General features: G+C 43.2%; 1 pseudogene; it reads left to right on the top strand.

Moving 5' to 3' along the window:
- Positions 1 to 20,253: 20,253 nt before the first annotated feature.
- On the top strand, positions 20,254 to 27,130 carry LOC138813073 (tubulin beta-2A chain-like; annotated as a pseudogene).
- Positions 27,131 to 72,089: the final 44,959 nt, after the last annotated feature.

The raw sequence follows: 72,089 nt of genomic DNA, 5'->3' as shown, positions 1-72,089 counted from the left end.
CGATTAATTGTTTGGGAGTGCTGACATCTGAACTCATGGCCTACAAGACCAAATTCATGAATGAGTGAGTGTCAACAAGCCATCCTGGGGAAAATTGAGCTGACAGGCAGTTTCCAGGACCTGAGATCGAGCCCCAGGGGTTGACAAAATATGAACAGATTGTCATGCGGATGACAGTACACTAATAAATATATATGTTTATAGAGTGCCAGAGATGTCTATACATTATTCAGTTATATAGACTCATTCCTACAAATTCTTGGGTATTTATTATGCCTCCATGTAATTAATGTTATTGTTTTCATCCTTAATAAACTATTAATTAAATCAGTGTCCTGAAATTATTGCATTCCTGTAAATAATAGTATTCTTTTAATGTTTCATAAATATTAAATAAAATCAATCAGCTTCCTGAAATCATCTTGTCTAATTTTATAGAAGAATCATTCACGATCAACTCATTCAACCGTGACATTGATAACATTCCTATGGATGGGAATGAGACTCTTAGTATCTCCTGCCATTGGTAGGTGTCAGGACGGGGATTTGAAATCAGGGCCTATGTTGCCACGTAGTCCTATGGCTTCCCCGATAGTCCACCAGCCTTCAGCAATGGAAGGTAAAATACCCTTTGCAACAGTGTCATTTGGACCTAGGAAGGTCACCTCACAAAGGAAGAAAACATAAAAAGGCCATCTTGCCACATTTTTCCTGTGATTTTTTTTTTCCCCTTCAAGGCCTAGGGATCTAGGATCCCAGGATCAGCTGTGGGTCCAGTGGCTGCACTTCAGCCTAGGGTGATCGAAGCTGAAGCAGAGTTGCCACGACCCGAGTTCAAGCCCCACTCTGGGAAAAAATAAAATAAAATAAATTTAGCTCCCTGCCTTGCAATTCCCACCATTTATTCTGCCAGGTTTTGGATTTGAACTCAGGGTCTGGGTAAATCTGCAGTGGATTTGAAGATAAGAACTTCAGGCTTGTTGACTAGGCCTGAATTCAAGCCCCAGCCTTTGAAAACATACTATTTATATAAAGATAGGCTTTGTACTTACCTATAGATGTTCAGTCCATACAAGTTTGGTGTGGTTTTTCCTTGTATTTATTGTTGTATTCATTTATTTACCATTGATTTTACTGTCTATGATGACACCCATTCCGTTTATTACATTAATTCTATCACATAGCATCTAGATTTGTAGACGTGTTCTCCATCATACCTGACACCCAGGACTTTCAGAGAAAAGGAAAACAAGTTTTACACTCAGCTTCTTACTCCATGATCCAATTGTTGGTAGTGCTGGAATCTGAACTCAGACCCTAGCACGACTAATTGGCAAATAGGTCAATATGAACACACCATCCTGTGAGCAACTAAGGAGGAAGGCCATTCCCAGGATATGACATTGATCCCCAGGGTGGGCCACAATAGTTATAAATTCATTGTTTAAACATAGGATCTATATTTACATATATGTGTGGACAGCATCTCGTGTTCGGTCTACTTCTTATCCATGGAGGTATTGTATATTTTACTGCGTATGGTTACAGATATAACAGTGTTTACATGGCTGACAACATATTGCCATGTCTATAGGGTTTCTTATGCATTCTCCATCCTAGTTGAGACCCAGGACATTCGCAAGACAGGAAAATATGTGAATCGATTGGCTTCTCACATCAGGATTCATATTTTGGCTGTGTTGGGGTTTGAACTCAGAGCCTAGCAGGCCCAATTGAGGAAAGGGTCAATGTGAGGACACAGGTCTGTGAGCAATGAAGGAGATAGGCCATTCCCAGGACCTGACACCGAGTGCCAGAGAGGGCCAGATAGTCATAAATTCATAATTTAAACATAGGATCTATATTTACATACATGTGTGGGCAGCATCTTGCATTCAGTGCACTTCTCCTTATTTTGTTCCTAATTCATAGAGGTACTGTGTATTTTATTGCTTATAGGTATAACTGTGCTGACATGGATGACAAGCTGTTCCCATGGTTATAGGGTTGCCTATGAATTCATTCTCCATCCTAGTTGAGACCCAGGACTTTCACAGGAGAGGAAAATATTTGCAATGACTGGATTCTGACATCAGGATGAAACTTTTGTCAGTGCTGGGATGTGAATTCAGGTCTGGGTAGCTCTGTTGAATTGTGGTGGAAAGGGAAGCTCACCATCCTTCAAGACTAGAATGTCAGGCCAGGTCCCAGGCCTGATTTGAAGCCCCAGCACTGGACAAAATAATAAGCCCACCTTTTTTAAACATAGGATCTCTCTTTATCTACAGGTGTGTTATGCAACTTGCATTCAGTGTAGTTATTCTTTTTATTTTGTGTCTTATTCATGATTATTGAGTATGATGACAGATATAACTGTGATGATGGATGACAACCTATCCCCATGTCTATAGAGCTGACTATATAGTATTCTCCATCTGCGCTGAGACCCATGACTTTCACAGGACAGGAAAACAGATGGATCAATTGGCTTCTCACATCAGGGTGAAGCTTTTGGCAGTACTGGGATTTGAACTCAAGGCTTAGCAGGCCCAATTGGTGAATTGGACATGGTGAGCACACCAGCCTGTGAGCTACTAAGGAGCTTTGCCGTTCCCAGGACCTGAGATCAAGCCCCAGAAAAAGAAGGAAAAAGCAAGTAACTTCCTTTGGGTTTGATCAATCTATTTCTATCTTGGAAGCTCCTGAGGAGCTAGCAGGACAAGGACCAAAGAAGGACATGGACTAGGAGAGCAGGCTGAGTTCAAGGTTCAAGTGTAGCAGATCCATCTGCCCAGCCACTCACGTGAAGATTGTAATCATCTTGTGTCCTCCAGTGGGCTTCCGAAAGATCACATGTTCAAGAATTCCTGGGTTTCCCTTGGTGATCAGAAGTTACTTACATTCTAAATGTTCTTAGAGTTCTCAAGCTATAAAAGCAGGAAAGAAACATCATTGACCCATCCTGGGTATAAATGAAGTTCTCAGGATCCAAGACCTAGCCCTGCTAGCAGGAAGAACTCCAATGTAACTCTTTATTTGAAGGACAGGAAACAGTTTCAAAAAAACAGGCTAGGTGCAGAGACCTAGGCCTGCAGGATTAGAAGGCAGAATGTATACACTCAACAGGGAAGTGAGCTGCAAAACCACTTCATTCATTCCAGGCACAGCCAGCAATGGGGGGAAACCTGAAATATTTGTTAGAGTCACACCAGGGTCAGGCTTTTCTCAGCCTCTTCAAACAATGACTAATTATCCTTCCTCCCTCAGGTGAAGGGAGCCTCAGGCTATCTTTAGGTTACCAATAGAGAACCAGTTTAGTAGGGGAGAGGGGAGGAACAGAGTAGAAAAATACTGCTTTTTGGTCTTAGGGAGTAGGTTCTTGACTCTCTATCTGTCAGATTTAAAGGCCCTTCTACCTCTGCCAGTCCATTCTCCTTCCTTCATTCTCCACATCATTAATGTACATCCCCAGTCCAAAGAGAGGCAGGGCCCTTTCTCTTCTGCCTCCAAGCATGTGAGTTAAAACTTGGTTCTGCCCTCTTGACTCTCGGGCCCTCCACTGCCTGAGAAGTGGGAGAGAGACAGTCTTCCTGCTCTGTGGTTATGTGAAGGTGATGCTGGTTTCCTGGCATACTGCAGAAGGCCTCATGGTAGGGAAGTGTTCCCTTCTTTCCTACTGACATCCAAGACCAGATTCACCTATCATCTGTCTATCTATCTGTCTGTCTGTCTGTCTGTCTGTCTGTCTGTCTGTCTGTCTGTCTGTCTGTCTGTCTGTCTGTCTCTCTCTCTCTCTCTCTGTCTGTCTGTCTGTCTGTCTGTCTATCTATCTATCTATCTATCTATCTATCTATCTATCTATCTATCTATCTATCTATCTATCTATCTATCTATCTCTCTGTCTGTCTGTCTGTCTATGTGTCTGTCTGTCTGTCTACCTACCTATCTACCTACCTGGTATCTCTTTGGCAGTTCTTGGGCCGAACTCAAGGCCTGGGCACTGTCTCTAGCACTCTGCTACTTGAGTCACAGCACCAATTCTGGCTTTTTCTGTGTATGTGCTACTGAGGAATCAAACCCAGGGCTTCTTGCATGCTGGGCAAACACTCTCTCACTAATCCACATTCCCAGCCCCCTCATCTTTTTCTTAATGGTAGTTTTTACATAAGTATGCTACCATTTTTCGTCCCCAAGTTAATTTTTCTGAATGGCTGTAATAAATATGAACCCTGATCTTCTCTTCCCCTGCCTGATTTGTGACTGTTCCTGTGTTGGCCTCATAATAAAATGTAAATAAAGGCTGCTGAGAGCTTAAGTGTGCATCATATAAGGATGCAGGCATGGAGCCCCGGAAGAGAAAAGTGATGTGGGCTTGAAATGAAGAGAATGCTGCAGTATGCGCAATGAGCATATCTGAAAAATAAATCAGTAAGTAAAAGCAGAAGCATTTCATAGGGTCTGTTTGCACTCAGGGAAGTAATATACACACATAAGTTGGTAGGAGGACACTGATACATAACTTGGCCTTCTCTTTTTGAATTTTTTTGTGGGCATCCCAGGGCTTAAACACAGGGCCCAATGCATTCCTGAGCTGTTTTGCTCAAGGCTGAGGCTCTACCACCGCCACAGCTCCACTTCCAGCCATCTGGTTGATAATTGAACATAAACGCATCCCAGGCTTTACTGCCTGCTCTGGACAGTATCTCCTGCTTGGCTTTATCTCTCAAAGCTGGAGCTCTACCCTCTGGGCCACTGCTCCACTTCTGGTTTTCTGGTGGTTTATTGGAGATAAGAGGCTCACAGACTTTCCTGCTTAGGCTGGCTTTGAATGGTGATCTCCTGAGAAGGATTAAGCGGCTTTCCTTAGGGATTCACTGAGAAGCCGCTCCACACAAACATTTAGTTTAAATCTCAAGAGGTTCTAGAGAAAAACAGAAACAGAAAGATGCTTCAAGTGTGTTCTAGATACTTAAGGGTGTAGACAAAAAAAAACATTCATAATTTTATAGACAAAAGGAGCAATGCAGACAGTATGAAAATCGCTCAAGTTTTCAGTCCTCTCGTCCTGAGACAGTAAATTCACTGCAGCTCAATGCTAAGTGACTGAACTGGCATGGCCTGTGGACATTTGCTCCAAAATCCTGGGACACTCATTTCTCATTTTTGGCTTCAAACCTGTAGCCAGAGGGGAAGATAAGGAGAGAAAATCCTTCTCAGAGAAGGCAGCTATAAAGAACATTGGGTATTTACTTATAAATTCAAACCATTGGAAAGACCCTGTTAAGAAGTCAGATGTCCAGAGTAAAAAATGAAGAAGAAAAGAAAGGCAGGTGCCAGTGGCTGCTGACTGTAATTCCAGCTCCTCAGGAGGCTAAGATGTAGAAAACCTTAGTTTGAATCCAGCCAGTGTAGGAAATTTGACACTATTATATCAATGAGATCAGAGAAAAACCCAGAAATGGGGCTGTGAATTTTAATGCACTACCTCTGAGCAAAAGGAGATCAGGGACAATGGCTAGGGTTACTGTCCAACCCCAGGACCTGCCCCCCACCAAAAAAGAAAAAGACAGTGTAGCTCTATGTATTTGTATATGGATGGATGTATCCCTATAGGTGAATCTCCAGAGTAGCTATGATGAATGCACTGAACTAGGAAATTTGTTTTCAATACAATGATTTCATAGCACAGACAGGGCTTTCAAGACATTGCATGTTCCAGGGCTCCCCTCACTGTTCCCAGTGTAGCCTGAGGGTTTCTCTGCATCCCAGGCCTGTTGGAAGAAGTTTCTCATTGTCTGGACAGGCAGACAAAAAGCCTCACTCCTGTACAGCTGTGTAACAAACAACTCCATCTGGGCCAATTAGTGAGGATGAGTGTGGGTAGGCTCTGAAAGTCAGGAAAAAAAGGCCTCTTTGTACCACAAGCTATCTCGCTCACCCGTGCTCTGTTTTGACAGGAAGCCTTCATTTATGCCACCACCCTTGGCAGGCCAAGTTTCCTGCACTTATCTTGCCTTTGTGAGACTAAATTCCGGTGTTCAGATACATTGTTCAATATAATTCAGGAGTCCTTCTGGCTGACAACTAGGGCACTGAACCTATTGAAATGTTTAATTGCAGGCAATGATGGGCCTATGATGCCTCTCCTAAGTTTCTGGAACCTTGGGAAATCAAGCACATGTCGGATATCACAACGCTTCTTGTCATCTAGGGCTGGTGAAACTCATCAGGTTTTGAAATATTTGACCTCTCCTAGTTGGGCACTGGGTGGCTAGGTTTTGGGGTTGAACACAGGGACTGAGTGCTGAACATGAGCTCAGTGCAGAAGCCCAGTGCTCTACCATTTGGTGTCACAGCTTCACTTCTGGTCTGTGTGTGTGTGTGTGTGTGTGTGTGTGTGTGTGTGTGTGTGTGTGTGTGTGTGTGTGTGTGTATGTGTGTGTGTGTGTGTGTGTGTGTGTGTGTGTGTGTCCATGTGCATTCGTGCATACACCAGTCCTGGAGATTGAACTTAGGACCTAAGCAGTGTACCTAGTTTCTCTTGTACAAGGATATCTCTCTCCCACTTGAGCCACAGAGACACTTCAGGCTTTTTTCTAGTGATGTGGTCCTGAGAAATCATGCCCAGGGTTTCATATATGCAAAGCACTCTACCCCTAAGGCCCGTTCCCAGCCCTCTGCTTCAGGTTGGTTAGTTTGTTTCTGTGTTTTTCTTGTTGTTGTTGTTGTCTGTTGTAGCAGTTAAAGTCTGGACCTGGGTGCTGTCCCTGAGCTCTTCAGCTCAAGTCTTGTGCTCTACCACTTGAGCCACAGCACCACTTCAGGTTTCCTTGTGGTTCGTTGGAGTTAAGTGTCTCAAGGACTTTCCTGCCCAGCCTAGCTTTGAACCATGATCCTCAGATCTCATCTGCCTAAGTAGCTAGGATGACAGGCATGAGCCACAAACACCAAACTTCACTTCAGGTTTCTTAGTGGTCAATGGAGATAATAGTCTCCTGGGACCTTTTGTGTCTGAGATAGTTTGGAACCCAGATCCCCAGATCCTGAGATGGCAGGATGACAGACCTCAGCTATAGACCCCTAGGCAGTGGCACTCTGCTGCAAGGGGTTCCTTGGCTCCACGTGGTGGAGGGCTATCCTGAGCCCAGAGGTAAGGGTCAGTGCCTAGGCCCCAAGTTCAATGTACATGACTGAGTAAAAATAGAACAAAACAATTGTCTGCATGAGACAACTCACTAGCCTTCAGTTATACATAATTTTGTCCATGCCATGGGGACACATCTGAGCCACAATATTCTTTTTTTAATCAAACTCCTGTTTTTCTTTATTGTGAAAATACTGTACAGAGGGGTCACAATTACATTGGCAAAGTATTGAACACAATTTTTAGTAAGCATTGTTGCCTCCTCCTTTGTTTCCCCTTCCTATCCCTTCCCCCTCACTCCCCACCCCCCAAGTTGTAAAGTTCGTTTTTAGACATAATGAATTGTACATCTCATTGTGGCAATGGGTCCACCTGTATCCCTATTTAAACAATTTGATTTTTCCCTTCCCCTCCATTAATTATACCAACATCAAATACAGTGAAAACAGGGGTTATACTGTGGGGGAGAGACCTACAAAGCAACAAATAAATCATCTTATTAATATGTTAGAAACAACCACATGAAAGAAAAAACATTTGAATCCTTATGGTGTGGTTCATTTCGCCTAAGAGCAACATATCTGACATTTTCTGCTTGTCTCAGGCATATACTAGTTATTGCAAATAAGGAAAACCATGGGACCTATGTTTCTTTGGGCCTGTCTTACTTCACTTAATATAATTTTTTCCAAGTCTTTCCATTTCCTAACAAATGTGGCAATGTCATTTTTTCTTATGGAGGCATAGAATGTGATATATATATATATATATATATCACATTTGTTGTCTGCAAAATCATCTCAGTTGTGGAGATCTTACAAGTACCAGATGAATGAATGTGCCCTATGAAGGACACAGCACGTGACAATCTTTGCATGACTCAACACACAGCACCCAATGCAGGACTCAGCACACTGCAACCTGTAAAGGACTCAGCACATAGCACCCTGTGCAAGACTCAGCACAGAGCACCCTATGAAGGGCTCAGCACATAGCTCTATTCCACAAATTGTCATTAGAATTAGGGTGGTTTCATCAGTATTACCCCTCTTTGAGGAACATTTCACAAACCACACAAGATCACATCTAATGGTTTAGAGGGGTGTTTTTTTGTGGGGGGTTAACCATGGGGCTTGAACTCAAAGCATGTGGATACTGTTCTAATAACATTTGCTCAGGGCTAGAGCTCTGCCACTAGGAGCCACATTTTAGAGTCTAACAGACTTCCTACCAGGGCTGGGTTTTAAAGCTCCCAAACAGTTAGGATGATGGGGTTAAGCCAGCCATCAGTGTCTGGTTCCATGCAGCTGGGTTGCAGCGGTTTACATATAGCTAAGTCAGGTTAGGTGGCAGCTGTCAGCACCAGACTCCTAGCTTGCTCTGTGCTGATGTATTTGAAGTCCTGTCCTTATATCATTGCAGGTAGAACATTCTACCTTTTTTTGGCGGCAGTCCTGGGTCTTGAGTAAGGGCTTAGAAAATGTCCCTAAGTGTTGGTGCTCCAGGCTAGCATTCAATTGATTGAAAAACAGCAGAACTTCTGGATTTTCTGTTTATGTGGCACTGAGAAATCCAACCCAGGGCTTCTTGCTTACTAGGCGAGCACTCAACCACCGAGCCCCAGGAGTGAACGAGGTATAAATAGGTAGAGCTTCCTGTATATAAGTATTATATACACAAAAAGATAGATGTCTGTATATTATTGAATTATAGATAATATTACTACCAATTATTAGGTTTTAAATTATGTCTCCATTTAATGATGTGTCCCAGTTGAACAATTAATAAAGCATTAATAATTACTCAATATCCTGTTATTATTTATCATAAATGTACACACATCCATACATATAATCATATATTTTATAAATGAGACAAATTAAATTATGCATCGTGTGTTACTACCCATTATTAGGTATTTAATTATGTCTCCATGTAATTTTTATTCTCTTAATGCTCAATAAAATATTAATTAAACTTAATCCAAGTCCTATAATAATTGCGTTGAATTTTATCCCAGAATGATTCACTACTAATTCAATCTGTTTTTCTTCCACCTATGTCATTTCTTACCTTTATGACATCCTATTGCATAGCATATAGATTTGCATACAATTTATACATCCTACCTGTCACCGAGCACTTTCAAAGAAGAGGAAAATGTGTCACACTCGGCTTCTCACTCCATGATTACATTTTTGGCAGTGCTGGTATCTAAACTCAGGGCCTAGAAGGCTCAGTTCATGAATGGGTGCCTGCCAGCACAGCAGCCTCTAGCCAATTCAGCTGCCAGGCAGTTCCCAGGCCCTGAGATCGAGCCCTGTATGTTGACTCCATATTGCACTTAGTGTAGTTATTCATTTTATTTTTTGTTTTATTTTATTTATTTACCATTTATTTTTATTGACTGTTATTACACATAAAACATTTACTACATTTATTACATAAGATATAGATTTGCCTATGTATGAAACTTCACACCTGACACCCAGGACTTTCACAGAAAAGGAAAACATGTGTCACCATAGGCTTCTTACTCCACCATTCAATTTTTCTGAGGGCTGGCATCTGCATTCATAGCCTACATGGCCCAATTCATGAATGGGTAAGTGTCAGCACACCAGCCTGGGGCATATAGAGCTTACAAGAAGTTCCCAGCACCTGAGATCAAGCCCCAGGGATTGACAAAATAAGAACAGATTGACATGCAGATGGTACTACACAAATAAATATAGATCTTTAAAGAGTGCCAGAGATGTCTATACATTCTTCAGTTATATAAACTACATTCCTAGCAATTCTTGGGTATTTATTATGCCTCCATGTAATTAATATTTTCATTTCCATCCTTAATGAAATATTGATTAAATCAACTACTGTCCTGAATCTATTGTGTCCATATAATTAATAGTATTCTTTTAATGTGTCAAAATATATCCATTAAAATCCATTGGCCTCTTAAAATCACTCTGTTTAATTTTATAGTATTATCATTAAGGAACAACTAATTCAACCTTGACATTCATAACCTTCTATCGGTATTCCTATGTATAGGAACCAGACTCTTAGGATCTCCCTGCATTGGTAGGGGTCAGGACCAGGCTTCGAACACAGGGCCTATGTGGCCGTGTTGGCCTATGGCTTCCTTGGTAGCCTGCCAGACTTCAGCAATGCCAGGTTAGAAACACTTTTCAGCCATGTCATTCAGACCCAGTATGGTCACCTTGCAAAGAAAACAAATGTAAAACCGGCAGCCATCTGCAAGTTGCTGATTTGTTTTTTTGTTTTTTGTTCTTGTTTTTGTTTTTGTTTTGTAAAAATACTGTACAAAGGGTTACAATTACATGGGCAAGATAATGAGTACATTTCTTATCAAACATTGTTGCCTCCTCCTATGTTTTCCTTCCCATCTCTTCCTATACCTTCCCTGACCCCTTACCAGATCCTCCCCCCCCAGCAATGTTGCAAAGTTCGTTTTTTGACATAATGACTTGTACATCTCATTGTTGCAATAGGTCCACCTGCATCCCTATTTAAACAAGACCCTCAGGTTATATTTTATTTTTCCATTTGGAGTGTGAATGCAGGCCCTGAGATCATAAGCAGCATCTTGAAGTGTATGGACAGCTGTATTGAGCTATAAGACTCACCTCAGAAAACAAGCAGAGGAAGTGGGATGCAAAATACACAATCTGAACCAATAGATCTATAGGTGACTGAGAGTCAATTTCCACATTAATGGCATGAATACAAGGGTGAGTCCATTTGAAGAGAGGTCTCCAACAATTTCATGGGACCCCATGGACAAGCCTGGCAGGAAGACACGTGTGTGTGTGTGTGTGTGTGTGTGTGTGTGTGTGTGTGTGTGTGTGTGTGTGTGTGTGTGTGTGTGTGCCTGAAGGCTGGGCAGGGGCTCAGGCTTCTCTACAGCTCCACTTCTGGCTTTTTTGGTAGTTGATTGGAGATGAGATTCTGATGGACTCTCCTACCAAGGCAGGCTTCGACTGTGATATTCAAATCCCAGCCTCATGAGTAGCTGGTATTAAAGAAGTGAGGCACTGGAACCTGTCAGGAATCCTCTTAAATACCAGAGCTATTCTTAGGGAGACAGGAAACACCTCAGTCCAAAAGATGGTGTTTTTTTCATGCTTTAAAGAAAAAATGCACTCAATACTAAAGTATGAAGTAATATTGAAGGAAAGAAGACAGCAAACTTTCATAAATCTGGCGTTGTGAAAGCCCATCAGACATGAGTCTTTCATATAGGAATCTATGTGGCAACATTGAGACTCACCCATGTGGTCATGTGAACTGGTTGAAGACCTATTCTCACACTGACATACCTTCAAAAGTCTGGGGTTCTGCTCTGTGGAAGATGTTTCCCAGTCACACTTGTAAGTCTCTTAGTTTTTCACACTTCTCATCCCTCATTCTTAGTATTCACCAAGTATCTTTTCCATTGCTGCTCCAGAAGGTGTTTTCAATGTCACTGTAAGGATTAATCTAATAAGAGAAACATGTTTGAAGAACTTTAATACTTATATTAATAATATCATTACTAATAAAGAGTATTATTCAAGAACTACTTTAAGATAAATAAAACATGATTTGGAGCAGTTATGTAGTTTGGATATTAAATATGATAACACACATATATTCTTAGGCCATTACAAATCTGTAGTTACTGCAATCTTACAATACATATATTCTTAAGAAAGAAAAAGTGTTGATAAGATAAGCAACCCAGTAGTTGTTGAATGAGATAAATATAGTGAGGACTTCTGTTGAGCTAGTACACACTGGTTCTTGCTCTGAAAGCATCACCTATCTGTTCTGAGAGCCAGTCAGGCTTAAGTAGGACACATGCTTCCAGATGACAGACCTGCCTGGCATTCACTGCCTAAGTCCATTCAGGCCCACAGCCCATAGAAAATATAGAACAACCTTCAGAACAGTCATCCTGACTTTAAAGCTCAAGCCTAGCTCATCAGCAGACTGATGTCTGAGGATTGTGGTTCAAAGTCACCCTGGGCAGCAAAGTCTGGAAGACCCTTATCTCCAGTTAACCACAAAAAAGCCACAGTGGGAGGGATAAACTGAGAGCAAGGGAAGGGGTGTAATTATCCCCCAAAAATGTATTCATTACCTGACAACTGTTTAATTTAACTGACTTAACTGTTACCCCTCTGAACATCATATTCCTAATAATATTTTTTAAGAAAATGAAAATGAGGCTGGGAAGGTGGCTCAATGGTTGAGTGCTTGCCTTGCATTCATGAGGCCCTGAATTCAATTCCTCAGTACCATATAAGCAGAAAGAAAGCTGGAAGGGACGCTGTGGCTCAAGTGGTAGAACACTAACCTTGATCTGAAGAGATGAGGGACAGTGCCCAAGCCCAGAATTCATGCCCATAACTGACAAAAAAAATAAAGAAAAGGAAATAAAAAAGGAAGAGTATTGCTGCCAGGCTCAGTGGCCAAGCCTGTACTCCTAGCTATTCATGAGGCTGAGGATCAGTGATTGAAGCCAACTTGGGTAGGAAAGCCTATACGAATTTTATCTCAAATTATGTACAAAAAAAATCTAGAAGTAGAGTTGTGGCTCCAGTGGTAAAACAGTAGACTTGAGGGGAAAAACAAACTACAGGTATAGTATCCATTTCCTGATTGCAAGCCCCAGAAAGGCACAGAATAAAAGAAGGAAAGACACTATGAACTTGGTTTATCTGTACCTGAGATGACTTTGTTAGAGACGATTATGGACTGAAACTCTGAACAGGGCATACTAGGTCTGGCATTTTTTCTACACAAACTGTGTGCACAACCATCTTAAGTCCTTCGCTATTTTATAGTTGCAGGTTGCATTATCTTCTCACCATGGAAGAGGTCCAGTATTTACTTTCCCTAGGGTAGCTGCTTCCTTGTCTTCTGCTCTTTACTCATGGACAGCAGTATTTTAACTGAGAATGCAAGGAGGAGGATTGGCAATGCCTTGAAAAAGGGAATATTCTAGAAGTGGGTGAGATGGTGGTGATAATGCCCAGGACCAGGTGAGCATTTTGGTGATGATTGGGCATGGTGTGTCATTCTTTATCAATATGCTGAGGGGCCATGGACATGAAAAGGAGGCCTCAATGCCTCCTGGGGTCATTCAGACTACATAGATATAAGCCAGCTAATCTTCCTCTCACTTTCCCAGCATGGAGTTATGGGCCCTGGCTGGAAGGGGACTCATGCCCAAGTATGGACAGCTATCCATACAACATCCAGTTGTGTCCTCTACATTGTTACTACATTGAGAGCAGTGCAGCACAAATCACATGGAGCATGTCTAAATCATTAAAGGGATGGGAAAGTGGTTCTATGTTATATGGACCAAGACAGACAGAGAACACCATATAAATTCCCTTTCAGAGACCCCCCTTCTGTTCAATGGCCAAGAGAACATACAGGAAAACCTGCAGAAGGAGGAGCTATGTTCCTAACCTGGACCCTTCACTGCATGATTTCCCAAAGCTTATGGATACAATGAAACTAAATCTCTCCAAGATGAGGCACGAAGTCTCTCAGAGACCATTGCCCACATCTGTGAGGAGAGCATAGGAAGTAAAATGGACTGTCAGGGGAGGGGAATAGCCACAGAGTGTCTCCATGACATCTCTGGCATCCAGTATTCAGATAATTAGGGAAAGGTTATGAAAGCCTATTTGGTGTGGATAGTGAATCATTGCAGCAGGTGGCACAGAGGATGGGAAAGCGAGTTTAGGAGTACATGGGTCACATCAAGTCTCAAGATGTGCAGATCTACCATCAAGAGAGCTGGACATTATGTTGCATATGTTACATGATAGCCTTTGCTAATGCCATCTTAGACACATGTTATACTACAGTGACTCTGCTGTCTACTACCACAAATGCATGGAAGAGAGATAGAAACTTCATACAGTTGCTGACATCACCAAGATCATCCTAAGGAAGAACTTCATAGACATTATCATCTGATTGTGTGTGGGGTCTGGGGTGGGGGTGGGGGTATATGTGTGGACACTAGGGATTCAACTTTGGGCCTGGACAGTGCCCCTGAGCCTCTTTTGCTCAAGGCTTGTACTATAGCTCTTAAGCCACAGATCCACTTTCAGCTTTTTTGATATTTTATTGGAGTCTCATAAGTATTTACTTACAAGATAAACTTTAATTATGAGGTGATATGATTTTAAGAATGATATACTACTATGCAAATGCAATAAATAAAAATGGGAGGTAAAAAGACACTCTAAGGAGTATATAGGAAGTTTTATGAAATCCATGAAAGTATATCTTAAAAAAGTGTTATTAGTGACTTAAACAGCAGTGCTAAATTTTTTGTCCTGGATAAATGAATGCAGTCAGTTATTTCTGTTTAAATGTATAATGTTATTTTTATCTTTTTACTGTTTGTAATCTATACTATTAATATTAATAGGTGTAGGAGACTCGAGCTGAGCTGTTGAACCTGGAAAAGGTTTGAGAGGTTGGAACACCACCTCAATAGTACTCAGAAAGCTGAGAGCTGACCATGCAAAGGTTAAAACACAGCTCTGTGAAGTAAGCCAGGCCCAAAGTTATTTGAAATAACTAGTATATGTCTGAGACAAACAGAAACTGTCAGACAAGTTGATGTTAGGTGAAATGAACCCCAAGATAAGGATTCAAAGTTTTTTTCTTTCTTGAGATTGTTTCCAACATACTTATAAAATGATTTCTTTGTTGCTTTATATGTACCTCCCCCATGGTATTAGCCCTGCTTTCACTGTATTTGATGTTGGTATAATTTGTGGAAAGGAAGGGAAGAAAAACAAATTGTTTAAATAGGGATACTGGTGGACCCATTGCAACAATGAGATGTACAACACATTATGTCGAAAAGCGAACTTTACAACTTGGGGGGGGTAGGAAGAGCGGGAGGGAGGGGTGTGGGGAGGGATGGGGGGAGGGATGGGAGATGGAAAGGGATAGGAAGGGAAAACAAAGGAGGAGGCAACAATGCTTAATAAGAAATGTACTCATTATCTTGCCCATGCAATTGTAACTCCTCTGTATGGTATTTTCACAATAAAAAAATCAATCAATAAATAAATATATAAATAGGGTTACAGGTGACCCCATTACAACAATGAAATGTATAAGATGTTATGTTGAAAAACGAACTTTACAACTTCGGTGGGGGATGGAGGGAGAGAAGGGGGGTTGAGAGGGGAAGGGATGGTAAGGGGAAACAAAGGAGGAGGTAAGAATGCTTGATAAGAAATGTACTCACTATCTTGCCAATGTAATTGTACTCCTCTGTATGGTATTTTCACAATTTTACAAAAAAGCACAGCTCTGGAGAGGGTTAAACTATTGCCCCCTTCCATAGTGCTTTAAAGGCCTTGAAGCCTGGGAGGTAAAAGAATTGACAACTTAACCTAGGAAGCTAGATAAAATAGACCAAATGTCTGGATTTTCTCTGGGTTGCATTCTCCTTTCTCAAAACAAATAGGGAACCAGTGTTTCTCACTCACTGTGGTGGCTCTGATTGCAATATAGAAGCTTCATTTTTGCATGTATCCATGGTAACATTCCCAGCATGAATTCAAATAAATATGATTGCTTGTGTGACCTGGGGCCCAGGTGCCAGTAAGCCTTGGTACCCAAGGTCCTCATTGATTTTTTTTTCTTTTTCTCTATACCTGTCTGGTATTTTCTAATTTTCTTCAGCTTGGTATCCTATTGCACTGCCTTGGGTTGCAATTAGCAACAAATATGAATATTCTTGAGTTGTAAAACATAAAAGACTTACAAACTTTCTTATCCCAGATGGCTTCAAACCACAATCCTCAGATCTAAGCCTTCTGAGTAGTATTACAGGCATAAGCCACTGGCAACCAGCATGCATCTGAAGAATTGATGTCAGTGAGATCTTTCTTGGGGAATGTCTGCACATCTCAGTCCTCCTCAGCTCTGTTCCTTCCTGTTGCCCAAACAGAATCAAACACTTTCACTCCTTTATGTTCAAAATCCTTGAAGTTAGTGAACTGACTTGCCTGCCATGTACCTCCTTTCTATAAATACAATAGTGGGTTTTACTTCTTACCATCGATTAACTAAATTAACTGGGATCCACACAGAGGTGACATGTCCTTTTCTGGAATGCACACCGTACACCTATGTTTTACTTTATCTAATAAAGTTAACATAACTTACCTTGTTTGAGGTTTCTTAGTTCCCATATTTCTTCCTTCTCATCCCTCTTTCCCTTGCACAGAAGGAAGAACAATTTGGAATTGTGAAGAGTGAGTTTTTAGTCATTTTCTGAAAAGCTTTGCCAATGGATCCTGATTTCCAAGTCCTGAGTAACTGGCCTGTAAAGCCTTGTTCTTTAATCTCTCCTCAGCTGACACAAATGACCATATATATCTTAAAAAGGCTTTGGGAAATGAGTTCAGATTATCAGTTAGGAATCCTAATTACCTGGTCACTGCGCATAAGTTGTTTTTGTTTTTTGTTTTGTTTTGTTTTGTTTGAATAGTGTACAATTAGTACCAGAATTAGACTTCCAAGTATTTTTTTAAATTCAAAGCTAGCAGGCTTTCTTATTTGAACCACAGATCAACTTCTGCCCCACTCTCTTTATCTTTTGGTGGTAAATAGGACAGAAGTGTCCCACAGGAATTCAAGGGCACTACACAGTATCCTCAAATCTGAGGACTGTGGTTCACAGCCAGCCTGGGTAGGAAAGTCAATGAGCCTCCTATTCCCAACTAATCAGCAAAAAGAAGTGGAACTGTGGCTGAAGTGGTAGAGCAGCAACCTTGAGCCTAAAAAAAGCTAAGATAAAGCTAAGAAAAAAAAGTTTTATAAAAAGGTAAGTGAAAAACAGATCTAGCACTAAGACAACCACAAAATAAATTTTTAAAAAAGTACAAGAGAGCACAAAGAGTCTTAGAAATGATAAAAATTAACAAGAAACTGGTGGCTCACACTTGAAATTCTAGCTACTCAAAACACTGAAATCGAGCATTACTATTCCAAGCCAGCCAGGACAGGAAAGCCCATTGTGTGTGTCTGTGTGTGTGTGTATGTGTGTGTAAAAAGCCCATTGTGTGTGTGTGTGTGTGTGTGTGTGTGTGTGTGTGTGTGTGTGTGTGTATGAGTGTGTGTGTGTTCCTTTCTGGGATATGATCTACAAGTTTTTGCTTGACCATTTCCAATCTTTTGGAGGTTAATTTGAGATAAGAATTTCATGAACTTTCCTTGTCCTCTGACAATGAACCGCAATCAGTATAATTCAGGACCTTGTGGGAGTGTCTATACTTCCCTCCTACTAATCACCAAAACCAAAAAATGAACCAAATTGCAACTGTTACTAAACTTTTAGAGCATTCTATCCTTCAGCAAGATTGGTGAGGCCCTAAAAACAAGAGAGAGAACCAACAAATAAATAAATGTATGTGAAGAAGAAAAGAGCCAATTAGTTTTTTATAATATAGACTCATATCTTTAATCCAAGCTGAAATGTAAAGATTACAGTTCGAATCCAGCCTGGGCAGGAAAGTCCAACTAACTTCTTTTTGAGTGTGCTAGACATGGGCTTGAACTTGAGGGTTTTTACTCAAGTTTAAAAATACTACTTCCTGTCTCATCTGGTTAATTGGAGATGAGTCTGATGGACTTTCTAGCCCAGGCTGGCTTTAAACTGTAATCCTTAGATTTTAGGATACTGTGTAGTGCCTTGGTTCCCATGGGACTCTTATCTACTATTAACCACTAAAAGAAAAATAGAGGCAGAAGTTGAGCTGAGGCTCAAGTAGTAGAGCCTGCTAGCTTTGAAATGAAAAACAAAATACCCAAAATAAAACAAAACAACCCTCATAGTCACTAGGCCTTGAATTCAAGCCTCCCCTCCCCCCCCAAAAGAACCCTCAGGAGTTGAGTTTTTGTTCCTGCTAGCTTTGAGCAAAAAACAAAAGGCCAAAAATCTCATGGACAGTGAAGTAGTGTGGCCTAAATGTAGAGCCTGCTAGTTTTGATCTAAAAAAACAAGCCAGGTGCCTCTGGCTCATGCCTGTAATCCTTGCTACTCAGGAAGCTTAGATCTGAGAATCACATTTGGAAGCCAGCCTCGGCTAAAAAGTCCCCTGGTGACTGTTTTTTTTCCAACTAAGTAGAAGTGGCACTGTGTCTGAAAATAGTAGTGTACCTGCTGTGTCCCTGACAGATAGTTCCTAGGCATTGAGTTCAAGCCCCCAACTGACAATATCAATAAATTAATTAATTAAATACTGAGCATAAATGAGTAGGCCCTAATAATAAAGGACATAAACTTTGAAAAAGGGGGAAGGGACAATCAAATAAATGAAAAGGTGGAAAAGGAGCTATTAAGGCTTTCTAAATCAAAACTGTAAGTCTACCTGCTCAGATTACTGAAAACTGAGGACTGTGGTTCAAAGCCAGCCCAGGCAGGAAAGTACAGGAGACATATTTTACTGTGTTCAGTATGGGGGCTTGAACTTGCTATGTTTTGCTCATGGCTACAGGTCTACTTCTTCTAACCTCTTGGTGGTTGTTAGAGATAATTGTCTCATTGACTTTCTTGCCCAAGACTGGCATTGAACCATGATTCTCAGATTTCAGTCCTTTCTGTAATGCTCTTGACTTTCTATTGATATTCTAATCTCCTATTAACCACAAAAAATGCAAAAGTTGAGCTGTGGCTCAAGTAGTGAAACCAGCTACTATTAAGGTAAAAATAAATAAACCTCAAGGAAAGTCATCTTGACTTAATTTCAAGACCTAAGAACCACCACTCAATTAAAAAAAATAGAACCTCAGTCACTGTGACCTGAGTTTAAGCCCTAGAAAAAGAGCTGCAAAAAAGAAAAACAGCCTGTAGTTTACCTGTGGTCAAAGTTGTAGGGCATGGTAGTTTCAAGGGAAACAAAAAAACAGCATAAGAGCTAGCGCCTAATAACAAATGTCAAAAGGAAAGAAAGAAAGAATAAATAACTGAAAAGGTGAAAGAAGAGGTAATTAAAGATTTGTAAATGTTGACTCACACTTATAATTCTGAATGCTAAGGAAACGGAAATCTGTAGGTCATGGTTCAAAGCCATACTGGACAGGAAAGTCCATGAAACTTGCTTCAGTGTGTTCAGTTGAGGGACTTAAAATTGAAGTGTTTTGCTCAAGGCTACAGCTCTACTATCTTCCACCTATTAGGTTGACTGGAGATAAGAGTCCCATTGACTTTTCTGCCCAGGCTGACTTTGAACTCTGATCATCAGATTTCAAGCCTTTCTGTACTGCCCTGGACTACCCATGGAATTCTTGCCTCATATTAATCACTTAAAGAAGGCAGAAGTTTAGCTGGGCTCAAGTAGTAGAGCCACCTACCCTTCAGTTAACTAAGTAAATCAATAAAACCTCAGAAAGAGAGGAGAGGAATGAGAGTGAAAGACAGAACGTCTTACAATAAGCAAAAGGAAAGAAATGTATATATCACCTGGGAGAAATAATTGTATTGTCAAAGCTTATAGAATTGTATTGTCAAAGCTTATAGAATTCACAAACTTTAACAACCATAATAATGACAATTTGCATTGTGAAGGTTAAAATATGTTTGTGACTTCAACTAAATATCACTATTCCACAATATTCTGAAATAAGAGAAATTTAGGTAATCACCTAATCTCAATAATAGTAAAAATCTCAAAAAGAGTCACCAGGCCTTAATTTCAAGCCCTAACACCAACGTGCCTAACTCCGGCCACACACACACACACACACACACACACACACACACACACACACACACACACACACACACACACACACACACACACACACACACACACACACACACACACACACACACACACACACACACACACACACACACACACACACACACACACACACACACACACACAGAGCAGGAGCTGAGTTCTCATGCTTGGAGCAAAAGCCAAATGAAACAAAAAGTAGACTGTAGTAGACCTATGGCTTAAGTAATAAAGCAAGCTGCTTTTAAGAGAAAAGAAAAGAAAACCTGAGTATGAAGGCAAGGCCCTAAGCCCCTGACTCTTCCCAGAATGGAAATCAGTCATGGAATCCAACAGTTTGTGCTTGTTCTTGGGATCACAGCTGAACGTGCCCCTTCAGTTCTAGGCCCTCCTATCAAAAATAGAAGGTAGGCTTGTTCTTGGCTTCTGGCACAAGTACCTTGTGTAAAGGAAGCCCCTCCTCTTGCTTCCTGGATCCCAGGGTTCAGCCTCTCTTGTGAGTCAGGGTGGGACGTGGATGGCAGTGTGACAAGAGGTTCCAAATAGAGTGGCAGCTGTGCTAATTGACTTGAGGCTGACAGCTGGATGCCAGGGCTAAGTGATAACAGGTAGCTATCTCTGATTACCCAGCAGTAGGGAGAATGAGCTGGAGCACCTACTGGCTCTGCCTATCAAGTCCACCCCATCTCCTCTGCCCCTGTAACAACCAGAGGTTTAAATGGGGATCTGAGTTGGCTGTGTCAGATTCCTGCTCCCCAGCCCTACCTGTTTGCCTCTGTGTACACCACTGCTGAGGACACGCATCCAACTGCTCTGCAGCCCTACACCGTGAGGGAGATCATGTACATACCGGCAAGCCACTGTGGCAACCAGATTGGCGCAAAGGGGAGCATGACACTGGCCTAGGATCCTAGTCTCAAATTTAGGGGGATGAGGAGGAAGAGGATGGGGTTGGAGGGTGCAGGTGGTGGTGGTCATGTCTAGGCTGAGGTAGGTGGGGCTCCATAGTAGTCCCTAACCTCCTGGAAATCAAGTCCCCCAGATAGTTTCCCCAATTTCCCTAATTTGTGTGGCCCAGGTGGGTGTGGTTTTTTAAGCAAGGCTTGCATGTCTTTGTCTTACCTGAGACTCAAGTCATTGTACTTAGTTTCCTGGGAATAGACTAATGCATTTTTGGTCTGATTTGAATGAAAGGAGTGCAGTGTCTTTGAGCTGACAGATACAGAGGATTCCCTTTTTGTCAACTGATGAGTATCAGATAATTGAGAACAGTTCGTCCACCTTAATGCAAATTTCTCTGAGTTTTCATGCCCTAACTCAGTTCCCTTAAGTTGGGTGTTTTCTAAATCAGTGGTTGTCTAAATCAGTGTATGCTCTGAGGACCCTTGGGGTTCTGGAGACCCTTCTAGCTGAGTCTTCAAGTTACTGCTTTGGCAACTTAATGTCCATATAAGACCAGGTTCTGGTCATAGAATCCAAACAGAATATGGTATCCCATAAGATAGAATACTCATAGGAGAACCCAGATGTCTTCTATTCAGCAAGATAGCAAAGAGATTAACAAAGCTAAAATACTATCAATTTTTGTGCTTTTTTAATTTAAAAAATCTAATTTTTTTACAAAAATAGTTGTGTCAACAGGACTTGGGTTTCTTATAGTTATTTTAAAATCCATTGTTTGGACAGTTAACATTCTAGGCCATAATACACTTCTATTTCCATCTCAGTTTTGGGAAATGCTAAGCAATGAGCACAACATTGACTGCACTGGAAACTACTATGTAGACAGCAGCTTACAGCTGCAGAGAATCGAGGTGTATTACAATGAGGCAGCTAGTGAGTGTCTCCCAACTGGCTTCCAATACCGTGGCAGAATAGGTCCCTAGGAATACTAATGACAAGGAAGGAGTTCCTGCCTTTCTTAGGGTGGTATTGTAGTTCGAATTTGGGGCCTCCATCTTGTAAGTCAAGTGCTGTATCCACCTGAGCCACTCCACCATATATTTTGTTTTAATTTTTGAGTATACACTTGTGAATTCCTCAGGAAAGCCTTTTACTGAATTCCCCCTACCTGTACTTGCTGACTAGCCACACCTGGATTTTTTTTTCTTGTCATGGGGTTTCAACTCTGGGCATAGGCATTGTCCTTCATCTCTTCAATCTTTCTTTTCCTTTTATTATCAGGGGTTCCTTTTTTTAGAACTCTCTGGGCTTCTGGGATAACTCCTTCTAGCTTAGTTTAATTCATTAATTCTGCTTGTTGTAACATATTTGGAAATTTTAAGTTTTTATGTTTACTATGCGTGAGCTGCAAAACCGCTTGTGAAGTTGTAGGAGTTTTTGGAGGCAGCGTCACATCAGATGATAGATTGATTGGGGCATCGCCCACATTTAATCTTTGGTCCTAGTCTTTATTATTTAGAGAAGTCATCTCCATTGGACTGGAAAGAAACAACATGCTCTGTTCACGGATCAATAGAAAAATAGCCAAAATGAGAATAAAAGCAACGAATGTACAGCCAAGAAGAATATAGTAAGAATAAAGGTAGAGGCTATAAAGGTGCAGCCAAGTGTATGGGATGCCTTGAACCAACACCCTCTTCCTGCAGGCATGCTTCCTTAAAGCTCTTTGTCTAACACGATCTCATGCAGAGGTGGCATAGGAGGTGGCATGGCACCAACTATTTCAGGTAGTTTCTTGGAGATAAGAGTCTCCCAGAATTTCCTGCCCCAGCTGGCTTCAATCTGCGATCCTAAGATCTCAGACTTTTGAGTAGCTAGAATTTCACCCTTCAGCAACCAGAGCCCAGTTGCATTGCCCTCTTTAAAATACAGATTAAATTTCTAAAAAGAAAATTTTTGAAATTGAAAATTTTAAAATTTTAAAGAGGGATGTTCAGTCACTAATATATATGTGAATAGTCCAAATCACAAAGCATAAATAAAGTGTCTCACCCTGAAATCTATAACACTTCTGGACTTCAGCATTTTGAATATGAATACTTAGCCAACAATAAATTCTTTTTAAGGTTTTTAAAGTAAAAAACATTGTTGTGATGTAGAAAAACCCAATAATAATGTGTAAACACTGCTTTTAAATGATTCATATTGTCTTTCCTAATACAAACAACCTTACTGAAGTCTACAGAGTAGATTTTCAGTTTTTGTAAATGTCAATGTGAAATTCATTTAATTTTATATAAAGAGTTTCCATTCTACATTATTGTATACAAACAGAATCGTAGATAATTGGTTTTCCTGTGTAATAAACCAATGAAAAAGTGCAAACAAAAGGACAGAGCTATTTAATGTATTTGAGTTTTATGGATCTACATTTGGGGATGTCCTCACCTTGGTATTTTGTGTTGATATTGCTTAAGTAAGATATAAGACTTTAATCTTGTGGTTCCTTGGTTGAGAGTTGTGTGGGATTGTGTCACTCCTATGAGCAGTATTTTATGTTGTGTCTTTATTAGATCCTGCATATCAGGAAGGATGGCCAGTTTTCTTCATGTGATTGTTTAGGAAGGGGGCAATCTCAAACTCATGTTTATATTATTTTAACTGATATCCCTTTTGAAAAATCAGGTTAAATGGCAAATTGCAAGTAATTGCCCAAGGTTGCTCTGAGTATTTGAATACAGGGAAATGTGCTATTTGATAACAATTATTGAAACATTATAACACAAGAAATATGTATTTTATGTATTTTCCCCAGGAAAGCATTATACTTGAATTCCTCTACATTTACTTGCTGAAGAGCCACACCTGGCTCTTTTGTTTTGTTTGTTTTTTTGTCAGCAGTGGCGCTTAAACTCTGGGCCTATGCACTGTGCCCCAACTCTTCTGTTCAAGACAAGCAGCCATACCACTTAAGCCACAGTGCCATTTCTGGTTTTCTATTAGTTTATTGGAGATAAGAGTCTCACAGACTTTCCTGCCGAGGCTGGCTTTGAACAGCGATCCTTTGATCTCCAAATCCACAGTTGCTAAGATTATAGGCATGAGCCAATGGTGCTCTGCACCTAGCTACTTTTAATTGGGGAAGGAAAGGGAGAACAACAAAGGAGTGGGTAACAATGTTCAACAATAAATGTTCTCATTTCCTTACTCATGTAACTGTAACTCCTCTATACAGCACCTTTACAATAAAAATAAAATTAACAAAAAAAGAGAAAGGTTCTTGCTGATAGGCAATGATGACTCACACCAGTAATCCTAGCTACTCAGGAGGCTGAGAAATGAGAATCATGGTTCAAATTCAGCCTGGGCAGGAAAGCCCCTGAGACCTTATCTACAATAAACAACTCAGAAAACTGAAAGTGGGACTGTGGCTCAAGTGATAGAGTGCTAGCCTTGAGCTGAAGAGCTGAGGGACTCAGCCCAGGCTCAGAGTTCAAGCCCCACCATGAACAACAACAACAAGAAAAGGTGTTGTCATCTTTCTTTTGCCCCATTAGACTCAAAGCCTGATGCTCATCTTTGCCTCCTGAGTAGCTGAGATTTCAGCCACCATGCCCAAAGCAAAGGAATGAAATGCATGGAAATAGACAACTGCAAACGTCCTTAAAGTTGCTGAAGCCTCTTGCATGGTGATTCATTCTCAAGATATCTTTTCTGTTTCCATGTCTGAAATGCTGTAATTTCTGTAATGAATGCTGAGAGCCACTTAGAATCATAAGCTCTGCCCCTAAGTTCCTTGTCAAGTATAGGCCTAAGTCAACTCTTGTTCCCACAGGCAACAAATATGTTCCTCGGGCCATCATGGTGGACGTAGAGCCTGGCACCTTAGACTCAGTAAGATTGGAACCATAGAGTTTCAGACCAGACACTTCATATTTAGTAGGTCAGCATGGTCCATGGAAGATGGCTAATAGGCACCCCTCCTTCCTAACATCCAGGCACTCCAGTTCCCAGAGCTGAGCTGAGCCTTTATCCATCTAGATATCATCCTCACCTAACCTACCTATTTCAGTCCATGGGAGTCATGTCCCTGGCCACTCAATCAGCACAGATAAATGCCAGTCTGCAAACAGCCTCTGAAGGGAATGAACAGTGAGCAGGGAATGCCTCCAACAAGGTTTCAGCGCTGCTGGCCATTTCAAATACCTGGCAATAACAGGGAACCACTTCAGGACACCAGAAATCAAAGCACAGCTATGTATGAGCAAGGTGCAGACAAGTGCCTGCAGCTTAGCTTCCCTCTTACCATTCTGTTCTCCTGTTCCTCCTGTGAAAGTAAGTACTTTTCCAGTATTGAGGCAGGCTCTGTTCATTTTTTTTTGGTCGGTCGTGGGGCTTGAACTCTGGGCCTGAGCACTGTACCTCAGCTCTTCAGCTCAAGGCAAGCACTCTACCGCTTGAACCACAGCATCTCTTCTGGCTTTTTCTGTTTATGTGGTGTTGAGGAATCGATCCCACGGCATTGTGCATGTGAGGCAAGCACTCTACCACTGAGACCCCTTCCCATCCCCAGGCTCTGCTCATTTTTAGAAGTACGCACGTGGTTTGGGTTAAAATGTATCTTCCTCCACATTGTCTTTACTTTCTTTAGAACCTGGGTGATTTGTAGGGTCCCAGACACATTGAAAACATTTCCTGAGGGCTAGGAAGGTGGCTCAGCAGTACAGTGCTTGCCTTGCATGCATGAGGCCCTGGGTTCGATTCCTCAGCACCATATAAGCAGGAAATAAAAGCCAGAAGTGGTGCTGTGGCTTAAGTGGTAGAGCACTAGCCTTGAGCTGAAGAGCTGAGGGACAACGCCCAGGCCCAGAGTTCAGGCCCATGACTGGACCCAAAAAAAGAAAACATTTCCTTTATTTCACCAAAGTGTATCTAAAATAATAGCCAAAGTTGCTCAGAGGAGCCTATAGTCTTCACAATGCATATAGCACAGTCATTATTCCTGGAGTATGTGTCTCATCATGTCTTTGTGTCTGATAGGCCAGAACAGGGCAGGCAATAACTGGGCCAAGGGCCACTACACAGAGGGAGCCGCGCTGGTGGAGTCAGTGTTGGAAGTGGTGAGCAGAAAGGTGTGGCTGTCTCCAGGGTTTCTAGCTGCACTACTCCCTGGGAGGTGGCACCAGGTCAGGCATGGGCACCCTGATTCTCAATAAGATCCGAGAGGAGTTCCCAGACAGCATCATGAACACCTTCAGTGTCATGCCCTTGCCCAAGATGTTGGACACTGGCACCTTAGACTCAGTGAGATCGGAACCATTTGGCCAGAGTTTCAGACCAGACAACTTCATATTTGATATGTCATCATAGTCCATAGGAGATGGCTAACAGGCACCCCTCCTCCCTAACGTCCAGACACTAGTTCCCAGTGCTGGGCTGAGCCTTTATCCACCTAACCCTATCATCCTCACCTAACCCTACAACACCATCTTGTCTGTCCACCAGTTGGTGGAAAATGCAGATGAAACATTCTACATTGACAACGAGGCCCTGTATGACATCTGCTTTTGCACCCTGAAGCTGCCCATGCCCACCTATGGAGACCTGAACCACCTGGTGTTGGCTACCATGAGCAAGGTCACCATCTGCCTGTGCTTCCCTGCCCAGCTGAATGCAGACCTGAGCAAGCTGGCTGTGAACATGGTGTCCTTCCCCTGCCTGAACTTCTTCATGCCTGGCCTTGCACCCTGTCCAGCCATGCCAGCCAGCAGTACAATGCTCTTTCAGGGCCCAAGCTCACCCAGCAGATGTTTGACACCAAGAACACGATGGTAACCTGTGATCCCCACCATGGCTGCTACCTGATAGCGGCTGCCATCTTCCGAGGCCGCATGTCCATGAAGGAGGTGGATGAGCAGATGCTCAACTTGCAGAACAAATAAGCAGCTACTTTGCAGAATGGATCCCCAACAACGTGAAGACACTTGTGTGTGACATCCCCCCACATGGCCTCACGATGTTGGCCACATTCATTGGTAACAACACGGCCATCCAGGAACCCTTCAAGCACACCTCAGAGCAGTTCAGTGCCATGTTGCAGCACAAGGCATTCTTGCACTGGTATACAGGCAAGGGTATGGATGAGACGGAGTTCACTGAGGCTGAGAGCAACATCAACAACCCGGTGTCCAAGTACCAGCAATGCAAAGATGCCACTGCTGATAAACAGGGGGAATTTGAAGAAGTCTTGTGGAAGAAGAGGTTTAAGACTTCCCATTGCTAGCAGTGCAACAGGAATGCCAGAGCCCGCCTACGGCTTCTCAAATAAATGGTGCTTTCCTGAGCTACTGTTGTCCTGCAGTGGGACCTTGCTATGTATCATCATGCTCAGCCTTCTCTGTCAGGAACTCACTGACGGTGAATGTAAAAATGCAGATTTCTTTTAAATATGATTGTTTTAAAACCCTATTTGTATAAATAAAGAAGTATACATTTTATACCCTGAGCCCTTATTCTTCTTTAGAATCCTTTTTATTCTTTCAGTGTATTTGAAATATAAATTTGGCCAGAAGGATTTAATCTTAACAATATAGGACTGGTACTCAAGAGGAGTATTAAATTCATGGTTTTTCTGCTATTTTGAAGAGGAGGATGACAAGTGCCAATGTTGTTTTTCCCCCTGGCCCAGTTTTATAGTTTTCAATCTCTCAAAAGCATGCAAGTAGCAAAAAAGCAGTTTGAAGAGAAAGAAAACTAGATCCAGATGCTACTTCTTCAGACAACCACAGGTTCTTGTCTCATGTCCCATCAGAGGGATTTCAGTCACATTCCCCAGAAACAGTATCAGGAACACTGATCCCTGTGTTTAGAGTTCAATTGGCAATGAAGCAGCACTCACAGGATGAGTGCAAGTTCCTGGTTTCCAGGGTAGTTTCTCAAGGTGTCTGGAGCTTTAAGTACAGAAGTGACTCTAGCTGTTTGAGGGAGTGAGAGGCTGAGAAGCTGACCAGTCCCATAGTGTATCAAGAACTGCTTGACACAGTACTTCCAAGTCAAGGAGAGGAGGGGAGACATGGCCTGTCCCAATGACCCATTCTCACGTTCACTTTTCCAGCAGTCAAAGCTGTCTGAGGCCCACAGGGTGTTGTAAGGATATAAGGGATGGCTGGATCTAGCCTGTTGGGTATGTTTACTTTACGTGAGTGAAACAGAAATCTCAATTGCTTAGAACCTACAATAGCCAGGAAAAAGGTAAACACTTCTGTTTTCACTGGAGGCCAAATCAGTCACTGGTTCTTTTTGCCAGAATCTTTCATTCTTCTTTCAGTGAGGCTCCAGGCAGGTTGTCTGTGCCAAGCATTCCTCCATGGCCACCAATAACCTGTAAGAGCACCTTTTTCTTCAGAAACAGGGCTATGGGAATATGGCAAATTATAGAAAGCTCTAAGGAAAAGGTACTTCTGGGTGAGGTGCAAGTCCCTTGTTGCTAGTAAAGTTGGGAGATGGTAAGTTCCGTAAGTTTTCCTCTACCAGGCCTGAGGTTGGGGTAGGGTAGGGAGGGGTGGGATAGAGGTCTTTAAGCCAAGCTGGTCTCACTCATTAGAAAGTAAAACTGTCCCAGAGAGTGATCTATGACTAGAAGCAGGTTTTGTGTCCTTGCCCCAGGGAGATCAAAGTGCAAATAGCTTCCATTGTGGGAGTCCTAGGGAGTAAGTGTTGACTCCCCTAGGACTCTAGTCCTAGAACTGACCAGGTTGGATGACCCCAAATCTTCTAAGGTTGCTGGGTCAGAACTGAAGGCAGGCCTGGCCAAGGCACTCTCATTCCTCAGTGGGTTAAGGATTGAGGCCAAGCTGTGATGGAGGCACCACCCATCCTATCTACCAGTGTTTGACTAAGAACATTTTTGTTTTCTCTTAAGTACTCATTTATGAGTCTTTTCATGAGTCTTTTCTGGTGGCTTTGGCTTATTTCTTTACACTTTTGAAGAAGTAGTTCTTGGTTCATAATTAATGACTCATGCGTCACTCCTTAGAAAACTCCTGTTGATAATTTTACCAGTAGACCCCCATGTATTTTTCAGGCATGACTTTTGTTTTCTCCTAGCCAGAGCTCTGCATTCATTGCCACACAAGCTAATGTGGAGGTGATTCCTATAGATAGGTGATTTTTTGTCCAATTGCTAAGTGTAGCATCTCCCTTATTCTCATGTACCTTAGTAATTGTATCAAATACTTAATAGAGTTCTTGACAAGTATGATAAACAAAGTTCAGAGGTGAAGATGCAGCTCAGTGGTAGAGTACATCCCTGGCAAACACATGACTCTCAGTTCAGTCCCCAGCACCAAAAGGAGGAAAGGCAACAAATGTTAGGCTCAGGAGAGGATACATTAGGACTCATAGAAAAGCAGCACCCAGATTGGCAATGAGGAGTTGTGAAATGAGGGAACATTGGTAGAATATTTGTAGGGGGGAAGAAGAAAGCCCCTTGATGTGTGTACCCTTTTAGAAAGCAGAGGTAGAAACAGGGAATTAACCTCTGGTAGTCAGCCTAGGCCGTGGAAGGAAGAAGCCATGACATTTATGTTACTCTAATGGGACCAGAGTGTATAGTGGCACCACCATACCAGGCCATGGCCTGACAAGAACAGACATTCTTGCATTGGAGAGGTGTCTTTTGACCACTTTGGCCATGTTAATGATATTTCCTTATGCTGTTTCCTTTTTCCTTCCAACTTGTCGTACCTATAGCAGATCCTGTCCAGGAGACCCATTCTCTCTAATCTTATTCTCTAAAAGTCTCCTAGTTTAAGGAGGCTGCAATGCTTGGTAAGAAATGTATGCATTATCCTGCCCATGTAATTGTAGCCCCCCTGTACAGTATGTTCTCAAATAAAATAAAATACAATTAAAAAAAAGTCTCCTAGTTTATAGCTACACATATCCTAGACCAAAAAAGTAGGGGGTAGATACTCTGTCAGACATAGATTGAAACTGAAAGGTATCTTTAAAGTAGACTTTGACAAGGTTCTGGTATTGACAGTCTTGTGTTGATATGTGCTGTGATTGCAACCAGCTTCTGGTCTAATTCTGAGATGACAGTGGGAGAGAAATGGTGATAGGACATCATGGACCACTATGGTTTCAAACCCTTCACAGGTACATCTCCATTCATGGATGTGCTATCAGCCAACATACAGATGTCTGTTAAAGGGGTGATGGCTGGGAAAAGGAAATTTATTGGCCACAGATGAGACCAGCCTTTGGACAAGTGGTTGCATTTCAGTGTGAGGCAAAGAGTGCCTACCTATACAGAGATATTTTTCAGGAAGCAAGATGATTCACTCACATCTTCTTATCCACAAAATAATCTGAGAATAACTCTGGAATCCCAGAGGTGAGAGTCATGTGCTTTGCGTTTCTACACGACTGCTTTGCTTCATGGCTCTTTATGCTCTTCTGAAACCTCCTTCTGAGCTGGCCCACAATGTGCCCAGGAGGCAGGAATCAAAGGGGACTTGGAAGCTTGGCTGCTAATCACTCTGGTCACACTGACTTGGGGCTGTAGGCATGTGCTGGGCATCTGCTCTATTCTAATGGTATGGGCTCCAGTGGGAGCTTTGGTTCTTACCAGGAGAAGGTAACAGTGCCTCTGTTTTTGAGCCATCTCCCAGGTCAGGATGTCTTTATCTGCAAAGGCTTGAGCTTTGCCATATCTCTCATCATGACAGGTTTCTTTCTTTCTTTCTTTTTCTTTCTTTCTTTCTTTCTCTTTCTTTCTTTCTTTCTTTCTTTCTTTCTTTCTTTCTTTCTTTCTTTCTTTCTTTCTTTCTTTCTTTCTTTCTTTCTTTCTTTCTTTCTTTCTTTCTTTTTTCCTTCCTTCTTTCTTTTTCTTTATTTTGTTGGTCATGGGACTTGAACTCTAGGCCTAGGGGCTGTCTCTCTGTTCTTCAGCTCAAGTATAGCTCTCTATCAATTGAGCCACAGTGCCACTTCCAGTTTTCTGGTGGTTTCTTGGAGATAAGTGTCTCAAGGCCTATCCTTCCCAAGCTGGTTTTTTACTGGCATACTCAGATCTCTGCCTCCTGAGTAGCTAGGTTTATAGTCAAGGGCCACTGGCGCCCAGTTTGACAGGTTAATTATTTGCTAAACATAACAATGGCTGCATTCTGTCCTGGGAAAAGTTTCCCTATCATCCTACAACACTGATGGTCTTAGTGTTGTGGCAGAGCACACAGCAAGGGGGCTTTCTATGTATGCATATTGACTAATACCTGAAAAGGCAGCTTGCAAAGGCCAAGGAGATTGTTGTTGAAGAGATTGTTGTTCAAAAGCCCCTAGTGCTAGGAAGGCTCTGGAAATGCATACATCTCAACTTGCACTGGGCATTTCCAAATTTTAAGTTCTAGTGTTGTTTCTTTTCCTTTGTACACAGCTTGAGTAGGTTGTTCCAGACAAGGAAAGCTACCTACAGAAGGTCTGTGTGCTAGCTACACTCATACAGAACAAGCAGTTCAGGGCTTGATTTTTGGTACACTTTTAGACTGCAATCTCTTCACTGGTGAGGTTTTTTAATGTTTCCAAGATCATTTTAAATGATTTTTTGCCCTCTCACCATATCACATAGGTTTCTATCCTAAGCTAAATCAGCAACAACAATAACAAAAACAACAGACTGGACTCACTTGTAAAGTAGTTAAAAGTGCCACCTGCTGTTCAAACTGCAGAAATACCCATTTCTTGTAACCTTCAGAGAAACAAAGGCTTTCTTTTTATTATGATGATTATTATTGTGAAAATACCATACAGAGGGGTCTTTAAAATGCTTATAGTAGTCTGTACCCAAAGTGGTCCTTATCATTGGAACTTATGGTGACTTCCCGGTGATAAAAGAAGTCCTGAGTGCCCTGAAAACAGCCACTGCCAATGACAGCAGGTCTATCTCAGTGCACCCGGCAGCATCTTCTATTGTGGCCTGGACTTAATTTACTTCATAGACCATCTCACAGATGATAGAAAGAGAAAAGGCACCAAGATGGCAGATGCAATCAGGTTTGCAGAGCCAATGTGTTTGCATCGGGGTTGGGGTTAGTTTTCCAAGTACTAGAACTGAAGATCACAGCCCTGCATAGGCTTCAATGTCAGTCATTTAAGTCAGTTGACTCAATTAACTCATCTGCTCTTTCTATGAGTCTGACATTAATGACTGCTTATCAGAGGCCAACAACTGAAACCCAGCAAGTGCTCGGCATGTTGGCTAAGAGTGCTGTATAGATAATGTACAGCTGCATGGTACTTGTGCTGTACACTTCTCCTATGCTTCCCCGAATTCTAAATATTTCTAGTAGAGAGGAAAAAAGCTGAATCAGCTAATGAACACATCTTACATCTGTTGGGTTGTTTTAATAGTATTATGGTTTGATTGGACTCAAAGCCTCATACATGCTAGGCATGCATTCTACCACACCTCCTGCCCCCATCTTGCTTTAAGTATTTTAAGTAATTTTTGGGCTTTGCTCTTCCCTCACATACACCTCCCACAGAGCTGGGATTTCAGGAATGAACCACCTAGCCAGAATAATTTGTTGAGATAAGGTCTGCTTGCTAAAACTTTGCCTAGACTAGCCTTGGATCTCAGTCCCCCCCCATCTCTGTTATTCCCCAAAATAACATACCTATGGTTTGAAATATTATAATCCCATTATTATTCTGAGTTCTCAGATGTGGTGCTAGAAGGCATTGCCTTCTTACTTGACTTGAAATTATAAACCTTCATCAGTGGACATAATTCTGCTCTAGACTATCAGAACCTCATATCAAAGTGTAGACACTGCTCATTGTTAAATCATAGTTCAGGATATGTTGCATGTCTTTAAGCCTCACTTTTTACACACACACACACACACACACACACACACACATATGCACACACATACACACAAACACACACACATACCATTGTCTTCAGTGGTGACTTTGTACATCTTCTGTGAGACCACCTGAGTCCTCTCTTATGTATCTTAGAGCTTTTCTTACCAATCTTGCTGCTCTCCAGTCTTCTCCCTCCTCAGGTGTCCAGTCTCTGCCCTTGACAGTGGCTGAGGCTTGTAGTACTGGGATTAGAGAAAGAGAAAAGATAGATACAGATATTTAAGTAGAAACCTCATCTCATGCACTTTTAGGTGATTTTAGATGATTGTTTTCATCAGATCCTCACTCCTATTACTTCTCCCAGCCTCCCTATGCCATGTCCTTCTCCTAGATCCCACAGAAGGCTCAGCTGATATTATAGGAAACTGAAACATTGTGCTTCTGTGAAACCTGCATTGCTGCTGCTTTGAGTAAACGTATTTTTATCAGCGATAATTTTGCTTAATGGAATATGGGAGAATCAGAAAAAACTACTTATTTAAAGCAGTTTCACTTAACCTTTCTCTTACTCAGTTTATTTAAATTAACTTTATATGCCTATGAGGGACATTACACAAAACAATCTTTCTATGTATTGTATTTTTGCTTGTTTCTGTGGTATCATGACTCAAATTCCTTAAACTTTTTGAGGCAAAGATCTTCATTGTGGCAAATATTCAGAATGGAAGGAAAGGGAAGTGATAATGGAGATCAATTAACATCTTACATCATCCACTGTCCAGGGCTGCTATTTCCACTATTGGAATTGATGATACCCAGTTTGCAGATTCATTGTCATGAAATGGCCCTTACATCATTGATAAAACTGAGTATCTTGGGTTCCCTTTATAGCATTGGACTTTTGATGTCTGCATACTATGTGTCTGAAGGACCCAAGAGCAAGCTTATCTCCACAGAAGTGAGGTCTCCTCTCATGATAGAGTGAGATAATGTGCGGACTTTCCAAAGGAAGAGGCTATTATTCAGCACTCCTATATTACAGGATTTGGAGAGAGAACAAAACAAACCCGTAAACTCGCCCTAGAACTTGACCTCTTCCTACTCATTCCTTTCTTCAGATAATAAAGCTGAGTAAGCTGAGGAAGGAAGCACACTACCTCCTAATTCAAATTTTGTTGCCTGGTTTCCCCAGACAATTCCTACACCCTTCCATGAGGGTTTGACCTAATATCTGATCTTGTCAAGTGTCTTCTCAGAAGGAATTCTATTGAATAATAATGTCTTCAAAAACTAACTTTGTGGAAAATCTTTCCTTCCCTTCCATATCTAAGACAGCCTTTAACTCAGTTCACAGATAATCCAGTGGGAACAAATACAAATTGAGTATGCTGCATTGTACACCTATTAATGTTTATGGGCTTTAATATTAAGTTTTAAAAGATAAGTATAAAAACCAGGAGCCTGCTGGTTCATGCCTGTAATCCTAGCTACTCAGGGGGCTGAAATCTGAGGATTGCAGTTTGAAGCCAGCTGAGACAAGAAAGTCCATGAGACTCTTATCTCCAATAAACTACTAAGAAAAAGCTGGAAGTGGTGTTGGGATTTAGTTGGTAGAACACTAGCCTTGAGCACAAAGAGGCTCAGAGACAGTGCACAGGCCCTATGTCAAGTCCAATGGCTAGCAAACACAACCGCATGTATACTTAACAAAACTGTACACATTTCCTCTTTAGGTCCATCATGATCTCCTACCACTAGCCACACTGCCGCTGGATTTTTGTAGTTCATGATCATACAGCTTTGTGGACTGGAGAGGTCTCTCCTGACAGGTCATTTCTACAAAGATTTGGTGGGTGGCTGTGTTTTAACAAACTGAGTTTCTGTTCAACTCATGTTTACAAATGAGTTTACACATCATCATTGCACCCTTCCTCTGAGCAGGGCTGCTGATGAATTTAGCATGGACCTCTGAAATAGAGACATAATTTCATTTGACATTATTATCATTCCAGGCAAAAATTGAAATTCCAGTTATAAAACAATGTATCAATCCTATTGAAATCCTGGTATTGATTTTCCTCAAAGACTTTGAAACCAGAATTTTTTTTAATCTTGAAAATGTAGTACAGAGGGGTTACAATTACACGAGCAAGGTAATGAGTACATTTCTTTTTTTGGGGGGTGGGGAGTCCGGTCATGGGCCTGAACTCTGGGCCTGGTCGCTGTCCCTCAGCTCTTCACCTCAAGGCTAGCGCTCAACCACTTGAGCCACAGCACCACTTCCAGCTTTTTATTTCTGCTTCTGTGGTGCTGAGGAATCAAACCCAGGGCCTCATGCATGCAAGGCAATCTCTGTACCACTGAGCCACCTTCCCAGCCCAAATGAGTACATTTCTTATCAAGCATTGTTCCCTCCTCCTTTGTTTCCCCTTACCATCCCTTCCCATCTCCCTCCCCATACCATGCCAGAGTTGAAAATTCATTTTTGACATAACGTCTTGTACATCTCATTGTTGCAATGGGTCCACCTGTATCCCTGTTTAAACAATTTGTTTTTTCCCTTCCCCTCCACAAATTATAGCAACATCAAATACAGTGAAAACAGGGATTATACTGAGGAGGAGGGACATAAAAAACCACAAAACAATCATCTTATAAATATGTTTAAAACAATAGCAAGAAAGAAAAAATATGAGTCCTTATCTTGGGATTCATTTCACCTAACATCAACTCCTCTGAACATTTCTGCTTGTCTCAGACATATACTAGTCATTGTAAATAAGGGAAACCATGGGACCTGTGTTTCTTTGGGCTTGAGATGAGAATTTTTTATGTATGTACAAATATATCATGGGAGAAGCATGGAATCATGGACAGTTTTTTTATTCTTATGTTTTCATGTACCACAGCTTTATTGTTAAACTCCATTGTGAGCTTTCGAATAATGCCTTGGGCCATCTCATTTAGAAACCTTAGATATTAGTGTGGCTTATTCTTTTAAAGGATCAATTCTTGCATAATGCAAAACATTACTTACCTTGGGGGCAATTGGCAAGGCTGAGATGAGGTTGGCCTCACCTAATGGACTACACCTCACACCAGTTGCTGGAATCTGCATCTGCAAGCCCTGTTCTCCTGTGTTCCTTACAAACCTCCCAACCTCCCTCCTTACAATATAATCTAGCTGGAAGCAGTGACTCACATCTGTAATTCTAGCTACTCAAAAGTCTGAGATACATCCAGAGGATTTGTGTTAATACCAGATCAATTAGAAAAGTCTGTTAAAATTGAGCCTCCAATGATTAGTACAAACAGGACTGAAAGTGTGATTCAAGTATTCAAGTGCCAGCCAACTAAGCAGAAGACCCTGAATTCAACTGCAGGACTTGCACAGGGGTGGGGGGGGGAAGGGAGGGGGAGGGGAGATGCAGCACTATATTCCATCTTGATAGTATTCAGAGGATGAGGAACTAGTAGGAAGTGCCTCAATAGCTGTTGTCAGTCAAGCTCTGGCTTAGAACTCTGTATATGAAAAGTTTTAGTTATTCTTCAAAGGTCAGGCTCAAACTACCTATAAAGAGTCACTTTATATGTATGTAGGTATAAGTTTATGCTTTGATCTACTCTGTGAAATCAGAACAAGAGACTACCTCTGAAAACAGAATCAGCTGTATGGTGGGGAGGAAGAAGCAGATTCCCTATATAGTATAGCATCAACCTCCCTGGAACTACAAAGCCTATAAAACAAACTCCAGCACAGCATTGGTTGTGTTTTATGGCAAGTTCTTGTTCCCTGCAAAGGCCTCCCTCTCCCATGTCTGCTTTGCTCTCCAATTTCCTGTGGCAGTAGCATCCAACAACACATAATGGGATACAGGCATTGAGATGCTTGCTGATCTTTATTTCCAACCTTATGTCTTAAATTAGCTTATCTCCATGTCCATAAGTTAATTTAGTCCAGTTTATAAGACCTTAGAAAATACGTGTTTCCAATTCAATGTGTAAAGTCTCCTTGCAGGGGCAGGTTATATCGCTTAGTCAATAACCCTTCAGTCAGTACCAGACAATCTTAGTGCCAAGTTCACTCTGAATTTTCCCTTTTCTTGGATACAAGAACTCCCTAAAGTCAGTATGATCCTTGGGTCTTCAAAGAGAGAAAGTTGGAAATGCTATATGCAATAGTCAGAGTGGCCAAGAGCCACTGTAAATATGAAAGCCCTTCTGGCTATGTCACCTACAACTGGTGGTAGCAGCGACACCTGTGTAATATCCAGGCTGTAGGTAAGCCTTTACAACCTGCAGCAGGTAGATCCACAATCTACCTTTTCTGGGAGGAGGCTTTTTAAGAAATCTTAATTTTTATGATTTGCATAGTTTCTGCTTGGCAACTTCCAATCTAGAATAGATTTTTGTCATCTGCTCACATATGCAATGTTTTTACTTGTTCCCTGTGTACTTTTTTAACTTTAGAAACTTAGTGAATACTTTCATCCAGTTTAAGAAGCCTAATTTTGTAGCAGTAAAAGGCCCAGCCATTGGACTAGGAGCATCCACATGGCCTCTTTGTAATGTGGTTTGGACCAAGGAAAAGGCTTGGTTCCAAACACCTTGTACCCCCGTAGGACAGAATCCAGATGGCTGCTCTACTGATATCTTTCCCAAGGATATGAGAGGCACATCTGTGAGCACCTTGGTTAAAAACTTATTTTAGACAATGTCCTAAGAACCTGTGCTTTGGGTGTTGTTTCACTCAGGGTATCTTGTGTGTTCTCTGGGGACATTTCATCAAACCCACTTGGTTCATGTAGTGCTGTAATACTTCCCAGGAGAAGGCCTTTCCTCCCATGAGGAGCCTCCAGATTTACCTAAATCACACTGATACCCAGTTTTCAATCAAGAATTTTCTTTTACTTCACTTTAAAAGCTGCCCTTTTAAAGTGGCAGTGGGAGGCCATGCACTAGTGGCTCACACACTAGCCTTTTGGGAGGCTGATACCAGAATTGCAGTTTGAAGCCATTGTAGGCAGAGAAACCCAAGAGATTCTTATTTCAATTAGCCTGGAAAAAGCCACTAGGGATCAGTGGCTGGAATGGTAGAGTGCCAGCTTTGAACAAAAAAGAGCTAGGTTAAGAGCCATAGGCCCTGAGTTCAAGTCCTATTATACACAATATCCCCCGCACCCGTACCCACACACCTTCCCCAACAAACACACAAAAGCAATTAGGGAGCAAACTTGTACAAATACAAGAAGCAGGGAGAGGGGTTCAGTATAATTTTGTGGTTCATTTTTTCACTATTTAAATTGGTCCATTCATGATGAGAGATTGTGTTTGTGTTTTCTCAATTACATATACCTTGTTCCTTAGTTCTAGAGACAGACTGAGAGTGTTGGCAGAGAGGAGAATCCACAAAGATTGAATTCTGTTGAAGAGAGGGACTGGATGTCAGATTGGATAGGGGACAAGTGCAACTCCTCCAGCTCCACCACTGAGTGTCCCATAGTTTGACCTGGCCAATTGGCATGATGCTGTCTTTGTACCCATCAGTGTGGGGAGTGCAGGAAGACAATTGTGTCATGGAAAATGACTGTAGCTGAGGGAGTTGCGGAAGGAACTGACAGCCCACAGCTGAAGTAACAGGATCTCCCTTTGGGGTTCACAGCTAAGTTTACTTCCTCATGTAGAAATATCCAGTATCCAAGGGTATCACTTCCTTGGGGAGCCTACAATGAGGGGAGATAGTACAATTTCAGGCAATCTTGGGAGCAATTAGAGTACAATGAAGAAGAAAATGTGTGTCTCCTCTCTGAAATTCCAGAGGGTAAGAGTAACTGAGGAGAGGAAGCTGTCAGTCACTGCTGAGTTGGTAGGGTTGAGAAGGAAGGCACATTGGAGCTGGGAGTCACATGTGTAATCCTAACTATTTAAGATGCTGAGATTTGGATGATCATTATTCAGGACCAGCCCAAGCCAAAAACTGGGTGACATCTCCTCTTAAGCTATCAATTAATATCAACTTCACTACAACAGGAAGCTTAAAATAGGTGAGTCCAGGCCCAGGCATGTACCTGGATAGGAAGCAAGACCATAACTAAAAAATGACCAGCACAAAATAGGAATATAGTTCACCTACCTAGCAAGTACAATACTCTGAGTTCTAACACGAGTACCATGAACAAGGTTAAGCATGGTGACCTCGGTGCCCCAGTGTGATTCACTGAGATGGCTGCAGCATCTGTTGCTCTGTAGGCTCCTGCCAAAGAGGAACAGTCCATCGACATCCCTCAATCTATGCTTACCAAGACAGCAAATGCTGAGCAGAACCCCTCACAATGGCCAAGGATGGAGGTTTAGTTGGAACTTTGGCCCCTCAAAGGAGAGGAGAGCAACGATCTGCAGGACCAGATGGACTCCTGAGTGAGAGAAGGGCAGAAGGAGGCAATGTTGAGGTTGGTACGGGGTTTGTGTTTAATGACTACTATGGCTTCAGTGGAAATGTTCTGACTTTGATTAACATGTTTTATGACATGTGAATCAAGGGAGAGCTAGGGCAGTGAGGGAAACACACTTGTGTAAATTTTCCATAGGTTGAAACTTACTCTAAAGTCTAAGTTGTTTTTGAAAACTGAAATGTGGAGAAGTTGATAAAAGAGCACAGCTGCCCAGTACTGGCACTGTTCTCTGTAGATTTACCTGCCCTATCCATCCCTCTACTGGTGGGTACTTGTCCCCAGGGTGCCTCATACCCCATCCCAGTGTGCTGCTCAATCCAGAACAGCTGCTGTTGGGCAGGGAGGATCAGGAAGCCCTGATGCACTCATGTGCCAACAGTGCCTCCTTCCCTTGGAGGCACAACACAATCCAGAGCTCTGCAGCACCCTATCATTGCTATGAATTGGAGTCTCCAACATTTGGGCTTTGCCTGCATTATTCCCCCACACCTCCAGACCAGCCTTTTGGGGACTTCTGAGACCTGGAGGATAAGAAAGGGAAGCCTGGAGGCAGCATCTCTTCCCATTGGAGCACTGAGTTTGCCACAAGGACCTAACAGGCTGAGAATCTTGGGAATGAAAAATGCAGGGTGGCTAAACTTTGATACTCTCTGCTAACATGTCAGGCATTTACTGACATTTATATTCTAGCCCTCTGTGTCCACCAAACCATGGCCATTTGGGGTGTGTGTGTATGTCTGATAAGTCAGAAAGTGATTGCTAGCAAACAAGAATGACCAGTGCTAATGGGTTCATATGGTTGACTGTACTGGCCCTTTATGAGAGATCTCTGGTAGATCTGAATGTGATGTTGCAGTTGACAATTCTTTCCATCAACCCATCCCTCTATTTATCATTCAATTCACATCCTATTCCCTACTTTTCCAGCTCTCTGACCAGCAGTCCAGGTTAACACTCAGTACTGTTCAGCCCCAATACTTTGACATCAAGTAGATGACCAGTGCAGTCCCATTTGGGGTTATTTTCCTCTTCTTGTCACTATAGGATGATACTGTAAGGAAGTGGCCAGTCCCCTCCTTGGCTTGCATACCACACTGTCTGACCACAACAAATCAATTTCTATAAGCTCATAAGTTCTTAGTAAGTATGAAGGTGTCTTCTCAGAAATTGCATGCCACGTTTTAGGCTCCTGTCTTTCTTCACCTGTAGCCTAGCATACCTTCCTTGGGCAGAATACTGAGTTTTTCTGAAACTTTGCCAGCAATTTGAGAAGAGTAAGGGTTGGACTCAGGTCTCAGCCTCCTACTTTCCTGATATCCAGGAGTCCCACACGTACAAGAGAGTATTCTGCCCTCACCTGGGATGTCCATGTTTAGCACATGATGGTATCGCATCAGGTCCCATAGTGGTCCACCTGGCATTGAAATGCTTTTTTGTCCATTTTACTATGCTGTGTCCACCTATCCCTACCTGATTAAGGGTAGATCTTTAAGCTCATTGTGAGTTATTACTGAAGAAGCTGACTTGCTAGCAATTAAATGCTAATTCTACCACTAAAGAATCCTTATTTCCAGGAAAATGTTAAGATCATTGTAAACAATAATCTGGGGGAATGTGTGGAGGTGCAATGGTATGGGAGGATGAGAGTCAACTAGAGGAAAGACTAAGTAAATATGGATAGGTAAACACCATCTAACCAAATGGCATTTTGGAAGTGGAATCTTTGTAATGAATGTTGACAGTGGTAGAATTCTTGATGGTTCATTGTGTTTGGAAAGATAAAAATTAGTTTGAAGTCTCTGCAACATAAGCACGTGCAACTTAATATTATCAGTGTACACAACAAGTGCATGAGTACGTGAAGTTGTACACATACACACACATACACAAAGTTGGAATTGAAGAGATGTTATTAGTACAGACCTGGGACTAAAGGACCTGTGCTACAAGCAGCACAAGGTGACCTATACTATGACAGCTCTTGCTCATATTGTATGCTCACCGTAAGCCATACTTCCAGCCCTTCTTTTGCGATTATTTTGAAGGTGGGATCTCAAGACTTTTCTGCTTAGACTGGTCTCAGAGCCACCATCCTCCAGATTTAAGCCTACCTATTAGCTAAGATCACAGGTATGAGCCACCAATCCTGGCCCACTGCTTGTGTGTTTAAGTGGAAAATGGTTAACAGGGGGCTGGGAAGGTGGTTCAGTGGTAGAGTGCTTGCCTTGCATGCATGAGGCCCTGGGTTCGATTCCCCAGCACCACATAAGCAAAAAGAAAAAAAGCCAGAAGTGGCGCTGTGGCTCAAATGGTAGAGCACTAGCCTTGAGCTGAAGAGCTGAGGGACAGCGCCCAGGCCCAGAGTTCAGGCCCTACAACCGGACCAAAAAAAAAAAGAAAGAAAGAAAAGAAAAGAAAAGAAAATGGTTAACAGCCTTGAATCAGTCATGTCATTCACACTCTTGGCAAAATTCAGGAACTCCTTTTATTGTCTTGCACATCCAGTCATTTGGAAAAGTGAAAAGCACAAGTCAGGAAAGACTCCCTAGTAACAAACAGATGTGTATGGAGCTAGCTGGGAAGATGGACCACCATGACAGTGTGCTGGCTAGAGACAGATGGCTCCAGTTAGACCAGATGGAGAGAACCAGATAAGGGCATGAATAGAATGTAATGGAAGAGAACGATGTTAGAGCTATTGGCTGACTTTCAAAGGGCAGAAAACAAAAAGAAGTAATGAGACTAGGCATGGTGGTACATGCCTATGATCTGCATACAAAGGTAGCTTAGCCCAAAGTCCTACTTAGATTAGACCCTATCTCAAAAAAGAGAAGTTACTGAGAGAACAGAGTGGAACCACTATCACTGAGTTATCTGGACCTGAACATATTGGCATATACTATTGAGAATATACTTCTATTGGCTAGCAGGACTAGGCTGTGGCTTCCCTACTATATGTTGAGAAAGAAAATGATGTTCTAAGATGGGAAAATTCAGTGGTCCTAGAGCCCTTCTCCTTTATCCACTCTCACTTGTCTGCCTTGAAGAACTGACTTAATATAAAGAACAAGGTTTAGTGAGATTTCTGATAAATGTTTACTTATAGTAGATCCTTTTCCCCCAAGGACAGGCTGCTTAGTCAACCTGTGTATTAGCAGAACATTCCACACTCTTCAGATGCTTATGATCTGTCCAAGACTGTGCTCAAATGCCAGCCTCACTTAGGGTGATGTTCAGAACCTTGCAAGGCTGTCTGCTGAGGAACAGGTCCCCTGCCACTGTGTTCATCCTTCTTGCCTCTCTTGAAGGGTGGTGAGTCAGCCATACCTGTGCCCTCCAGCATTAGTTCGTGTGCTATGTGCACTGCGTGGAAGTAAAAAAGCAGTGGAAACTGTAGTGTCCTGTGGGCAATTTTCACGAAGATTTCATCTCTTGAGAAGGGAGACTCTACCCACTGCTTGTTTACCTGAAGCCCAGAAGCTCTGGGTCTGGTTTTCAGCACTGCCAGGGAAACACAGAAGGAAGTCATCATTTCGACCCATTCTCCCCTCCTCACCCTGCATGAGCATCTGGGAGCCTGTTGTTGGAATGGTAAATCCAGACACTTTCCTCTGAAACCAAAATGAAAACCTGGGACAAAATTAAAGTCAGTGTAAAGTGAATAAGCATGTATCGATTTATACACTATTACATGTTGTAAAAACAAAAGAATGTTCACTTCCTTCATGCAGTCATTCGAAGTCATGTGTCAGACTCACTCAGCATGGCAATAATTTTGGGAACATCAAAGTCCTGGCTGCTTTGTCTCTTATAGTTATATCCACATGGTGAAATGTGATATCCAGCAGTAATAGCTCAGCCATTAGAACATGGGCTCTGTCTCAGGAACAAATCACTTTTTGTAACTCAGAGAGGAAAAGAAACCCCAGACAGTCATTCTATGCCTGGCTCACTTCCATAAGATTAACAATTACTTGGCCTTATTTATGGCTCATTTTCTTGCATATGAAGAGTTCACACATGGGAGCTGACTTTAGAGGACAGAGTGCAGATAAAGGAAGTTAAAACAATAACCTCAAACACAAAGTAGACCTTTTCTAGTTCACATTTTTGGAGTCCATATGATTCTGAATGAGGTTATGTCTTTCTCATAATAGCTCAACCCATCTGCCCATTGGATCATGACTCTACACAATTCATAATTAGTGTCTACTAGCACATGTGCCACAGGATCTGGGGTTTGTGAGTAACCATCCTCATTGTTGACATTGGGGGATGAGGCTCCCTCTGTCTGTTTGCATCATGTTTCACATCTCAACACTCTCCTTCCTTTCAGGCCAATGAAATGATGCTCAGTGGTTGGAAGCTGACCTCACAGGAGACTTGTGGCAAAGGCCTGGTCTCCCAGGTTTCTGGCCAGGGAAGTCATGGTTCTAGTCATGGAGCTTGCCTCCTGTAATACAGTTGCTCATGTAGTTGTTTCTTTTACATGTTAGTTTTTTAAAAAATAAAATATTGGGTTGGGAAGGTGGCCTAGTGGTAGAGTGCTTGCCTAGCATGCATGAAGCCCTGAGTTTGATTCTTCAGTAACCACATATCCAGAAAAAGCTGGAAGTGTTGCAGTGGCTCAAGTGTTAGTATGCTAGATTTAAGCAAAAAATGCTTAGGGACAGTGCACAGGCACTGAGTTCAGGCCCCAGGAATTGCAAAAGTGAACAAATTGTCGATCAGCTTTTACCACTTCAGGCCATAAAAAAGGGTAACAAGGCTCAGGACTGTTGCTACAAGAGTTCATGTCTTCCCACAAACAGAGGGATAAGGCTCCTGTCTCTCACTTTCCAGTACCCAGAAAACCCTAAAATGGTGAATGGATCAATAAAATGTGGTATACATGTATGAGGTTACATATATATATATATATATATATATATATATATATATATATATGTATGTATGAGGTTACATACATACATATATATATGTATGTATGTATGAGGTTACATACATGTATACCACATTTTATATACATATATGTATATATAGATATAAATATATACATATATGTGTGTATATGTACATATATACATATATATAAATGTATGTATGAACACACACACACACACACACACACACACACACACACACAAACAAACAGAGAGAAATCCCACTCATCTGTCAGAGAGCATGATAGACTACCATTTGTAATAATGTGGAAAGATTGGGAAAGAATTATATTATGGGAAGTAATCCAGACCCAGAGAACACAAGCTGCATGGTTTCCCTTATTTGTGGCTGCTAGAATGTTCCAATAAACCCAAAAGCAAATACATTCAGTTGTATGCTAATAGTTACAGATGAATTAACTGAAGTATAGTAGACTCTATGAAGAGCAGAAATAGTGTGGTATTTTTTCCTCTAAATGAATGTTTAATGGTCTGCCAAGAAAACAAAAACTCTCAAAGTTTGTCTGGCAATCCATTCACTTGTTAATAACTTAGTAATTAAGGATGCTCTCACCAGAGTGGGCAAGAGTAAACGTAGTAGTCACACACATTTTAGTGACTAAAATTCCAAAGCTTACTGACATCACAAATAAATGTATCATGTTTAAAATTTTAATCTATTTCTATTTCCTGACTTGCCACACCAAGAACTATTGTCTTACAAGGGAATATGAAAATAAAAACATCCATTTGTGGAAATGAACATGAGATTAGTTGTTCTTTCTTAGAAGTTTGTCTCAATGAAAACAAAGAATTAAACTTAAATGCTGAGGAAAATAAATGTTATTACTTCATTATACCATAAAAGAATGTAAACTGTGAGCAAGGTAAATATGACAGGCAAAAATAAGGCAAATAATAGAGTTTCAGTGAAGTAAATTTCTTTTTTCTCATTGCTATCTAAAACTCTCCATCTCTGTGTTCTTCTAGTACACAGCTGAGAATCTTGCAGACCTCTTAAGGACCAGAGCAGAATGGACAATCTCCACACAGGCCAGATGAACACAGTGAGTTGACAAGTACCCAAGGAGTGGGTGTTTCAATATGGGAAACTGTTGGAATAATTATTGTTTCCTCATAATCCAGACAAATGTTCACGCCAAGGTCCAAAAATGTCGAAGTCAGGCTTATAAAGGCCACAGGTGAAAAAGAAATAATCTAACATGAAAGTTAAATGTTTCAAACAGGAATGTGGTAATGCATGACTGTAATCCTAGAACTCCGGAATGTGAGGCAGGAGGATCTTCACTTTTAGTCCAGCTAGGCAATAAAGTCAGGTCCTGCCTTAGGAAGCTCAGGTTTCCTACTATCACTTGCCAAAGAATAACTACTTGCACTAGAAGCACCATCTGAAATTTCCATGGCACCCTCTCCATCTTCACATTCATTACCTTTACTGGTTTCTTCTCTGTCACTGTCCATTTTCTAGTCAATCAACTGCAGTTCATCTCCCTTGGCTCTATCTTCTTTCTGTACACAAATTGTTCCTGCCAATAGTGCCAATCCCATTGTTTCTCTGTATTTTAAACAGTGTCCTATCTTCATCTGATTGATCATTTTCACTGGATCTCCATGGTATACTTGTGAGCTCAATTACTAGATGTGGTTGTTTCTTTGGTCTTGGAGATAATTCAATATTTCAATAATTCAATATTTCAGATGTCCTGAAATCCCTCTCCAAACTTGAGCCATGCTTCAGAGAGGGAAGCATCAGCTGTGCCCACTCTCCTAAGACTTGTTCTTCTGACCTGTGGTGGACTCTTTTGGAAAGGATGGGTACTCTATGTCCCACTTCCCTTTCCACTTGGATCTGCTGGTGCCATCACCAGAGACATAGTATCAGCCTATGATAATAGACTTGTTTTGAGAGAATAAGACAAAAACCAATAAAGGAATCACAATGAAAGTATATGGTGTTCAGTGTGAAAATAGAAAATTCATAGTGAAGCAAAACTTATGCAGGTCAAACCTCCATTTTCAGAGGCCATGAAGGTCAAGCCATCATACTAGTTCTTCATGTCTGTGTGTAACATATATCCTCATGCTCTTCTGTGGTCATGTAGATCATACTGACCACCAGGAGTCACTGGAAGTACAGGACACATTGGTGCAGGGGTGGAGGGGTTCTCCTGGAGGCCTTTTTTGGCACTGACAGGCCAGCGATGAGGGCAAGAAGGAGGCAGCAGTAGTTGCAGGGATTACTGCCAATTATTAGATATTAAATTATGTCTCCATTTAATGATGTGTCCCAGTTGAACAATTAATAAAGCATTAATTAATAATTACTCAATATCCCATTATTGTTTATCATATATGTACATATACACATATATATTTACATATTTTATAGAATGAGACAGATGTCTTATATAATTAAATTATGCATCATGTGTCACTACCTATTATTCGATATTTAATTATGTCTCCATGTAATTTTTATTCTGGTAATGCTTAATAAAATATTAATAAAACTTAATACACTTCCTATAATTGTTGCATCTAATTTAATCTAGAATGATTCACTAATTCAACCCTTTATCATTTATTGTAGTGACAATTATTCCACTTATGACATTTATTACATTTATGACATCCTATTACATAGCATATAGATTTGCATCCAAATTATACATCCTACCTGACACTGAGCACTTTCAAAGAAAAAGAAAACATGTCATGCTTAGCTTCTCACTCCAAGATTATACTTTTGGCAGTGCTGGGATCTAAATTCAGGGCCTAGAAGTTCATGAATGGGTGATAGTAAGCACAGCAGCCAATTCAGCTCCTAGCCAGTTTCCAGGCCCTGAAATAGAGCCCCATCTGTTGACTCAATATTGTGCTTAGTGTAGCTATTCATTAAATTTTTTGTTTCATTCATCTATTTGCCATTTATTTTATTGACTGTTATTACACATGGAATATTTATTACATTTATTACAGAGGATATAGATTTGCCTATGTATGAAACTTCACATCTGACATCCAGGACTTTCACAGAAAAGGAAAACATGTGTCACCATGGGCTTCTTACTCCACGATTCAATTTTTGTGAGTGCTGGCATCTGAACTCACAGCCTACAAGGCCCAATTCATGAATGGGTGAGTGTCAGCATGCCAGCCTGGTGCATATTGAGCCCACAAGTAGTTTCCATCACCTGAGATCGAGCCCCAGGGTTTGAAAAATAAGAACAGATTAACATGTAGATGGTAGTGCACAAATAAATATAGATCTTTATAGAGTGCCAGAGATGTCTATACAATATTCAGTTATATATGCTATATTCCTACCAATTCTTGGGTACTTATTATGCCTCCATGTAATTAATATTGTTTTCATCCTTATTGAATTATTAATTAAATCAACCACTGTCCCAAAATAATTGCATCCATGTAATTAATAGTATTCTTTTAGTGTGCCAAAAATATTCATTAAACTCCATTGGCCTCCTAAAATCACTCTAACCTTGACATTCATAACCTTCCATCAGTATTCCTATGAATAGGAACGAGACTTTTAGGATCTCCCACCATTGGTAAGGGTCAGGACCGGGCTTCCCACCCAGGGCCTATGTTGCCATGTTGGCCTATGGCTTCCCTGATAGCCCGCCAGCCTTCAGCAATGCTAGGTTACCAACACTTTTCAACTGTGTCATTCAGACCCAGGAAGGTCACCTTGCAAAGAAAACAAATGTAAAACTTGCAGCCATATGCAAGTTGCCGAGTTTTTTTTTTCTAGTGTTTTATTTTTTTCCTGTCAGCCTTTGGGGCCCAGGAACCCAGGTTTGGCTGTGGGTCCAGTGGCTGCACCCTAGCCTAGAGTGATTGAAGCTGAGGCAGAGTTGCTGCGACCTGAGTTCAAGCCCTGTGCTTGACAAAATAAAAATGCATACATATATACATACATACATATATGCATACATACATACATTAAAAATATCTAAAATATTTTTTGAGGCTCCTTGGCTTGGAATTCATGCCATTTTTTTCTGCCAGGCCTGGGATTTGAACTCAGGGTCTGGGTAAATCTGCAGCATTGTGGGGGAAGGGGGAGGTCATCATGCTGGAAGACAAGAAAATCAGGCCTGTCTCCAGAGCCTGAATTCAAGTCCTAGCACTCGTATACATTTTAAATACATGATTTATATTTACATACACATGTTTACTGCATATTGCAGTTAGTGTAGTTATTTATTTTATTTTGTTTTATTTATTATATATTTTAGTGAGTATGATTACACATATAATATTTTTTACATCCTATTACATCGGACATAAATTTGCCTGTGTATTAGACATCATTCCTGAGACCCCGGATTTTCACCAATTAGGAAAACAAGTGGGACAATTGGCTTCTTCCATCAGGATTAAGTTTTTGGCAGTTCTGTGGTTTGAACTCTGGGCCTAGAAGGCCCACTTTATGAATGGGTCAATATTAGCACACCAGTCTGATGCAAGTGAAGTTATCGGGCAACATTGAGGACCTGAGATCAAGCCCTAGGAGTGGCCACTATATAAACACATAGATGTGTAGATTTCAGTGTATGTGTGTATTTACGTATGTATATGCATCCATAAATGTATGCAGAGACAGATAGACATTTATGTAGATTCTAGTGTATAACTCTATATAAAGTGATGTCTATATTTTACTTTTATATATTCTACTACTACCAATTATTTGGTCTAAAATTATGCCTCCATTAATTAATCACAGTACAAGACTTAATAAATATTAAATTAATCAATGACCTGTATTTATTGCATACAAACTTATAGAATGACTAGCTAATCAGTAATTCAATTAGTACATTTCAAACATCCTATTAGTGTTCCTATACATGGAACAATTTTCCTAGGATCTTCAGCAGTGTGTAGGTGCAAGTCCCAGAATCCAACTCAGGGCCTAGGTGTGTGAGTTGAGCTTCACTAACAGCCCACCAGCCTTCAGCCATGCAAGGTCACGTTCAATTTTCAAGCCAAGTCATTGAGACCCAGGATGGTCACAGTGCAAAGGAAACAAGGTAAAACAGTTATGTAAAACCTCCTGGTTTTTTCCTCCTAAATTTGTGTTGGTTTGATTTTTTTTTACCAGTGCTGGGAGTTGAACTTGGGTCCTAGGATCCCTGGATCATCTGTGGGTGTAAAAGCTGCACCCCAGCCTAGAGTAATCATGGTTTAAGGCACAATAAAATGCTTCCTTGAGCAAAAAGAGCTCAGGGAAAATGTCTAGGTTCACAGTTCAAGCCTCAAGACCTGCAACACAAAAAAAGAGCCAGTAACTCCATGTGTCTGTGTATGAATGCATGTATTTCTATTGGTGAACATCCAGATTCTCTATGAAGAAAAGCACCCAGCTAGGAAATTTGCTTTGAATAGAATGATTTCATAGCACAGAGAGAGCTTTCAAAACAGTGCATGTGCCGGGGCTCCCCTCACTGTTCCCAGTGTAGCCTGAATGTTTCTGTGCACCCCAGGCTGCTGGAGGAAGTCTGCCTCATTGTTGGAACAGGCAGACAAAAAGCCTGACTCCTGTACAGCTTTGTAACAATTCATCTGGGGGCAATTGGTGAGGATGAATGTGGGTGGGCTCTGAAGTCCAGGAGAAAAAGGTCTCTTTGTACCCCAAGGTCTTTCTCTCCCCAGTGCTGTGTTTTGACAGGAAGCTTTCATTTGTGCCACCTCCCATGGCAGGCCTGGGTGATGTCTCTGAGCTCTTCAGCTCAAGCTCTACCACTTGAGCTACAGCACTCCTTCAGGCTTTCTGGTGGTTCACTGGAGATAACCATCTCAAGGAATTTCCTGCCCAGGCTGGTTTGGAATGTGTTCCTCAGCTCTCTGCCTCCTGAGTAGCTAGGATGACAGGCACGAGTCAGCAGTGCTGGCTTCCACTTCAAGTTGCTAAGTGGTGAGTAGGAGATAATAGTCTCATGGGACCTTTTGTGTCCAGGATAGTTTTGAACCCAGATCCTCAGATCTCAGCTTCCTGAGTAGGCAGGATGACAGACCCCAGCTACAGATACCTAGGGTCCTTGGCTCTACATGATAGGGCACTAGCCATGAGCCCAATAGGGAAGGGTCAGTGCCTAGACCCTGAGTTCAACATTCACAACCGAGAAAAATAATCCAGGAGAAAACTCATTAGAGTTCAATACATACATAATTTTGGCCCTGACATGGGGACATATTTGAGCCTCAACTTTCTCATGTGCACAATCATCTTACTTGTGGAGCTCTTACAAGGACCAGATGAAAGAATGCACCCCATGAAGGACTCAGCACAAAACACATCATGAAGGTCTCATCACATAGCTGTATCCCATAAGCTGTCATTAGAATTAGGGTGTTTTCATCAGTATCACCATTCTTTCAGAAACATGTCACAAACTGCACAAAGTTCACATCTAATGGTTTAAAGTGGTGGGGATTTTTGTGTGGGGGGGAGTTAGCCATGGGGATTGCACTCAAAGTTGGGGCTACTGTCCTAAGATCTTTAGCTCAAGGCTAGAGCTCTAACACTTTGAGCCACAGCTCAGAGTTTCTCAGACTTCCTGCCAGGGCTGGGTTTTAAACCCACCAGTGTCAGATCTCAGACCCCGGGTATCTTAGATGACAGGAGTGAATGAGCCAGTAGCATCTGGTTCCATGGAGCTGGGTTGCAGTGGTTTATCTCTGGCTAAGTCAGGTTAGATGGCAGCTCTCAACACCAGACTGCCAGCTTGCTCTGTGGTGAGGTATTTGCAGTCCTATCCTTATATCATTGTGCTCAGAACATTCTTTTCTTTGGTGCCAGTCTTGGGTCTTGAGTAAGTGTCTAGACACAGTCCCTAAGCTTTTATGCTCAAAGCTAGTGCTCAACTGCTTGAGCGACAGCACGACTTCTGAATTTTTCTGTGCATGTGGTAGTGAGGAATAGAAACCAGGGCTTTGTATGTACTAGGGAGCACTCTACCACTGAGCCCCAGGAGTGACAAGTGTATAAACAAATAAATGTGTAGATTGGTAGATAGATAGATAGATAGATAGATAGATAGATAGATAGATAGATAGATAGATAGATGTATATGTATAAAACAAGAGTGATGCCTGTATATTATGAAATTGCATATATGATATTACTACTAACTATTGGCAACTAAATTATTCCTTCCTTTTTTAAGTATCATGATTGAATATATAATAAAGTAGTAATTGAAAATTAGTTAATGTAGTATAATTGTGTATAATCTTATAATATGAAAATCATACACTAACTTCTAATTTAATTGTTGCTTTTATAACATTCCATTTGTACGGATGTATCATCGGAATGTATTTCTTTGAACCTCCCACCATTCATTAGTGGCAGTCCTGGGATTTGACCTCCAGGCCTAGGTTGCCAGTTTTGGCTATGGCTTCCCTAATAGCCCGCCAAACATCAGCAATGCAAGGTCATGTGCACTTTCTGGGCCTTGTCATTTAGACCCAGGATGGTCACAACACAAAGGAAAAAAATTAGTAAAACCACCTCCTTGAACTTCTCAGTTTTATCCTTCTCCTTATTTTTTTTTTTTTTTTGCCAGCCTCAGATTTGAACTTGGGTCCTAGGATCCCAGGGTCAGCTGTGGCAGAGGTGCCAAGACCTAAGTGCTTGGCCAAAAAAATAAAATAAAATAAAATAAATAAATAAATAAATAAATAATAAGGCCCTGGCTTGGAATTTACACCATTTTTCTGGCAGGCCTGGGATTTTCACTCAGGGCCTGGGTAACTCTGTGGCATTGTCCTTGAAGATAAGAAATTCAAATCAGGTCCCAGGGCCTGAATTCAAGCCTCAGCACTGGAAAAAATAATATTCATATGTGAGATCTATTTACATACATGGGTTTACTGCGTATGACGTTTACTACCCTTATTTATTTAGTATTGTTACACATATAACACTTCATTTATTACATCATATCACCTAGATTATATTTGCATATGGATTATACATTATACTGAGACCCAGGACTTTGACACAAAAGGAAAAAAAATGTGTCAAAGTTGGCTTCTTACTCCACAAATAAATATTTGGCCATGCTGGGATTTCAACTCATGGCCTACAATGCCCAATCCATAAATGGGGTCACAGTCTTAGCACACCAGCCTCCAGAAAACAGAGCTGCCAGGAAATTCTGAAGACCTTTGATCAAGCCACAGTAGTGCCCAATATATACATTAATAGATATGTATATGTATATATGTGTGTGTGTATATGTATGTATATAGATATAGATATATACTGAGAGAGAGGGAATGTGATGATATTAAATTATATATATAATTATCGATTATTAGTTATTACATTATGCCACCATTTAATGAAGTATCATGGTTGAATAATTATATACACATTACTTAAAAATTAGTCAAAATCCTTCAATTAGGGGAATCATACCATGGTGCTAGAATGGAAGATATAAATCCAATAATATTTGTGTGGCATTCTAAAATAGAATCATGAATTAACTGCAAATTTAATTATTACTTTTATAATATTTCATTAGCATTCACACGAATAAGAATGAGTTTGTCAGGATCTCCCTCCATTTGTGGGTGGCAATCCTAGCAATCGAACTCCAGGGTTGTTTACATCGTATGCAAACCATTGGAATGACACGGTGAAGATTTCAGATTATCATGGTTAAAAAAGAACAAGAAAAGAAAGCTAGGTGTCAGTGGCTTCTGCCTGTAATCCTAGCTCCTCAGGAGGCTGAGATGTAGAGAATGCCAACTTGAATTCAGCCAGGGCAGGAAAGTAGGCGACACTTATTTCTAAGAGATCACAGGGAAAAAAAAAACATGAGTGGGATCGTGACTCAAGTTGCAGAGTAACTGCCCTTGAGCAAAAGGAACTCAGGGACAGGGCCTAGGTTCATAGTTCAACCCCAGACCTGCCCCCTGTCCAAAAAAAGGCAGCAGTAACTCCATGTCTCTGTGTATGGATGGATGATGGGCATTCAGCAGGTTGTCCATGCTCAGCCCACCCAACTTTGGCAAGCTGGGACAAGCCCTCAGAGTTCCTAGGCTGTAGGAATGGTCGAAGGTTCTGGATCTATATTCTCTATCCTTCTGTAGTATGTGAGCCTAGAACTGTGGGGTCTGGTGGCTCTCATTCATTCATCATTGCTCATTGCCGAGTCACAGACTGGTCCCAAATCTCGGCAAAGATATGAAATAGTCAGCGATTTCTATGCCAAATGGGGTAAGCCAATAAATCCCACCCTCATAACTCCTGTTACAATTCAGCCTTGGGCTGCGAATGTGGCTTAGCGGTAGAGTGCTTACCTAGCACGCACAAAGCTCTGGGTTCGATTTCTCAGTACCACAGAAACAAAGAAAGACAAAAGTGGCACTGGGGCTAGCCTTGAGCAAAAGAAGCTCAGGAGCATGCCCAGACCCTGAGTTCAAGCCTGATGACAGGCAAAAAAAAAAAAAAGTGAGCCTGGTGAGACATATTCTTCTGGGACCCAAGTGGTAGAGTGCTAGCCTTGAATGAAAAAAAACTGAGGGACAGAGCCCAGGACCTGAGTTCAAGCCCTAGTACCAAGATGCACCCACACACACAGGAAGGTGGTAATGATGAGCTGAGTCAGAACTGGGGGAAGTCCTGAGGCATAGTCATAGTAAACTCTCAAGCCAGATCATGTGGTTTCTCCCTAAGTCTTTCTTGGGCTGAGGGGTCTGGGCCAAGGCAGTAAGTTCCAGGGAACCCGCCCCTCCATCCATGCATGGGGCCACAGGACCAAGGAAAAGAACACTTCAAATGCTCCTTTGTAGTTGGCCCATGATTGCAGACCTTCATTTGCCCCCAAACACTGGTGAGGAAAGAAGGGCTCTGAGTCCTGGGACTCCAGGTTGCTGCTAGAAGTAGCAGCTAGCTGGCTGTGGATTTGTAAGCACACAAGTCTTTCATGAGCCCAACTCAATATCCCCTCCCCCGAGGTGTGCCTGACAGATTTGCACTCTTGTGATCCCTGCATGAGCAGGCATTACCTGCCGTGCCATCTTGCAGCTTTTGCCCCTCCTGGCCCAGATCTCAGCCTCCTGAATAGCTAAAAAATGAGAGCTTGAGCTATCACTATCCTTCTTGGCAAAAGACAGAGTACCTCTCTACCAGCCTAGCACCCATCTACAGTTATCACTCCTAATCCACCCCTACTCCTCCAGGCTGCAAAGGAGTCATATCCTTCCCTGAGGTCAAAGAAATATGATCAGGTTTGAGCTTTATGCTCTCCACATAGTCAGGGGCTTCTGGGAGCTGAAGTGTACTGTAGTTCAAGTGGTAGAACACCAATCTTATGTAAACAAGCTAAAGGATACCACCTAGGCTCTGAGTTCAAGCCCCGGTAAATTCACACACACACACACAAAGCACACACAAAAACATCCTTAGTAGGTCCCAATGTCTTATACCAGCAATCCTAGCTACGTAAGAAGCTGAGCTCTTAGGATGGCAGCTTGAAGCCAGCCCAGGCAGGAAAGTCTGTGAGACTCTTCTCTCCACTAAACTACTAAAAAAGATGAAAGGTGAGCTGTGGTTCAAGTGGTAGAGTGTTAGCTTTGAGCAATGGAAGCTCAAGGACAGTGCCTAGGCCCTGAGTTCCAGCTCTAAGATTTTTTTAAGACACCCTTTGCCCCCACTCCACCCCCAATCAGGCCATAAATCCAGATTTTGGGCACCCTGGATCTCACTTCCACTCCTGCCACTTTCACAGCACTGCCACAAGTGGTCGGTGTGGGGCCAGCACTGGATTAAGAAGTGAACTTAGCATTACAAAGAATTCTAAGAGGGGGGACACAACCTGAAGAAAGCAACCAGGAACTGGGGCCTGCCCCAAACAGGCATTACTCAAAGTCTAACTGAGCAAGCACAGGAGGAAAGGAAAGAAGAAAAACTTAGGAAAACGGAATGGCAGGGACAACAATGCATCTCTCTATACTTTCTCTTAATATAAATGGGCTGAATTCGCCAATTAAAAGAAAACGAACTGAGGACTGGATAAGAAAACAAGACCCATCCATCTGTTGCCTTCAGGAGACCCACCTCTCAGCCAAACATACAAACAAACTCAGAGTGAAGGGGTGGAAAAGGATCTACCAATCAAACGCCCCCAGTAAGAAAGCAGGTGTAGCTATCCTGATATCTGACAAAATAAACTTTTCATTAAAATCAGTACAGAAAGACAAGGATGGACACTACATATTAATAAAGGGAACAATCCAAGAGGAGGATATAACCATCATCAACTTATATGCCCCAAATATTGGTGCAACCAGATATGTAAAACAAATGCTCTCAAACTTACAGAATAAAATAGATCCCAATACGATAATACTAGGAGACTTTAACACACCACTCTCACCAAAGGACAGGTCTACCAAACAGAGGATTGGCAAAGAAGCCACCGAATTAAGAGAGGCCATACTCCAAGCGGAATTAACTGACACCTACCAAGTATTTCACCCTAAAACAACACAGTACACATTCTTCTCAGCAGCTCACAGAACTTTCTCCAAAATAGACCATATCATAGTTCATGCAAGGAACTTTAAGCAAATACAAAGGGATCGACATAATCCCCTGTATCCTATCTGACCACAGTGGAATCAAGCTAGCTCTCAATAACAAAGCATACCGCAGAAATTTCTCCAATACATGGAAATTGAACAGCACACTCCTTTACAATGCCTGGATAACAGAAGAGATCAGAGAAGAAATAAAGCATTTCCTACAACTCAATGAAAATGAAAACACCTCACAAAGAAACTTGTGGGACACAGCAAAAGCAGTCCTGAGGGGCAAATTTATTGCCCTCAGTGCCCACATCAAGAGAATGGAGACCAACCAAGTAAATAATCTCATGTTGCAATTAAAACAGCTAGAAAAACAAGAAAAAATGGGACCTAAAGCTACTAGACGAAGCCAGATAACCAAATTAAAAGCAGAGATTAACCAATTAGAAAATCAGAAAACCATAACCAAAATAAACCAAACAAAAAGCTGGTTCTTTGAAAAAATAAACTAAATTGATGGCCCATTGGCTAGATTAATTAAAAAAAGAAGAGAGGAAACCCATATTAATAGGATTAGGGATGCCACGGGAAACATCACAACACGTACTCAAGATATCCAAATAATTCTAACAGACTACTTTCAAAAGCTATACTCTCTAAAGGAAGAAAATCGGGCAGAAATGGATGCATTTTTAGAGAAATACAAGTTGCCCAAACTGAGCAAAGAAGAAGTTAACCAATTAAATAAGCCAATATCCTATAATGAGATACAGGAAGCTATCAAAAGTCTTCCAACAAAAACAAGCCCAGGACCAGATGGATTCACAGCAGAATTCTATAAGACCTTTAAACAAGAACTAATACCCATACTCCTCAAGCTCTTCAGAGAAATAGAGAAGGAGGGAGCTATCCCAAACTCATTCTACAAAGCCAATATCACACTCATCCCCAAACCAGGCAAAGACCCAACCAAAAAGGAGAATTACAGGCCAATCTCCTTGATGAACACAGATGCAAAGATCCTTAACAAGATTCTAGCTAACAGAATCCAGAAACACATAAAAAAATAATTCACTATGACCAGGTAGGCTTCATCCCAGAGACACAGGGATGGTTTATCATACGTAAGTCAATAAATGTAATTCAACATATCAACAGAGCCAAGGTCAAGAATCACATGATTATCGCCACAGATGCAGAAAAGGCCTTTGACAAAATTCAACATACATTCATGCTAAAAGCTCTGGAGAAAATAGGAATAGAAGGAACACTTCTAAAAACAATAAAAGCCATTTATGACAGACTAATAGCCAATAGGGAAAAGCTTAATAGGGAAAAACTTAATAGGGAAAAGCTACAACCAATTCTCCTAAAATCAGGAACAAGGCAAGGATGCCCACTGTCTCCACTCCTCTTCAATATAGTCCTAGAACCCTTAGCCAGGGCAATAAGGCAAGAAAAAGACATTAAAGGGATCCACATAGGGAAAGAAGAAGTTAAACTATCCCTTTTTGCAGACGACATGATACTATACCTCCACGATCCCAAAAACTCCATCCCCAAACTCTTAGAAATCAGAAATCACTTCGGCAAAATAGCAGGATACAAAATAAACCCACAAAATCAGTTGCCTTCCCATACACTGATAATGTACAGGAAGAGAGGGAAATAAAGGGAGCAACCCCATTCACAATAACCTCCCAAAAAATAAAATATTTAGGAATTAACCTGACCAAAGATGTAAAAGAACTATTTAATGAGAACTATAAAAAGTTAAAGAAAGAAATTGCAGAAGACACTAGGAAATGGAAAGACCTCCCATGCTCCTGGATAGGCCAACTTAATATAGTAAAGATGGTAATACTTCCAAAACTAATATACAAATTCAACGCAATTCCTATTAAAATCCCAATGACGTACATCACTGAAATACAGAAAACAGTCCAAAAATTCATATGGAACAACAAAAGACCTAGAATAGCCAAAACAATTCTAGGGCATAAAGACAATATGGGAGGGCTATCCATGCCGAACTTCAAACTCTACTACAGAGCTATAATAACAAAGATAGCATGGTACTGGCACAAAAACAGACCCAAAGACCAATGGAACAGAATAGAAGATCCAGAAATAAATCCACAGGCCTACAACCAGCTGATATTCGACAAAGGAGCCAAAGACATACAATGGAAGAAACACAGCCTCTTCAACCGCTGGTGCTGGGAAAACTGGGCAGCCACATGCAGAAAACTAAAAGTGGACCCCAGCCTATCACCATGCACCAACATCAACTCAAAATGGATTAAAGACCTTAACATTAAACCTGAATCTCTGAAACTACTGCAGGACAGAGTAGGAGGGACACTTGAACTAATAGGCACAGGAAGGAACTTCCTGAACAGAGTCCCAGGGTCACAACAAGTTGGAGAGAGACTCGACAAATGGGACTACCTTAAAATAAAAAGCTTCTGCACAGATAAAGCTATCGCAACCAAGCTAGAAAGACAACCAACTAATTGGGAAAAAATATTTACCAGCAATATATCAGACAAGGGGTTAACATCCTGTATATAAAGGGAACTCAAGAAACGAATCCCTCCCAAACCTAACAAACCAATTACTAAATGGGCAAGGGAACTAAAGAGGGACTTCTCAAATGAAGAAATAAAAATGGCAAAGAAACACATGAGGAAATGTTCATCATCTCTGGTGGTGAAGGAAATGCAAATAAAGACAACCCTGAGATACCACCTTACCCCAGTCAGAATGTCCCACATCCACAAATCAGCCAACAACAAATGCTGGAGGGGATGTGGAGAACGAGGAACGCTATTACACTGCTGGTGGGAATGTACACTTATACAACCACTTTGGAAAGCAGTCTGGAGGGTCCTTAGAAAGCTAAAGATTGACCTCCCTTACGACCCAGTCATACCACTTCTAGGCATCTACCCTGAACAACAGGAACCAATATACAAGGACACGTGCACCTCCATGTTTATTGCAGCACTGTTTGCAATAGCTAGGATATGGAAACAACCTAGATGCCCCACCACAGATGAATGGATCCAAAAATTGTGGTATCTATACACAATGGAATATTATGCAGCCATTGGAAATGACAAAATAATGGCATTTGCAGGGAAATGGATGGAGCTAGAAGGAATCATGTTGAGCGAGGTAAGCCAAGAACGAAGAGACAAACAGTACATGGTCTCCCTGATAAGTGGATGATAAATCCAAAATGTTAGGTGATATGACAAAACTAACAGGACTTAAGAAACAAATAACTCCCACTCAACTGGTTGAACCCCAACCAAATATCCCCATGCTGCTGATCACATATATGGTATATAACATGTGAGCACCGTTATATATTACAGACTGTGATAGACAATTTGCTCCAGGAAAGTTAGAATGAAGTTGTGACTTTAAATGAGCATCATTATTCCACAATACTGTGAATTTCCGGAAATTATGTAATCACTTAATCACAATCAAAAAAAAAAAAAAAAAAGAACCTCGGGGAAGGGAGGGAGGGAAGGGAAGGGATGGTAGGGGGAAAATAATAGAGGGGGTAACAATGTTCAAGAGGAAGTGTACTCATTACCTCACTCATGTAACTGTAACCCTCTGTATAGTATCTTTACAATAAAAAAATTTAAAAAAAAAAGGAGTGAACGTACAACAAGGGGGGCATAGCCAGGTCAAGGCTAATGACCCAGAACATTGAGGTATTGGCCATACTAGTCTCTCATGCCCCAGTTCCCTGGACCTAGAATCTAAATGTGTGCATCTGTATTCTGGGCATCTAGAATTCTCTAGAAGGACCTGAGCAGCCAAGCTGTGGGGAGGGGGAGGGGGAAATAGACTTTCCTGTGACAAGGTATGTTGACATTTCCTAGACACTGACAGATACTTCCAAGCCACCTTGGCCTCACCTCACATGTAGCCCCGGATCCTCCTTGCTTGGATGGCCTTCAGTCAGCTATCAAGCTCGAGTTGGCCAGAGCCACCGGAAAACTTCCATCCCCCACTCTACAGCCAGCGTGCAGGGAGGGACGTGCAGCCAGAGACCCAGCTGAGGAAATGGCAAGACATCGCATGACTGAGGCCTCCCAGAGGCAGGAGAGACCCTATGCTAGCTGGCCATGCTGATCCAGAATCCAGAATCCCCTGGAGGTGCCCAAAGATTTGGACAGGCCGGACTTGGGCCCCAAAGAAAAACTGGAATGCAGGCCTCTGGCAATTTAGGACTCATTGTAGACCCTGATAGCGGGCTAAAGGGCAAGGTCAGTGTGGAGGAGGGGCACCATCCAAGGTCAGAAAGAGGCAGACAGGCACCCAGGAAGGAGACAGAGAGAGACGAAGGAAAAATACACACACAAACACACACATAGCCCAAGGCCTCAGCAGTCCCTGAGCACCCTGAACATCCCACACCCAAGAAGATGGCACTACCATCCTCAGACCAAGTGTAGACAAAACTGAGGACATCTCACACATCTGGAATGGCTCATAACACATCTTGGTATTTCCTAAATGTACATACCACTATGCAGAAAACTCAGCTACATTATTTTTGGTTGTCAGTCATGGGGTTTGAACTCTGGGCCTGCACACAGTCCCTTAGCTCTTGAGCTGAAGGTGGGCGCTCTACCACTGAAGCCACAGTACCACTTCTGGCTTTCTAGTGGTTCACTGGAGATAAAGTCAAACACATTTTCCTGCCCAAGCTGGCTTTGAACCATGATCCTCAGATCTCAGCCTCCTGAGTAGCTGGGATGACAGTTGTGAGCCACGGGCAACGACCGGCTTCAGCCACCTTCTAATACCAAGGGAAAACCCAACTCATCAAGACATAAACCACATGTAACCCTACACTTCAGACTTTGTCACCAGCATCCAAAACCATGAATGGAGAGCATATAATTGACACTGCCATCCCACGCCTGCTCCCATTCACCCACTCCCTGCCTGCCACAAGCCACAACCTCTGGAGTTCTTGGTAAGGCACCACCCACCCTGTTACAGCTTCATACTGGAGCAAACCCAGGGAGGCCAGCATCTGGTCTCCCAACCATAGCAACCCCACTGCTTCAACATTTCTTGCAAGCAAGGAAGGGATGCCTTTCTTTCTTTCCTGTTTTTTTTTTTTTGTTTTCTTTTATTTTTCTTCTTTCTTGGTTGAGGGGCTTGAACTCAGGGTTTGGATACTGTCCCTGAGGTCGATTTTTCTTCAAGGCCAGTACTCTACCACTTGAGCCACAGTGCCACTTCCAGTTGGATTGGAGATGAGCCTCTCATGGTACTTTCTTGCCTGGGTTGGGAAATGAGATCCTCTGGATCTCAGCCTCCCGAGTGGCCAGGATGACAGGTGTGGGAGAAGAGGGGTGAGCGACTGGCTTAAGGTGTCTAGTCCTTCAGAATTTCCACCTACTCCTCCTAGAAGCTACCACCTAGACACCCCTCTACCTCCCTCAGGGACAGCAAAGGAAGGCTCAGAATCTGGGTGGGGCCATGGGGATTAAAGGGCCCCCTCACATCACTAGCTCTCTCTAAGCTCCCATCTGCCTCCTCCTGATTGCCTGGTCTTCCAGGGCAGATCAGACCCACAAGGAGTTCTGGGGCCTGCCCTATATCCTCCTGCCCCACCCAACCGATACCTGAGGATTTCTAGGGCCACCTGCTCCATGTCCCGGTGGAAGACCTTGGGAGGGTTGCTGATAACCGGGCCCAGGGGTGCCCAGGGCAAAAGGAGTATCCATCTCCCCTCTGTCAAAGGAGACACAAAGCACAGATGGATCTACTGAGAGCTTCAGGGCATAGCCATCCACCTGTCACCAAGGTCCCTGAGAGAACTGTTTTATGGTGACAGCCCTGGGGCCTGACATTGGGGCCCAGCGATGTCCCCGACTTTCTTTGTCTCAAGGGGAGTGCTCTTTCACCTGAGCCGTGGTGCCACTTCCAGCTTTTTCTGTGTATGCAGGACCTTGGAATCCAACCTGTGCTTTCCTGCGTGCTAGGTGAGCCCTCTACTTCTAAGATACAAACCCGGCCCTGGATAGCTGTTCTTCTATGACCCCTTAGACCTATCTCGGGACAGTCTCACACATCTATACCAAGTCACACATCTATACCGAGTCTCTCACCAGCAGCCCTGGCTGGAAATGAGCATGCTCTGCTGTGTTGTCCATCATATTCAGCACTTTTGCTCTCTGTGCTTCCGGGCAGATCCTCCTTGTTAAGTGAGACCCCCTTTTCAAGTGCTGCCTCCAAGAAGACCATTCTGATCACCTTGGCAGAGCTGCCAGCCTTGTCAGGCTCTGCCTTCCAGCCAGTGTGGGTTGATAGTGCACGAAGGGAAAGGCGTGGATTCCATCACTGGATTTCTGAAGGCCCTGATACACCACCCAGGGACAGGTGTTGTATCACACTCCATGAGTGGGGGCTCATGGCCAGGGCAATCTGTGGGCCATAAGATGGGGCCATTTCTACATGTGGGCTTGAGCTGAGGATCTGGGAGCTGTCTCTCTGAGTTTTATTGTTCAAGGCTGGTGCTCTACTACTTGAGCCACAGCTGCACTTCTAGCTTTTTGGTGGTTCCATGGAAAGTAGAGTCCCACGGGCTTTCCAGCTTATGGCTGGCTTCAAGCTGTGATCCTCAGATCTCAGCCTCCTGAGTAGCCAGATGACAGGCATGAGCCTGAGCCTCAGGTGATGGGCACCAAAGGCTTTTTGTTTTGCTCCTGTTTATCTCCTGTCAACTAGCAAGCCCAATTTAAAATAATCAGTTACAGGGGATCAAAACTCTCTCCTAGGTCAGTTAATCCAAGGAGATAAAGTGTCTTTGAAAAAGGCTAGTCTGAGTTGGCTTAGGGGTGTTTGTGTGTTCGTATGTGTTTGTATGTGTGTGTGTGTATGTGTGTGTGTGTGTGTGTAAAAGTGTCCAGAATACCTACCCTCATCTCTGCGGTGCCTCATCCTCCTAGTAGGGAGTGCATCCAGGATCCTGACCCCAAGGAAGGGGGGGGCAGGGTACCTAAGGTCACATCCAGGGGGATGATCGGAATTCTGTCCTGCAGCCTAAGCCTGGACAGATAAAGGAGAAAAGGAGAGGTTTAGGGGAACAACAAGGGGAGCCCCTTACCTTTGGCTACAAGTACCAGCAGAAGACTGTATCCATCTTTCTTCATAGTCAGATAAAAGGTGTACACTGTTCATTTATTTTATGATTGTGTTAGTCCTAGGACTTGGATTCAAGGCCTGCGTGTTATCCCTGAGCTTCTTTTGTTCAAGGCTGAGGCTCTACCACTTGAGACACAGCACATCTGGATTATGTGTGGGTTTGGAGAGGGAGGTGGTTTATGGGAGATAAGAATCTCATGGACTTTCTTGCCCGGGCTGCTCTGAGTCACAACCATCAGACCTCAGCCTCCCAAAGAGCCAGGATGATGGGTCGGAGCCATGAGCTCCTGACTGCCACCATCCATTTATAATCCCTTAGGCCCAGGGCCGGGCCACCCACACTACACCTCCTTTGTGGGAGTAGGAAGCAGACATGAGTGGGTTTGATACTTCAACAGCCTACCTATCTTTGAGCATTGTTCTGGGTCAGTCTGATGGAGGCTTTATCCTTATCCACAGCAATGACTTGGCTCTGTCACAAGAACAAATGTCCCCTGGAAGGTGTCAGGTCTGGGGTATTTCCTCTGAACCCCTCCCCCCTAACCAAAATGACACTCTCCAGCAAAGGGTAGTACACACAGAGTGTTTTTATTGTCTTATAGCCAGGGTCTTGTCAGATAAGTGGGGGTATAGGTCAGAGGCCCGGGATTGTGCTGGGCAGGGGGACAAGTTGACACCTTCTCATGCACTTTCCTTCAATGGTGTAGCAGAGGGATGTGGGGAATGACTCATGAGATAGACAATGAATAACTGTCATGGTCTAGCCGGGACATGGAGGGGCTTACCTCATGAAGCTGGTTCAACAGGCTGAGCAAAACAACTCCTGAATCACAGCCCACCCCCAGAATGAGAGGGTCACTGTGGGTTCCAGCCACATGGGGATGCTGGGCTACCTCCTCCAGCACACATTCAACCAGTTCCTGAGAGAGAGAAAGAGAGAGGGAGAGAGAGAAAGAGAAGGAGAGGGAGAGAGAGGGGGGAGAGGGAGAGGGAGAAAGAGAGAGAGAGAGAGAGAGAGAGAGAGAGAGAGAGAGAGAGAGAGAGAGAGAGAGAGAGAGTACCAGAATTACATTTAAGCCAGGTGCCAGTGGCTCAGGCCTATAATCCTACCTACACAGGAGGCTGAGATGTGAAGATCATGGCTCATAGCTGGCCCTGGCAGGAAGATCTGTGAGACACTTATCCTCAAAGAACCAACAGAAAACCGGAAGTGATGTGGTGGCTCATGTGGTAGAGCGCTATCCTTGATCTGAGGAGCTCAGGGACAGCATCCAGATCCAGAATTCAAACCCCACAAATGACAAGAAGTGGACTTTGCACGACAAGAAGTGGACTGAATAACACCCACTGTCCTAGGAAGCATGGCAGGTAAATCAGGCCAAGCTTCCTGTCAGCTGGGGGTCATGAGTAGTTCACCTGGCTTCACTATGACTCATTTTCCCCAGCTGCAAGACTGAATACAGTGAAGGATCCCCTTCCTCATGGGAATGGGGTAATGATGAAAGACAGACATGTTTTGTTTCATATTCCCATACCTGTTGCACTATTAAAAACAGACCCCATCTGAGTCCTTTCTGGTAACTTCCTGTCATATAATCACAGAATTGTTGAGAACTGTATCTGACACCTGCTCACTCTGTGCCTGGCACTGCTCTGAAGATCCCTCCTTATTTCCTCACAACTGTCCCGTGAGGAGACTGAGGGCTGATGGTCGACATCCAACCCAGAGCTTCACCTGTGGTGAAGAATCGGCTGCCGTGAACTAAGAGTTGGGACAATCCATCTAAAGTGATGACACACGTACACAAACACACCTCCACCATCCTTTTCAGGCAAAGATGTTTTACTTTTTTTCTTTTTGTTGGTTGTGGGGCTTGAACTCTGGGCCTGGGTTCTATCCCTGACCTCTTCAGCGCAAGTCCAGCACTCTACTACTTGAGCCACAACACCACTTCCGGTTTTCTGGTGCTTTATTGGAGACAAGAGTTGAGGGTCTTTCCTGCCCAAGCTGGATTTTACTCATGATCCTAAGATTCAGCTCCTGAGTACTTAGGATGACAGCCATGAGCCACTGGCACCCAGCCAAAGATGCTTTTCCATGCCTGTCATCCTATCCCCTCAGGAGACTGAGATCTGATGACTGCAATTGAATGCCACTCTTGGCAGCAAAGTCATTGAGAACTCTTATCTCCAATTAAACACCCAAAAACATTGCAAATGGAGCTCTGGCTCAAATGGTAGAGTGCTAGCTTTGAGCATGAAACAAGGGATGGGACCCAGGCCCTAGTTTTAAGCTTTTTCTAGCATAGACCCACTCAAAAAAGGGAAGAAGGTGAGCACACGGGAGCTCAAAGCTCACACATAATACTCCAGACTCACAGAATAGACACCATCCTGCTCTGTGTCTCTAGATTCTATGTCCTAGGTCATGGCAGTCTTAAATGGGACTGACCATGCACCAAGTCAGGACATTCAAGTACAATCTCATACTGAGAATCCCGTGACCTCATCAAAGACTCAAGAACTCTCACTGTCCTGCCTTGACACTGGGCAGTCAGGTGAGATCTAGTTATCCAACCAAAGGATATGGGAATGAATGAATTTCTCAGCCAAGGAATGCAGACTGGAGGGCTCTAGGTCCCTCTCTCTTGGGAAGGAGAAAAGGGCTGATCCATCTCAGCAATATTCCTGGGTTTGAGTATCCTCAAAGAAACAACCCTGCTCAGAGCCCAGTGCCTCTGGTTTTCTCACCAGCCTCGACCTTCAGTCGACCTTCTCTAAATCCCACATATGCCCTCTAGACTAAAGGCTGAGCCAGCAAGGAGACCCACCTCTACCTCTGAGAATGGCAGTCACGGGGCCCTAGAGTCCCCTAGAAGAAGTCTGGGGGCAACACGGATCTGACTCCTGCCCTCACAGGCTGTCCTGTGCCAGTGGCCTGGTTACCTCTGTCTCTGATCGAGGAATGAGCTCTGGGGGTGTCATCTTAAGATTGACCCAGCAAAAATTCCAGTCCCCAAGGATGTACTGCACAGGCATACTGCAGTGGATGACAGCAAGGTCGTCAACGGTGAACTCAGAGTGCCAGGACTTTTAATAGCCATGTGGCTGGGTCGAAAGCTCTATCACTGATGGTCTAGGTTATCAGGTGAGGTCATGGCTTCAATGGCCTGACACACCTGATCTGAGATTGTCCTCCCTCTTCATCTTCCTGCTTATCCCTTGCCACCCCCCTTTGGACACTCCCTCTCCCTATCCTCCCTAGCCTTTGGACACTTTCTTCTTATCTGATCAGAAAATAAACTCAGTGAGCCAGGGGAGATTGAAACTCCATGGCCCACCCTGGGCACTAGGGTCTACCCCAGGCTGTTTCCCTCTGCAGTCAGCAACCACTCAGATCCTGGATGCCATGAAGTTGCTGAGGGAACAGTGGCTTGCTCCTACATACTGGCTTTAGGCTCTGAAAATGTCCCCACAGAGATTGTGAATGGTTGGCTCCCTTGATCCAAGAACTCCAAACCAAGGCCTGCATGATCCCTTCTTCCTTCCTTTCCTCCTTTTCTCCCTCCATCCTTAACTCCTTTCTCTTTACTCTATTCGTGTCACTCCTGGGCCTTAAAATCAGAGACTGGGTATTGTCCATGAGCCTTTTTACTCAAGGCCAACAGTCTATGGCTTGAGCCACTCATCCACTTCTGGCATTTTCTTTTTGGTAGTTAGTTGGAGATAAGAGTCTTATAGGATTTCCTGCATGGGCTTTAAGCCTCAATCCTCCCATCTCAGCCTCCTAAGTAGCTAGGATGACAGGAGTGAAGCAATGGTATCCAGCTCAAACCAAGATTTCTTCATGTGCTGTGGAACCAGCATTGGAACCTTTCATCCTGTATGATCCCCCCCCCCCCAGGCTTGGCACACACTATAACGGTTTGTTGGATAAATAAATGAACATCTGTCTATGACAATACTACAGAAAAGTCCCATCTAATTCAGGTAAGCATCCTGGGTGGGGGCAAAGCCTGATGTAGCTCTCCAACAGTTCTTCCTCCTCCCTCTTCCCACCCTCCTGGTGCCACCGCACTTAACTGTTTTGGTTCCAAGGACATGAGCCATGATGTCCTCCCTGGATTCCAGGGCCTCTGGGATGCTTATCTTCTTAAAGATCTCTGTCCAGCCACTGACCAGCTCTGTGGCACTCCATTCCCCACTCAGGTGTGAACAAGGTTGCTGAGAAGTAAACACCAGGCTCAAGGGACCTCCTCTCCACTCCCTGGGGCAGACAGGATGGTCCACTATATCCGGCCCCCAAGTTTCATGTTGCAGAGAAAGGATCCTTGAGGCATCCTAGGTCTCTGAATCTCCCAGATTCCAGTGCAGGTGCTGGGAATTCTCTGCTCTCAGCTGGCTGGCTGTGGATGGTGAGGTCACAATCTCTGCTCCCCAAGACATCCTCAACTGTGGTGGTCACCCTAGAGAGAGCCGGGGGATAATCAGCAGCTGCTGGAGAAAGGTATTCAAGGCACGACGTTCGTAGCAGGAAACCATCTGGCTCAGAAACTCTGCCTGTGCTGCTTTGAAAGTCATTGTTTGGTGGCTGAAATGGTCCATCTAATTTGACCCAGAATCCCCGGCATTAGTAGAAATTGTCAGCTTCAAGAAAAAAACCTGGAAAAGCTGGCATTTCACTTGTCCCAATCAAACTTAATGAGTTCCAAAATCAGTAGTCCCCTTTTCCTTCCGGACAGCCTACAGCAGGTTACAGAAAATGGCATTCAGAGAGCCTTAGCTAACTGCCATGTCCTGATCCCAAGCAGGCTCCAGCAGGGGGAACACACTTGCCTACCATTGCCCAGCTGGAAACAGCTCAGGAGGGACACAGATTGGAGTCTGCAGGACTCCAGGGAGGACTGCCCACCAGTGCACTGCCCTGGGAGGAAATCCATGCCAACATTGGCAGCCCAACGCCCCCTGCTCTGATGCCCATGGACACCATCAATGCCCTGCGTAAGATTCCCCTCTCATCCTCGGTCGTGGTGAACCATCTGCCATGTCACACCATTCATCACTTTCTAGACCCTCGTAGCTTCACAGCCCCTGTCCTACTCCCCCTATCTCCTTCCCTATTTATGTTTGGCAGACACATTCCCAACTTTGAATTAGCTCCAACTATACACATGAGAGCAGACTCTCTGGCTGGAAGAGTGTGGCTGTGGTCACAGTAGCCTCATGAGCCTTCTGGCTAAAGACAGAAGGGCAGGTATCCACGCTGGTCTGCGGTTCACACAGGCCTCCTAGAAGAGACCCACGCAGGCCCAGCAGTTACTTTGGGCTGCAGGAAAGGGGGAGAAAGTGGTGGGAAGGAATATCTATTGAAACCTTCTCTAAAGGAGCCATGACACTGTGAAAGAGAAAACTAAAATTGTGGCTGGGCTCAAACTGGGCATAAATGAAAAAAGAACAACAAATACACACATGCCCACAAATAAAATGCTTTCGCTTGGGCTAGAAAGTTGACTGTGTGGTAGAGCGCTTTCCTTGCATGCACGAGGCCCTGAGTTCGATTCCTCAGCACCACGTGAGCAAAAAGAAAAAGTCGGAAGTGGTGCTGTGGCTCAAGTGGTAGAGTGCTAGCTTGAGCTCAAGACCTGAGGGACAGGGCACAGGCCCAGAGTTCAGATCCCACAACCAGAACCCCCCCAAAAAAATGCTTTTGCTCTTTTTAGACATGCTGACTGTACAATGAGAAAGATGATCTCTCTCTCTCTCTGTCTCTCTCTGTCTCTGTCTCTCTCTCTGTCTCTCTGTCTCTGTCTCTCTCTCTTTCTCTCTCTGTCTCTGTCTCTCTCTCTGTCTCTCTCTCTCTCACTCTCTCTCTCTCTCTCTCTCTCTCTCTCTCTCTCTCTCTCTCTCTCTCTCTCTCTCTCTCTCTCTCTCTCTCTCATACACACAGACTCAGAGCAGTGCCTCTCCTGAATTTGTTGGTTTCTCATCTAGGCAATATACCAGCTCAAGCACTGGGGTTCCCTTGTCAGAACCAGGGGCAACCACCCAAGGGGAACAATGCTCTAATAATGTAGAACTACCCTGCCTCCCCCTTTCTCCAGGGCCAGACCCTTCCCCTTGGGAACAACCAGCCTTCACTCCCCATTCACCAAAACCCTAGGCTAGGACTCTGGGTGAAGGAGTCCTGAGACACGTGGCTCCTCAGAGCCTGGACAGAAAACAAAGCAGGGGGTCATGGTGCCTCCAGAGAGGTATCTGACCTGGGGTGGGGGCGTTGTTGGGGACTTTGATGGGGTCCTAAAGGCTATAGACATGGATGGACTCCCTACTTCCAGCCTACATACTTCTGGGAGACTTGGCAGATTCTTGGGGAGGACAAGGAGACCAGATGGACTGGGAGCACTAGAAGAAGCTGGCAGAACTGGGAAATGTGATCACCCAGTCAGAACTGTTGACAGCTGGGGTTGGGGGTACAGGCCAGTTGTATGTGTGTCAGAGGGGGTGTGTTTTTCTCCCAAATATCCACCTTCTATTTGACCCCAGTGCCCTCACCTCTCTAGTGGGCTCTTCTGGGAATGTCCTCAGGTGAAAGGGTAACTGAGCACAGAAGACAAGGGCTCACACAGCAAGGGGGGCCTATCTTCTGTATCCAACACCCCCCTCCCCAGCAAAAAGGAAAAGACCTAAGAAGGCAGATGTGGGGTGCTGCTCCCCACCTCTGACTAAATCCCCCAGGTTCCCACCAGGGAGAGAAAGGATGCAGATGAAAGGCTGTGTGGCTCCCACTGCTCCAGGCCTGGGGCTCTGTGGTGCCCTCTCCTCACCCATCCCTGCAACTCCCCTTTTCTGGGACACTGGCCACTAGGGATGAGAGTGGGATACTTGGGTGGACACCCACCTCCAAACCCCACCCTTGGGGTGCATTTTTGGCAGAGGCAGGACATACTATGGCGCATGGGGGAGGCGCAGGCAGGACTGGACTGGGAGGGGAGAGGCAAGGGTCCAGGTCCGAGAGAGTGGGGAGGAAGGGTAGATTGGGGGACGGGGTTTACAGGGGGGGTCGTGGAGTACGGGAGTGCAGGTTGGCCACTCACGTGAGCTGCTGCGAGAAGCTGTAGGCTGGGACTCCGGGTGCGGGCCGGGAGTCTGAGGGCCGATGGCTGGAATCAAGTCAGGGGCAAAAGCAGGCCAGGGGTACACCAGCTAGGCGGGTCCGAGCCAGCAGCGCCATGTTTGAAAAGCAGCGCGGGCTAGTGGTGGGGCTGCGCACAGACTCTGTTCCTCCTCAACTACCACCACAGCCTCAGTGGCCTCCTAACCTGTGGCCGCCGCTGCCTCAGCAGCCACTGCCTCTGCCGTGCTCCCCGCACCGGGACCTCAGATTCAGGGCCACCATGGCTGGGCGTCTCCGAGGGGCTGCGTGTGGCGATGTGCCTGCCTTGTAGGCTCCACATGCTCTGCACTCCCAGCCAGGACCCACGCTATGATTGGAGCAGCCGCCAGCCACTGAAGCCGTTTCCATTAGTGCTTGTGCTCAAGCTCGCTCTTCTCCCAGCACTCTCTTGGACCCACACTCCTCTCCTGGGCCACCCCGCCCCTTTTGAGCACAGACCCCTGCCCCCTTGGGCTCCTGGCCATTGCTGCCAATAAAGTGCACTCCTGGGCCCCGCCCCCTCCTCCTCTGGGCCCCGTCCCCCACCCCTGGCCACAATTACAGCCCTGACTGGGCCCTGAGGCTTCTAGACCATGGCAATTGCAGCCTTACCTCAGCTAAGCACTAGCCCCCATCCCCAGTACCTGCTCAATGGATCCAATCTCCCCTCAGCCCCACCCCTCCATCCCCCTCCACTCCACACACCAAACAGGTGCATGGTGACACTCGTTTGTGTATTTGTGTTTGTGTTTGTGTGTGTGTGTGTGTGTGTTGGGGATAACTACCACTCAAGGACTCAGAACATAGCACCCTTTGGAATGACTCAACACACAGCACTCTTCCAAAATCAACACAAAGCACCCTGTGTAAATGACTCAGCACATAGCTCCCTTTGAAGGAATCAGCATGTAGTATGCTGTGTAGACTACTCAGCATACAGCACCCTTTGAAGGAGGGAGTCCATAGCCCCCAAGGTAAAGGACTCAGTGCATGGCATACTTTGAAAAACTCAGCACATAGCACTCTTTCCCAGGGACTCATCACACCCTGTGTTGAAGCACGCTGTGTAAAACACCCAGTGCACAGCATCCTTCAAAAAACTCAGCACACAGAACAATTTTGAAGGACTCAGCACATACCACACTGTGGAAGGACTCAGCACACAGCACCATTTGAAGGACAGTACAGAGCACCCTGTGTAAAGGACTCAGCACACAGCACTCCAAAAACACCTCATCCCTCTCTTCTCAAGGGCTCAGAACATAGCAGGAGCCTTTGGGATGTATTAGCACACCACACCTTTTGAAGGACTCAGCATGCAGTGCGTTGTGTAATGGATTCATCACACAGCACCCTTTGAAAAACCCTAGACGGCCCACTCTTCTCAGGGACTCAGCACATAACACCCTTTGGGATGACTCACCAAACAGCACCTTGAGGACTCAGCACAAAACCCCCATGTGGGAAGGACCCAGCAAATAGCGCCCTGTGAAGGACTCAGCACATAGCTGTATGTCACAAGTTCAGCTGTCATCAGAATTAGGGTGCTTTCTTCAGTATCACCATTCTTCAGAAACACTGCACAAATCCTACTAGTTCACATTTAGACAGCCTATGTTTTATGGGGTAAGGTCAGCTGGGGGTCTTGAACTCAAAGCTTGAGTGCTCTGTCTCTGAGCTCTTTGGTTCAATGCTAGAGCTCTACCACTTGAAGGCATAGCTCCAATTTTGTTTATTTGGAGTTATTCTTTGACAGGTCTTATGGTGATAAGTAAGGCCAAGTTGGGGTATCCGTGAGAAAAGGCTCTTAACTCAGCCTGGAGCTGACCTCTTCCTTCCTTGTGAACCTGGAAAGCTGGGCTTCCTGGAGCTCTCTTGGCCTAGGGTTGAACAGACCTGCTCTGGCATCAGCAATCAGGGTGATCAAAAGTCAGCTTGGCCCTGGTCACTGCCCCAAATTGAACTCTAGGGGATAATGGCACCAGGCCGCATGTTCCACGTGTGGCCACCAGGGGGCAAGAGTAGCCCACCATAGGGATA

The sequence above is a fragment of the Dipodomys merriami genome, unplaced genomic scaffold, assembly GCF_024711535.1.
Source record: "Dipodomys merriami isolate MVZ:Mamm:240054 unplaced genomic scaffold, mDipMer1.0.p SCAF_580, whole genome shotgun sequence".
In the NCBI taxonomy this organism is placed as follows: domain Eukaryota; kingdom Metazoa; phylum Chordata; class Mammalia; order Rodentia; family Heteromyidae; genus Dipodomys; species Dipodomys merriami.
The sequence above is the reverse complement of the archived record's forward strand: the minus strand, read 5'-3'. Positions and strand labels throughout refer to the sequence as shown.